At 34.1% G+C, this 72,089-nt stretch overlaps 3 protein-coding genes and 1 non-coding gene across 4 annotated transcripts in view; 1 reads left to right on the top strand and 3 right to left on the bottom strand.

The window, feature by feature from the left end:
• The first annotated feature begins 45,251 nt into the window (after nucleotides 1–45,251).
• Nucleotides 45,252–45,411, top strand: LOC132604648 (U1 spliceosomal RNA). Its single transcript, XR_009568768.1, has one exon. It is a non-coding gene; the product is annotated as a U1 spliceosomal RNA (small nuclear RNA).
• A 2,100-nt stretch (nucleotides 45,412–47,511) lies between these two features.
• On the bottom strand, nucleotides 47,512–50,186 carry LOC132604482 (transcription factor MYB108-like). The gene is made up of 3 exons (XM_060318007.1): nucleotides 49,840–50,186; nucleotides 48,971–49,100; nucleotides 47,512–48,376 (listed from the first exon to the last, which is right to left on the bottom strand). Exons 1-3 carry the CDS (start codon nucleotides 50,030–50,032, stop codon nucleotides 47,812–47,814), a joined length of 888 nt encoding a protein of 295 aa, XP_060173990.1. The 5' UTR covers nucleotides 50,033–50,186; the 3' UTR covers nucleotides 47,512–47,811.
• Nucleotides 50,187–54,408: 4,222 nt separating this feature from the next.
• LOC132604481 (MYB-like transcription factor EOBI) lies at nucleotides 54,409–56,955 on the bottom strand. Its single transcript, XM_060318006.1, has 3 exons — nucleotides 56,655–56,955; nucleotides 55,787–55,916; nucleotides 54,409–55,272 (listed from the first exon to the last, which is right to left on the bottom strand). The coding sequence occupies exons 1-3, from the start codon at nucleotides 56,857–56,859 to the stop codon at nucleotides 54,708–54,710; spliced, it is 900 nt and encodes a 299-aa protein (XP_060173989.1). The 5' UTR covers nucleotides 56,860–56,955; the 3' UTR covers nucleotides 54,409–54,707.
• Nucleotides 56,956–68,497: 11,542 nt separating this feature from the next.
• Nucleotides 68,498–72,089, bottom strand: part of LOC132604480 (small ribosomal subunit protein bS1c-like) — an 8,621-nt gene continuing 5,029 nt past the window's right edge. The window contains exons 4-7 of the mRNA XM_060318005.1: nucleotides 70,870–71,151; nucleotides 70,499–70,609; nucleotides 69,477–69,563; nucleotides 68,498–68,773 (exon numbers count right to left, since the gene is read on the bottom strand). Of these exons, the coding sequence (XP_060173988.1) occupies nucleotides 68,669–68,773; nucleotides 69,477–69,563; nucleotides 70,499–70,609; nucleotides 70,870–71,151 (585 nt within the window). The 3' untranslated portion in view covers nucleotides 68,498–68,668. The remainder of the gene's footprint in view (nucleotides 68,774–69,476; nucleotides 69,564–70,498; nucleotides 70,610–70,869; nucleotides 71,152–72,089) is intronic.

Raw genomic sequence — 72,089 nt, 5'->3', positions numbered from 1 at the left:
CCAACAGAATCAAATAAAATAAAATAAAAAAAATATGTTTTGACGTATCTTTTGACTCGATTATTACAACGAACTACAAATTGATATTTGGGAAATTCTGTGCGTCTGAAGACTGGTATTTTTCAGAAGGGTTTCAGGTGATAACAAAAAAAAAACTTATTTTGTAGGGGGTTTGGGGGGTTCAAGAACTGTCTTTTTTCCTCCTTTCTGCGATTCTAACCCTGCTATTTATGGGGATTTGGGGGGTTCTTTTGTGTTGAAGAAAAAACAGGGGGAGAGGAGCGGGGGAAAAAGGAAGAGGAGCGTGGTGGGGTAGCGGTGTGGGGGTCGTCGGCGAGGTGGGGACGAGGTGATGAAAAGGAGCGGCGGTGGTGGGGTAAAGGGAACGGCGGGGTGGGGGATGGAGATGATGAAGATGATGAATGAGAAGAGAGAAAGAGGAAGGGAGCGGCGGAGGAAAAAAAATGAAGGGGAACCCTTTTAGGGTTTCCCTTATTTCGTCTGAAAATGGGTCGGACCCAGTCCATAAATGGACTGGGTTGATTTTTTAGACCGGATATTAAAAGAATGGGTTAGTGAATTAAACATGGATTGATCAAAAAATTGAGATAAGAAATATGGTTTAGTCTAAAAAAAACATTAGGAATTAATCGGACTTTGATTTGGGGTCCGGTAAGTCAAAATACGGACCGAGTGCAAGAAATAGTTTGGCTTCTAAATTTGAATAAGAGACCTATTTAAATAACTTGTGTTAAAATATTGCTCAACATGAAATATGCAAACATTAATGCTCAGATAAAAATGGCGTCGTAATAGTCGTGCAATAATATTTCAAAAATCCACAGTAAGATAAATACTATTATTTAATTATGCAAAGATAAATGTGATGCGTGTGCGTAAGCTGGTAAAGTACTGAAATGATAAAAATTGTGAACTGTAATAATAATAATAATAATAATAATAATAATAATAATAATAATAATAATAAGAGTAACTGCAACAGAATAATAAAGTGCCGGTATTGATGAGAAGTTGATAATTTAGTAAAAAATGACTATATATATATTTTTAATTTTTCTAAAAATATTAGAGGCGTAAATAGGTATTTTGGAAGAGAGGCGGGACAAAATTGGGTGTCAACAACTTGTCCCTCTTTGCCCGGTAATGATGAAAGAGTTGTCGGGCAAAGACGTTGACTCAGTAGCCTATTTTGTCCCGGCTAAAAGAAACTTGAGAGGATTATGACCGAACTCCGGCCTCTGAGTTGCCTACATATCTCGGGCTGTACGAGAATCAGGTCGAGTGTAGTTCTGGGATACTTACGACACTTGAACCCCGATTGGCGCGAAGCTTGCAAAATATTGTCCCAGTGTTGAATTATGATAACACTGGGTATTATGATAGAAACTTGAGAATTCTTAAAAAATTTGAATTGATAGAATGCAAGAGAATACTTGTAATTAGAGACGAGTGTTCGAGGTAGATCTTTGACCCGTGTCGGAAAGTCTGATTATCCTTCCCGACAAATTGCCCCAGTTCGCTGCCGAAGAAATAGTTCCACGAGTTGATGTGTGATGCCAACTTCGATATTGCCAAAAAGCCAACAGCTAAAAACAATTGTTAGCAATAAAGAAATATATGTGTAAATAAGACGAGGTTGGAGAAGTTACACTTGCAACCCCTGTTTTGAAAGTTGAATCCACATTCGGAGGTGGGTGCCTGAACTGAAATATAAAATACCCGCATTCGGAGGTGGGTGCCTGAACTGAAATATAAAATACCCGCATTCGGAGGTGGGCGCCTGAACTTGAATATAAAATACCCGCATTCGGAGGTGGGTGCCTGAACTTAAATATAAAATTCCCGCATTCGGAGGTGGGTGCCTGGACTTGAATATAAAATACCCGCATTCGGAGGTGGGTGCCTGAACTGAAATATAAAATACCCGCATTCGGAGGTGGGTGCCTGCACTGAAATATAAAATTCCCGCATTCGGAGGTGGGTGCCTGAACTGAAATATAAGATTCCCGCATTCGGAGGTGGGTGCCTGAACTTGAATATAAAATACCCGCATTCGGAGGTGGGTGCCTGAACTGAAATATAAAATACCCGCATTCGGAGGTGGGTGCCTGCACTGAAATATAAAATTCCCGCATTCGGAGGTGGGTGCCTGAACTGAAATATAAGATTCCCGCATTCGGAGGTGGGTGCCTGAACTTGAATATAAAATACCCGCATTCGGAGGTGGGTGCCTGAACTTAAATATTAGATTCCCGCATTCGGAGGTGGGTGCCTGAACTTGAAATATAAGATTCCCGCATTCGGAGGTGGGTGCCTGAACTTGAATATAAAATACCCGCATTCGGAGGTGGGTGCCTGAACTTGAATATAAAATACCCGCATTCGGAGGTGGGTGCCTGAACTTAAATATAAAATTCCCGCATTCGGAGGTGGGTGCCTGGACTTGAATATAAAATACCCGCATTCGGAGGTGGGTGCCTGAACTGAAATATAAAATACCCGCATTCGGAGGTGGGTGCCTGCACTGAAATATAAAATTCCCGCATTCGGAGGTGGGTGCCTGAACTGAAATATAAGATTCCCGCATTCGGAGGTGGGTGCCTGAACTTGAATATAAAATACCCGCATTCGGAGGTGGGTGCCTGAACTGAAATATAAAATACCCGCATTCGGAGGTGGGTGCCTGCACTGAAATATAAAATTCCCGCATTCGGAGGTGGGTGCCTGAACTGAAATATAAGATTCCCGCATTCGGAGGTGGGTGCCTGAACTTGAATATAAAATACCCGCATTCGGAGGTGGGTGCCTGAACTTAAATATTAGATTCCCGCATTCGGAGGTGGGTGCCTGAACTTGAAATATAAGATTCCCGCATTCGGAGGTGGGTGCCTGAACTTGAATATAAAATACCCGCATTCGGAGGTGGGTGCCTGAACTTAAATATAAGATACCCGCATTCGGAGGTGGGCGCCTGAACTGAAATTTTAAATCCATGTTCACTTCCACGGTGCAAAATATAAATCCACGTCCGCATTTCATGGTACAAAAATAAATCCAACATTCATTTTCACATCCGTATTATACGGTGTAAAGAATAAATCCACTTCTACTTCCACGTCCGTATTATACGGTTGTTTGAAATAAATCCACTTCTACTTTCACGTCCGTATTATACGGTGTAAAGAATAAATCCACTTCTACTTTCACGTCCGTATTATACGGTGTAAAGAATAAATCCACTTCTAGTTCCACGTCCGTATTATACGGTTGTTTGAAATAAATCCACCTCTACTTTCACATCCGTATTATACGGTGTAAAGAATAAATCCACTTCTACTTCCACATCCGTATTATACGGTGCAAATAAATCCACTTCTACTTTCGAAAAATAAATCTGTATCCACTTTCTATAATTATATGTGCATTTTCTTTTGTAATATAAATCTACTTCTGCCTCCTTGCTCACATCCACAATGTAAATGTAAATCCACGTCCACTTAAAATGGTATTGTAGAAAGGTATCCACGCTTATACCCACAACCAATAACGGGTGACCACAGTCAGTCCCTTTTGAAGAAAGTTAAGTCCACGATTATGTGTATTTGATCCATCGAGAAATGCCACGAGCTAAAGCAACTGTTAGTGATAAGGATATGTAAATAGCTGGGTTTGAAAGAATTATACTCACAACCCTTTGTTGAGAAGATAAATTCGTGTCCACTGCTGCGATCGGGATTTCATAACGAGTGGTACGACGTCCACCGTTCATCATAAGCTACCTTTGCATCCAAGTTTAACAATATTTGCATTTTAAAGGAAGCTAACTCTTGGATCATGTCTATAATTTAAAATATGCACCACGTTCATGTTAGTTGAACCTGTCTCATCAAAGAAAAATTGTGAGTTTAAAAGAAAATTGGTTGACTTGTGCATGTTGGGGAACTTGGCCCTTGACTTGATTTTTGTCTCGGTCGCGTCCACGTTCTTCGATGTCTCACCACATATCTTGCTTTGCCGGGGAGTTTCAGTTATAAAACATATTTTGCAAAACATGAGTAACGAGATTTGTATGACTCTGAGGGGCAATATCTAAAAAATGATTGTGAAGACTTGATTTTTTTGAATTTATTAGAAATATAGATGGACTTTTATTAAAAAACGGTTAAATATTTAAGACAACTTTTATGCTATTTCTAAAATTTTGTCCCAGTTTAAGTCCTGGAGACGCTTGATTCTGGACAATTGAAAAGTAAGAACTTATAATGAAAGCTTTTGAAAGTGATTTGACCGACTTCAAGATTTTGTCCCAGTTTCCAGTCCTGGAGGCACTTGATTCTAAACAAATCGAAAAGTGAGAAAGTTGTAATATTTGGCCGATTTCAAAAATTTGTCCCAGTTTCAAGATACTAAGACACATGAATTTAAACGGTGGGAAGACCAAAATCTTATATAAAAAATCCTTATGTATGTTATAGGAATTAAAATGTTTGGACAAACTGAAAAACTTTAAAATAGAAGGGCCGAACCCGCCTCGGGTTGCCTACGTATCCCAAAGGAATCAGGCCAGACGTAGTTCGTGATAAAAATAAAGACTTTTGAATTTTTTTTTTTTTTTAATAAAGGGGGGGCCGAACCCGATATGGGTTGCCTACGTATCCAAAAGGAAATCAGGCCACACGTAGTTCCACCCATACAACAAAACACTGAAATATTTTGAAAAAGTGGCCGAACCCGATGTGGGCTGCCTACGTATCCAACAGGAAGTCAGGCCAAACGTAGTTCCAACCACAAAACAAAGACGTTGAAATAATTTGAAAAGAGTGGCCGAACCCGATATGGGCTGCCTACGTATCCAACAGGAAGTCAGGCCAAACGTAGTTCCAACCACAAACAAAGATACTGAAATGATTTGAAAAGAGTGGCCGAACCCGATGTGGGCTGCCTACGTATCCAACAGGAAGTCAGGCCAAACGTAGTTCGTTACAAACAAAATGACAGACTCTTAATTTAAAAAAAGGCCGTAACAAAACATAGAGGCAACATGACAAAAGGAACTAAATGTTCTAGTTGATGCCTCCGGCCTATTACAAAGGAAATTTAAACTTAAATTACTGAAACTCCCGGCGGGCTGGGGCTAAGATAGAAGTTCAATTCTGCAACTCAAGTCCTGGCTCAACAGCCTATAAAGTCAATATTTCAGCAAAGTCTTTGATTATCACAGCATGATCATCTTCATCTTCCACGAACAGGTTCTTGATTCCCTCCACGATATCATCATAGGCAACCTCAATAATTAGATCTGAAGGTTTTGAGAAAGTTTGATCAATGGTAGGAATAGGTTTTGGCAATGGAACCTCTTTCTTTTTATTCTTTCGTGCTTTCTTCACTTCTTCCTCAGTTGGCTCATATCCCAAACCGAATGTAAACTGTTGCGTAGGGAGAACGACTGGCTCAACCCGCCCATTTAATGTCTTCCCTAGCCCAAATCCAGGTTGGTACCCATTTCTCAGCATTTCTTTTGCAACCATAATCGCGGCGCATGACCTTTTAAACTCTTGAGTTTGACAGACTTCACCCACTTTAGTGACATTCACAACCTCCCAAGCGTGGTAAGCTGCTCCGTCGAACCCTCCTTCTGCCTCAATGAATGGGATGGATTGCTCTCGATAGAAAGACGTATCCCCTTCTCCATGTATACATATTTGTTGCTGATCCCACTCGAATTTGACAGTTTGGTGCAAAGTAGATGGTACAGCCCCAGCCAGATGTATCCACGGTCTTCCTAACAGCATGTTGTATGTCGTGGAAATATCCAGTACTTGAAAATCCATAATGAATTCAACAGGACCAATCAACACTTTCAACTCTATTTCTCCAATAGGGCGCCTTTGAGCCCCATCAAATGCTCGAATATTCACATCACTTGTCTTGAGCTCACTAACATTATATCCGATCTTCTTCAGACTTGTTAATGGACAGATGTTAAGTCCAGAACCCCCATCAATCAACACTTTAGCCACAAACATGTTACGACACTTGACAGTTATATAGAGCGCTTTGTTATGCATGCATCCTTCTGGCGGCAGTTCTTCATTATCGAAACTGATTCGATGACTGTCAAGCACGCGCTCGATCATCCCAGCTAACGCCTCACTAGTTGTTTCACTTGGAACATATGCTTCATTCAAAATCTTCAAGAGTGCATTTCTGTGCACATCCGAACTCAAAAGCAAAGAGAGAATAGGAATTTGGGCATTGGTCTTTTTCAACTGATCCACAACTGAGTACTCACTAGCTTTAATTTTCCTCAGAAATTCTTCTGCTTCGAATTCAGTCACGACCCTTTTGGGAGGTACGTTGGTTTCCTTAAGTTGCCCCAATCTAACTAGTTCTTCTGGAGAATAGCACCTCCCAGACCTTGTCATTCCTGACGTCTTAACCTTGTCAGTGATCGTGTCCTTTCCTCGACACTCCATCACAGTTTGTTGATAATTCCATGGTACGGCTTTTGTATCGAGCACTGGCAACTGATTTGGTGCTCGAGCTACTTCCACAGGTATTGATGAAGCTCCTAATATCTCGACAGGCACACAACCCCTTATCACTACAGCCGGAGAAGCAACGGCTACAAAATCATGATCCTCCACACGATCCACAGGCACTATAAGTTCGGCTGGGTCGTCAACATTTTCATCTATTCCAATCATATTTATCGTGGCCCCATCATGGGTCGGGAGTGGATTGTTAACCACATTTGGTGTTGGTGGTTTGACCGTGATCTGTTTTGCTTCAATAAGATCCTCAACCTTATGCTTCAATGCGTAACAACGATCAGTGGAATGGCCTTTTACCCCCGAATGATATGCACATGTTTTAGTGGGATCAAAGCTTCTGGGTAATGGATCTGGAATTCTACCTTCCACAGGATATACTAATCCTGAAGCTTGCAGTCTTTCAAAAACAACGCTCAGTGGCTCTCCTAATGGTGTGAAATGGCGAAACGGTTTATTTGGGCGAGGTGCGGATGCATTGTTTGGATGATGAGTTTGTGATGGTGGAGTTGGATATGTTGGTGGTCGTGGAGCTCGATATGCTGGTTGTGTGTTGTAAACAGGGTAGGATATTTGTGGTGATTGAGGTTGGTAAGATGACAAAGCTTGGTCGTAGGGATGTGGAGAATATTGGAAATATTGTGAGTGGTGAGCGTTAGGCTGGTATCGCGGGGGTTGTTGATGGTGGTATGATGTGTTTCCCAAAGCCATTACCGATGCTGCTTCTTTCTCTTTTTTCTTTCCGTTCCCGAGAGTACCTGTTTGTATGGCCCTACTAGTAGACTGTAAAGCCGCAAGACTTGTTATTCTCCCTGTCTTAATGCCATCTTCAATCATGTCCCCGGCTTTGATCACCTCTGCAAAAGTTTTTCCACCCATTGTCACCAAACGTTCATAGTATTCCGGCTCTAGCGCTTGAATGAAGAAAGTAACCATTTCTGTCTCCTCCATGGGTGGGTGTACTCTAGATGCTTCTTCCCTCCACCGTATAGCATATTCTCGAAATGATTCGGTGAACTTCTTCTTCAACTTTGTAATTGAGATTCTGTCAGGAGCGATCTCAACATGAAACTTGTAGTGATCCACAAAAGCATTTGCCAAATCATCCCAAGTACGCCATTTGGTTGTATCTTGCTTAGAATACCACTCCAAGGCTTTTCCACTCAAACTCTGATTGAATAGTTTGACTCTTATCCCTTCATTCTTCCCCACACCAATCAACTTTTCACAATAGACTTTCAAATGGAAGAAAGGGTTCCCCGACCCATCAAACTTCTCAAATTTTGGAATCTTGTAACCTGGTGGCAATTCTACCTCAGGAAATGCACATAATTCTTCATATCTCACGCTTTGGTTACTACCAAGTCCACGCAAACTTCTCATGGCATCCTCCAAACTTTTGAGCTTTCTATTTATCATTTCATCATTAATTGACCGTGCCTCATTTTCAACTTCGACATAATGATCAACATCTGTGCGACATTGTCCCTGGATTTGTGTCATGGGTGGAGCTGTGGTGTAAGTATATATGGGTGGAACTTGATGCGTATTGGTAACATCATGTGTCGGCGGTATGAACTGAGCTTTTGAAGAGGTGGCTGTAAATAAAAGGGGAGCATTTTGAGTGAGGGGTTCGGAACGAACCGGCTGGGAGGTGGTAAAATAATTTGCTTGGTTAAATTCGTCCAAATTTGGGAATGGAGGTGGCATAGGCAAAGTCTGACGAACCCCATGAGATGGAGTCATATGTGGTGGCGTTTGAGAAAATGACCGGTTGTGAAGTACCATGTGACTTAATTCAGCAACTCGTCGCTCCAAACGAGCAATGATCTCCAAATGTGTTTCTGGTTGATTAGAAGATGTGGGATCACTCGTGATCGGTAAACTAAGAGATGGCTCAGATGAAGTGGTTGCATTGATCAAACTTTGATCCATTTTAGAACGAGTCTTTTTAGTTAACCAGATGATTAGTGATGAGTCAGAGTCTGATTTCTTGGCTCTAGACCGTGTGAAATATGGATGCTCCGCCAGTTCCCCTTTAGCACAAGTCAACCTTTTTATTTTGAAAAATAAATTTTAAAAAGAAAAAAAAGATAAAACAAGAAAAAAGAAAAGAAAAAAAAAAAAAATGAGTCAGTATACGGTAAGAACATATTATTGCATATAAACACATTATTGCACATAATACATCACGTTCTATAATGCAAGGGACCTCTTTATGCCAGAGGTAGGCCTAACGAACATTTGAAGGACAAACATGTTTTTTGATGTGTCATTCCATAACTCTTTCTAAAACTAGTTTACAAGAGTAATAAAAATTTATTACATGCCAGTCAATAATACAATTCAAAGTTAATCTAAGATATCTAATACTTCAACTCCACTAATTTTCTTTGGCTGTCTTCAAACCTCCGGCATTAATTTTGGATGCTCCACAACAACCTGCAACAAAAGGTTAGTTTCCTTGAAATATTTATCTATAGAGTATTAGGTCCACATAATCCACATATTTGTCCTCCAAATAATGCGCATAGATAGTGAGTAGTGTCACTTAGAGTCATAGACTCATTTGGACATTTGGTAAGGTTGACTAATGGACTTAATACACCAAGGGTATTAAGCCTCCTAGGTTTAAAATGATGCATGTCCTTACAAGGTTTTGGTTTTCGCTCTACCTAGGTAGACTAAGAATGGTTTTCCTATGACACAAGGCTCCCCCAAGCGGACAACTTGGAAGTGGAAAGTCCGTGGCCGTCGACTGCACCGCCGATCGACTAAATCCACAAGACCAATCCAACTAAAAGGGGCAATTTAGTAGTGCACGGGCGCAAACTGCGAAGCCGCTTTAAGTGTGTGAATATGTGTGAGTTTTCCAGGAGTGGAGGAAATATGAGCGGAATGCCAATTTAAGGAAAGCAATAACATACATATTACATAGAAATGCATATAAAGGATAAAACAATAATAAACATTTAAAAGCATATAAAGCAAAAATACAAAAAAAAAAAAATAAAGCAAAACAAACAAAACATCCAACAAATTATTTATTAACCTAAGTTGTTATGGTTAAGAACCTAAAGTCCCCAGCAGAGTCGCCAAGCTGTCACACCCCCATTTTAACCCGGAGTCAAAATTAGGAGTAATGACGTATTGGTGATTCCTATTTTGTTTTGATTTTAAGGAGTCGCCACCTAATTAATTTAATGGTGAATTAGGACACCTAGAGATTAACTAAGGTAAAGTTAAAACTAAACCTCCGTTAATAGTCTGCTTAACCAGTGTGATTCTAGGTAAGGGCTCTATATTATCCTAAAGGGAAGGGGTTAGGCATCCTTCAGAATCCGTTAACTTACGGTTATCCGACCAACTTAGGTTAATTAATTAAGATTAAATATAAAATTTAGAAAATGACTTTAAAATATTGCTGAAGTTTTTAAAAGAAAATAATGTTAGTTGGAATAAGATTTACATAAAATATAATAATTTGCACAAAAGAGGACTTTAAATGCTATTTTAAATAAACTCATAAATATTACTACGGCTTTAAATGAAATGCTATTTTGGAAATGAAAACTTATGAAAAGATAGTTTGCATAAAAGAGAATTTTAAATGTTCTTTAGATAAAGCTTAAAATGTTGCTAATAGTTTTTTTTAAAGGGAGTAGCATAATAAAATGAAGTTTACAAAACATAATAGTTTATATATAAGTAGAAGAAAAATGCGAATTTATGCAATGTTTTGATAAATAATTAACAAAACTAAGCAGTGAGATATTAATTGATTTTTGAGTTTTAGAAGTGTGAATAAGAATATAAAATGGCTAATACATTTCCTTTATCAACTCTTTTTATCTTTATCAACTATGCTTAATGAATGTGTTTGAATTTAGGCCTATTAATGATATTTTGAAATTGAGATAAGAATATGACCCTTTTAATTCGAAAAATCTGAATTTTATACTACCAATTATTCTAGAAGTCTATTATGGATATTATAAAGCATTTTAATATAAAAAGAAAAAAAAAATGAAATTTATGGAATTAATTATTGATCTCTTTTAACTAACTACCCATTACTAAAACTAAGCCTACTAATTTATTTAAGATTCATCTAAGTTCAGGAAATAAAAAAAAATAGAGTATTAGTTGCACAAATACAAATCAAATATATAAAATGAGATAAAGAAACAAGCGATATTAAATGGGCTGTTGATTGCTGCTGTTGGGCTTTTAGCCCAATAGTTTCTTTATATAGCCTGCTGCGGCTGTTGCTGTCAATTGGGCTTCGGCCCAAAATTTTATTTTTTTTGTCTGTGCTGCGGACAGAGCTGATAGGAATGACTCGGGAAGATTTCGTTAGGCTTTTAGCCCAACACCGAACGCGGAAGACGACGAGTCCTTCAGACTCGCACGCGATGGTCATGCACAAAATGAAAGAGAAAGGATTAGTATGAGTGGGGATAATTAATGATGCAAAATTCATAACTCAGAGAAAGAGACTTCAAATACCATCTTATGACAAATAGAAAAATTAAATTTGATTGGGCTGTCCATACACAAGCATATGCCTACACAAGCATCTCCCTACCCGAAATCAGATTTATGCATGTTTCACGTTTTGGACAAAAATAAAGTCGTAACAGATCCAGCAAATGAGTATGTAAAGAGTATGGAGTCAGCTTTAAAACTAGTGTAAGCATGCTTTAAATATCAACATTAGATTGGGCAATAATCTACCTCAAAGAGGGGTTAAATGTACCAGCCATGCCCAAAAAATAAAAGAACTGAAATATGCTTCTTAAATTAAAGACCAAACTGAACTCTTATTCAGACCCGAAAACAGATCACTGAACCGAACCGACACACACTTAGTCTATTAATTTTACTTAACTCAAACATGAAAGGAATGGAGAAAATGAATAGCAAAACAAGAAAATCGTATATGGAAAAAAACAGGTAGCCACCTAGTAGCAGAACTAATCCAACGAATTTGAAAATAAACAACTGATTTGAAATGAAGCTAAACCGAAGAAAGAACTCAGTTATCAAACTCAAACAACATGAAGATCTCGCTGAACTTATCAAAATATCAGAATACAAGAATGACACAGATTAATGCACAGGACCAAAGATGATGAATAATATGCAAAGGAAAGTCCAGAGAGCATACGAAGAAACATCCATATCTGGGCTTCATTACGCAGTGACTACTGATTCATGACACACATACGACATATGAAACATGATTAATCATAACAGGATACTCTATATATGCTTAAACATGGATAAACTTAGGCTAGGATAACATAGAAGCATACTTTGATTAGGCTGAATCAAACAAAGATCCAATCATGCCTAACTGTAAAAATATAACCCATTATATACAACTTCAATCTGTAGCAAATATAAATTTCTTATAGCATACTAGCGGAATGAAACAGATTTCAGCTTGGGCCTAACACACTCAAATCATATCATGAAGAAAAAGCCAACTTTCTTGGTTTATCTAACTGCCTAATTCATAACTCTTAGAAGAAAAAAAAAAAACTGTTTTAAAACAAAATGAAACTTACCAACCAGCCTATCAAGAAGGAAGAAGAGATGCTCCACATTTCGCATGATGATAACAAGTTTGTAGTTTGTTTGAGAGAGAAAAGAGATTTTACTTTAGATATGATCATTGAGAAATGGACATTTCAGATATGAGGTATCCTGGTTAAACAAATAATCCTAATCTACTATGATACCAACAGCCAGTTAAACACCAACAATCAGGACTGCTAACATGTACGGGATGATTCACTTAAGGACTCATTATTGTTTTAGAATTCTCTTGTTTTTAGTTGAATACCATTTAAGTCTAGGTGTTCTATTTTTGAGTTGATATCTTTCCTTCAGGAACCAGATCAGGACATTTTTACAAGAGAAAGATATGGACTTCTTAGGCAAGATAAACATGATATACTTTAGTGGTAGACTAATTTCATTGTATGGTCTCATTATCAGTTTTGCATACCAGCTATATATGGGTTCAAACCATGGTGTCTAGAATTAAGGAAATTACAGATTCAACTAGCTAAGACCAAAGCCAACAACACAAAACAACAACTTGTTTCAGACCTCCCTATGGTTCTATGGAGCCTATTAGTGATAAGATTTGAATGATATTGACTATAGGCTGAGTTAACTCCTTTTCGTATCTCAAATGATGCACATATAAGTTAGAGTAGTTAAATCCTTTCTGCTGAAGTTTGAAAATATAAAGAAAGAATAGGGCAGGTTTGGGTTCTTTTAATGTTAATGTTTTCAGGGAAAAGAAATCAAATATCATTTTGAGTGGCAATCAAGATCACGATGCTGGACACTTAGCACACAAGGGAAAGATCAAACAAGTCTTATACACACATAAGCATGGGTTAACAGATCTATCTTAGGGGTTGATATATATGTCGATGTAGTCTAAACAAGTATGATTATACTTTCAAACCATCTAGGTATATCAATCATAGCACACAGCAGTCCAAAACATGCTCAAAATCAGTTAACTAACTCCTCTGGTCGTGGATAGCATTTAGTGTATATAACCAACAATTTTGCATATACACAGATCAACTAAGCTAAAGTTGATCTGAAACCGGATCGAAAAGGCATAACTATCTAATGACATATATTCTAATCCAAAGCATCATATAACTGAAAACTAAACTAAAGTAAGACATAAACATACAGATGTTGCCAATTACCAAACTGAAACTAAACCGAACTAAGGCACAGACATACAAACATTATTAATTACTAAATCGAACCTGGACTCATTAAACATGAACATGCGTAATGACACTAAGATGCTAAAATGAAATTAAACCAACTGAAACAACGACACGCATAATGCTACTAAGCCATTATACTGAAATTAAACTAATTGAGACAACAAAACATATATGAACACATAACACTTATTAACTACCGGACTGAAATTAATTAACTGAAGAAAGTTGTTCACATACTTAAATAGACTAAACTAAATTTATCATATATGAAATATGTTCAACCATACAAACAGACCCACACAGAAAACGTGCAAACAGACTTATCTACCAAACTAAATTGACTTAACTACACTAACACACTTTAATCCTAGAATAACAACTAAAATAACGCAAGCAACGAAAGGATGCAAAATGGAATAGAGAATTACTTGCTTCGGGTGCAGCGAATAGGGTGCGGGGCTTCAGATCTACCTTCGAAACTACCAAATCTGAGCTCGCGAGGCTCAGATTCCCAACACCAACAGAATCAAATAAAATAAAATAAAAAAAATATGTTTTGACGTATCTTTTGACTCGATTATTACAACGAACTACAAATTGATATTTGGGAAATTCTGTGCGTCTGAAGACTGGTATTTTTCAGAAGGGTTTCAGGTGATAACAAAAAAAAAACTTATTTTGTAGGGGGTTTGGGGGGTTCAAGAACTGTCTTTTTTCCTCCTTTCTGCGATTCTAACCCTGCTATTTATGGGGATTTGGGGGGTTCTTTTGTGTTGAAGAAAAAACAGGGGGAGAGGAGCGGGGGAAAAAGGAAGAGGAGCGTGGTGGGGTAGCGGTGTGGGGGTCGTCGGCGAGGTGGGGACGAGGTGATGAAAAGGAGCGGCGGTGGTGGGGTAAAGGGAACGGCGGGGTGGGGGATGGAGATGATGAAGATGATGAAGATGATGAATGAGAAGAGAGAAAGAGGAAGGGAGCGGCGGAGGAAAAAAAATGAAGGGGAACCCTTTTAGGGTTTCCCTTATTTCGTCTGAAAATGGGTCGGACCCAGTCCATAAATGGACTGGGTTGATTTTTTAGACCGGATATTAAAAGAATGGGTTAGTGAATTAAACATGGATTGATCAAAAAATTGAGATAAGAAATATGGTTTAGTCTAAAAAAAACATTAGGAATTAATCGGACTTTGATTTGGGGTCCGGTAAGTCAAAATACGGACCGAGTGCAAGAAATAGTTTGGCTTCTAAATTTGAATAAGAGACCTATTTAAATAACTTGTGTTAAAATATTGCTCAACATGAAATATGCAAACATTAATGCTCAGATAAAAATGGCGTCGTAATAGTCGTGCAATAATATTTCAAAAATCCACAGTAAGATAAATACTATTATTTAATTATGCAAAGATAAATGTGATGCGTGTGCGTAAGCTGGTAAAGTACTGAAATGATAAAAATTGTGAACTGTAATAATAATAATAATAATAATAATAATAATAATAATAATAATAATAATAATAAGAGTAACTGCAACAGAATAATAAAGTGCCGGTATTGATGAGAAGTTGATAATTTAGTAAAAAATGACTATATATATATTTTTAATTTTTCTAAAAATATTAGAGGCGTAAATAGGTATTTTGGAAGAGAGGCGGGACAAAATTGGGTGTCAACAAGCAATAGATGAAAACCCCTTCACAAATCGGCGATAATAACTCGCAAGGCCTACGAAGATTCGAATCTCAGTCACTGAAGTAGGCTTGGCCCAATCTCTGACCGCCTCAATCTTCTTGGGATCAACCACAATCCCATCCTTGGACACAACATGTCCCAAAAATGCTACAGAACTGAGCCAGAACTTACACTTGAAAAACTTGGCATACAATTTCTTCTCCTTCAGCAGGCCAAGCACGATCCTCAGATGCTTCTCATGATCTTCCTTACTCCGAGAGTACACCAAGATGTCATCAATAAACACGATCACAAATAAATCCAAGTAAGGCTTGAAGATTCCATTCATCAAATCCATGAACGCTGCGGGGGCATTAGTAAGCCCGAAAGACATCACCAAGAACTCATAATGACCATAACGGGTCCTAAAAACGGTCTTCGGAATATCTTCCGCTCGAATCTTCAACTGATGATAGCCTGACCTCAAATCAATCTTAGAAAAGACCAATGCACCTTGAAGCTGGTCAAATAAGTCGTCGATGCGGGGTATTGGATACTTATTTCTGATTGTAACCTTGTTCAATTGCCGGTAATCGATACACATCCGCATGGTACCATCTTTCTTCTTCACGAACAGAACGGGAGCACCCCAGGGAGAAACACTAGGTCTAATAAATCCTTTTCTCAACAAGTCTTGCAACTGCTCCTTTAACTCTCTTAACTCTGCCGGAGCCATCCGATAAGGTGGAATAGAAATAGGCCGGGTGCCTGGCTCCAAGTAAATGCAAAAGTCAATATCTCGATCAGGCGGGATACCAGGCAAATCTGTAGGGAAAACCTCTGAGAACTCACAAACAACTGGCACTGACTCTACGGAAGGAGCATCCACACTAGTAACCCGAATATGAGCCAAATATGCTAAAAATCCCTTATCCACTAACTTCTTCGCCCGAAGAAATGATATGATCTTCTTAGGTGCTGGACTAGGAGTACCCTTCCACTCTAACCGTGGAATACCTGGCATGGCCAACGTGACTGTCTTGGCATGACAGTAAAAAATAACATGATAAGGAGATAACCAGTCCATGCCCAAAATAATATCAAAGTCTACTATATCCAAAATAACTAAGTCTACCCAAGTATCATACCCCATAAATGTGACCACACAAGACCTATAGACCCGATCTACTATCACAGAATCTCCGACAGGAGTAGAGACGCGAATAGGTACATCAAGCATATCACAAAGAATGTCCAGACCCGTAGAAAAATAAGTGGACACATAAGAGAAAGTAGAACCCGGATCAAATAAGACAGAAGCTGATCGGTGACAAACCGAAATAATACCTGTGATAACCGCATCAGAGGCCTCTGACTCTGGTCTACCCGGAAAAGCATAGAAATGGGCACGTCCACCCTCGGACTGTGTGCCTCCACGACTACCACGGCCTGCTTGAGATCCTCCTCTCACTGACTGAGCGCTGCCCCTACCCGACTGATGACCACCTCTGCTATGCTGATGGCCACCCCTGCCAGACTGCGAACCCCCTCTACCAGAATATCCTCCTCCTCTAGCTGGCGGTACTGGAGGCCTAGATGTCTGAACTCTGGAACCTTGCCTGGATCTAGGACACTCTCTCGCGTAATGCCCTGTCCCACCACACTCAAAACATGCTCCTCTGGCTATAGGCTGCTGAACTGTCATAGAAGAACCAGAATACCCTCCGCGGTCTGAAGGTCGAGAGTAAGAACCTCGAGAAGTCTGCTCAGAACTATGCCATCTATAACCTGAAGAACCACCTGCTAAAGCTTGTAGTGATGACTGGATGGGGCGGCTGTAGGGATGATGACGAACCCTGTCATGGTGTCCCCCACCTCTAATAGGACCTCTGAAACTGTCAAATCTACGATCTTTCTTGTTGCCACCCCCACTATGTGCCCGACCCATCTCTGACTCAACCCTCCTGGAATGCTCTACTACTGACTGAAATGAGGCCCCAGAAGCCTCCAACTGTAAGGTCGCCAGCCGAAGCGGAAGGTCCAAACCCTTCACAAATCTCCTTACTCTCTCAGCCTCTGTGGGAAGTAATGTCGTCGCATAACGGAACAAAGCGAGAAATCTGGTCTCATACTCCGCAACTGACCTACCCCGTTGCTCCAATGTCGAAAACTCATCCTTTCTGTTGTCTTTCAGAGTACGAGGGACATATTTCTCCAAAAACACCTGGTGGAACTGGGTCCAGGTCAAAGGTGGCGATCCAACTGGTCGACACTCCATGTACGATCTCCACCACTGTTTGGCATCCCCAACTAACTGGAAAGAAACATAATCGACCCCGTGAGACTCCACTACACCCAACTTATGAAGCATCTCATGGCAGCTAACAATAAACTCATACGCATCCTCCCCGGGAGTACCATAGAACCAAGGAGGAGACATTTTGGTAAACCCCTCGAACAATTTTCGCTCCTCACTGGTCAACACTGGCCCATCCATAGTCCTTAGAGCAAAATCAGGCGCTGGAGTAGCATCAATACGGGGAGCCACTGCTGCTGCCGGCAATACCCTCGATGCCCGAAATCCTGGAGCAACCGTAGCATCGGGAGTATGACCTCCCACTCTAGTCTGCGAGCCATCTGGAGCAACTGGAATCATGCCTGCCTGAGCTAAACTGTCGAAGTACCCCAACACTCGAAACACAGCCTCCTGAAAATCAGGAGTAGTAGCGACCCCAGGCTGTGTCTCAGCAGCCCTAATCTCCTCCTCCGGAATATCGTCAAGCTACGGAGTCAACTCTATGTCAGGGTCCTGAGCAGGTGCTGGTGCTTGGTTCATATCTGGAATAGCTGCACGGCCTCTGCCCCTGCCACGTCCCCTGCCACGACCCCTGCCTCGCCCACGGACAGCTGTTCGGGACACGGGTATGGATGCGGGTGCGGGTGCAGGTGCAGGTGCAGGCTCCTGGCCTCCAGTAGCAGTCGATCGCATCCTCACCATTTGTGAGAGAACATAGAAATGAGGTTAAGATACCAATCTGAACAATCTCGCACGAAAGGAATAAACCAGATACCAATCGAATTGAACTAGCACGAAAAGAGAAAAAAAAAGTGGAGTGTTTCCTAGATGTCCTATAACCTCTCGAGGATGGGTACGGACATCTACGTACCAATCCGCAAGACTCTACTAGACATTGCTCTTGTACTCATTAGACCAATTAACCTAGAAGCTCTGATACCAACTTGTCACGACCCAATTCGCGAGTCGTGGTGGCACCTACACTATCCCTCCGAGTAGGCGAACCACATTACTGATAACAAATTAAATAAGCGTAAAATTAAATAAGAATAAATTATCAAGTATTAAATACTTATCATAACTAGAAATGTCACGACAATCCCCAAAATCTGGTCAAAGGGTACAAGAGCGCTAACATAGTACGGAATAGAAGTCTGAAAATACCCGAAGGCTACATATTGTCTGTCGAATACAAAATCAGAAATAAATAGAGGAGGTCCTTCAGGGGCCACGGGTGACCAAGTAGCTCACCTTGAATGACTGAAAAATGTCACCCTCGCGTATCAGCTACGGGGTGTAGAACTGGAGCCTGGATCGTACTCTACACTCAACAAAAGTGCAGCAAGAGTAGTACCAGTACAACACTAGTACCGGTAAGCATCATAGGCCGACCATGATTAGATAACGCATGAAGAAGTGGAAACTAACAAGTAGCACATAGAGCAAACAGGTATGGTCACATCTAATATACAAGTAAAGTATAAAGGAATCATGAAATCAACCAAGATAGATATAGTTCACCAGATGATCAGTCAAAGGTATGAGTGAATGAATGCAATGCAATGCAACAGTCACCTCTCTCACTCCACTCTCGTACACACATGCTAAGGGCAGTGCCTCAAAGCCATGACCCATGGGGGACCCGCGAAGTCCATGTACCACTCTTGCTCTCCGGCAGAAACCTCGAAGGCTATTAATCACTCTCATTCTCCGGCAAGGACCTCAGAGTCTCTCTGTCACTCTCCATCTCTGGAAAAGACCTCAGAGTCTCTCAATCACTCACCTCACCAATCATCACAACAATAATATGGAAAGCATGCCATGCATGATATCAGTCTCAACAATATCACAAATAAAAATCAACAAGTACAAGTCATATTACTGTCCACTGTTCAATTATCAATATTACCATTCTTTTTTATGTGATGAGTGAACTAGTATGTGACGGAGATACAAACAAGTGATAATCACAGAATTAACACATTTGGCGACAAGCCCACATAACAGCTGACAAAACCCACCTAATTGGAATTCACCTCCATTTCATGCCCGAAGGCCTATCATGCTATCCCCGTCACTTTCTACAACTACATACGATTCTCTAATCAGAGTATAACTAAAGTAGACCGTAACCTACCTCGAAGGCCGAGCGGGTGCCACGAACGATCAAACCAATGCCTTCCCTTTGCGAAGAGCCACTGAACGATCAAAGTCTATCAAATATGTGCTTTACGTTAGAATACGAATCTAAAGAAACCTATATTGCTATACTTATATTCGAAACCCAAAACGACCTTAGAAAGCGATCACGGCCCCATAAGGGCAAAACTGGAATTTTATTAGGAAATCATATCACCCATAACCTAAGGGTCATATATCTGGAAAAATAGTCAATTTCATCCATAAATGGACTCTCAAATCATTAATTCTCATCTCTTAAGACTAAGGCTCAAAACTTTCAATTATCCCAAAGTCTTAATTGTCATGAATTTGAAGGTGTACATATAATTTGATACCAAAATATTTAATTACATATAGCCTATATATTAGACTTAAAGTTGAACATGATAAACATAAGAGTATTACAAACCTAAAGAAAGATACAGACACTGTGCTTACAATTGAACAAGAAAACGTACAGGGACCATTTATCCAACAACAATTCTATCATTATTTGTAATCATTACCCAATGATTAACCCATCCTTAAATTGATTGAATCACTAACTTTATATCCTATTGTCATACGGCTAACCACCAACAGAAATGGAAAATAAATTACTAATTACGTGCATTCCCACCCAATACTAATACCATAGTTAATGTCAAGGGACATGTTTCCTAGAAATTAATGAATCACAAAATTTTGCAAGTTCGTACCTGTGTCAGGTTAGTTGCCCCCCCCCCCCCCCCCCCTTTCTGCCGAAAACGCACGGTAATTTTTTTTCTTTCTTTTGTTATGATTTAAAAGTGCAAACCCTATTAACTTTAATCCATTTTATATGGCCATGTAACATGGGGTATTAAATAAATTATGGGTTTGGCCCATTAATCACCAACTAAAATAATTGTCCAAAGTAACCTTTTTACTCGATTAATATGTACAAGGTAAAAATTGACTCATTTAGTAAATTACATTACTCACCAACTTATACCTTATATAAGTGCGAATAAAATTCCTATGAATAAGCTATTCACACATTAAATAAATATATTCCAAAAATTACCCATCAATTATATAACCGTGCCCCTATCTCCACAAGTTAAGAATACCATTTAAGGCTACGGAAAAGGTATTTTAACGAAAAAGAGTCCAAAAATGCTAAACGACCAAACGGGTCGTTACAACAACTCCATGACAGTGATCCATTACAAACAAGTTTACAAAAGGTAAAACGATGGACAGAGAGAAACATAGAACGTCCTCCATTTTAGACCTCAATAACAACTATATCCTCCTCAATATATGTTTTTGCATGATACCAACTATGAAATTTCCGAGTATTAGTTATGGATTAAATTTACCATACAAACAGCAAATAGGAGAACCTAACATTTGCATTTACACTATTTTCCAGTTGCTGCTAAATGAAAAAACAAGATAAATTCATATATGGGTTTAATTTTTAAATTAAATAATATATGTGGTCAATCAAAACAAGCCATGTGGCATTTTAAAATTAGAAAAATACCATCAAAATTAGGGTGTTAGTTGGAGGGGTATTCTTGAGCCAAAAAAAAAAAATAGGTTGGGGGTATTTTTGGACCAAATATGTGGATGGAGGGATATTTGGACCAATAGGTGGATGGAGGATATTTGTGAGTCATTTCCCATACGTTAGGGGTATTTTTGGACCTTTTCCGTTTATTTTGTGAAGCCCAATCCCACATGGGCTTTTATAATTGGTGTGTACTTAACTATTTCATTTTTTGGTGCGAATTGCTCTTCTTTTGGGGTGGTCTTTAAATTTTGTCCCTCAAATTGGTGGTCATTAAGTTTTGTCTTTCGCTTGAAAAGGTGGCCGAAAATATTAAGGTTCTGGGTTCGAACTCCCGCTCAGGCATAAAAATAAAAATAATTTTGTAATGCAAGACTTTGAGAAAAGTCTGTCTTATGCGGCATAAGTTGCCTTAAGGCATAACTAAAGTTATGCCGGATCCGACATATGTTGCCTTAAGGCATAACTAAAAGTTTGCCTTATAAGGCAACCTATGCTGGATCCAGCATAACTTTAGTTATGCCTTAAGACAACTTATGCTGTCTCTGGCAGAGGTTGCCTTAAGGCATAACTAAGCCTTAAGGCATAAAAGTTATGCCGGATCCGGCATAAGTAAGCCTTAAGGCATAAAAGTTATGTCGGATCCGGCATAACTTTAGTTATGCCTTAAGGAGCTTATGCCGGATCCGGCATAACTCTCCCCAAGCCTTGTCTTGCGAAATTATTTTTTATTTTTATGCCGGAGCCGGGGTTCGAACCCAGAACCTCAGGGTTTCTACGCAAAGGGCAAAAATTAAAGACCACCAATTTGAGGGACAAAAATTAAAGACCACCCCGAGGGGCATTCCTGCTAATTGTCCTAGTTATTTAAAGATATCTTTATGCCTCTATCCGATTCATATTGTATTTTTCGCTTTTATACTTAGTTTAAAGTAATTAATATTATATAATTGAGAAGATATTAATTATTTTCTTTAAAATTTACTCTTATTTTTTAAGTGAATTTTTACAAAATCAAAAATTATATTAAATAAATACTATTTAATTAAAGGTAATTTAGCAAAAACCTTTTACTTTCTAGGAGTGAGTTTTTTAAAAGGTGTGTGCAAGCTATTAAATTAATTATGCAGTAAAAAAGTAACTGTATTATGAACTGTTCATGGTCCTCACATATGTTGTATTCCCACGCTTGATTTTATATCTTTCTCTCCTTTTTTCTGGAATTGCCGATTAATAGTTGTATTATGAATTTGTTTCTTGTATATATTCCTTTCTCTTCAAATATTTAAAATAAAATATACATATTTTAAAACTACACGAAAAGTTTACAAGTCACCATAGCTAATGATTCAAAATATTTTAATTTTTTTTATAATCAATGAAAAATTGTTTGACACCTCAAATAGTAACACCTTCACATAAATTGAAATGAAGAAATTAGTATTATTTTTCTATCTTGAATTTGCACGGGCCTCCTGCGACTAGTATGTATATATATATATATATATTCTACTGTTTTGTATTCAATCATCCAAGCATTCCTTGCCATTTGTATTCAATCATAATAAATTCATAGGAGTAATATGCATTTCTCTCTCACTTTACTGTTGTAGGTATATATCAAGTCATTTAGCATCTACTGTTTTTTGATAATTACTTTTGTGAACTAACGCTATCTCAGGCGAATTTTGAGATTACTATATTTTCCAGATACGTTGAAATTTTCTTTCAACAAAGTTTTTGCAAAATAACTGCAACGCATAATAAATTGCATACAAATTATAAGGAATTTTATTAGATTTATAAATAATAACAATATTACAAAAGAAAAATTATACTTATACTTTAGTCAACTATAGTTATTTTCCGATTGAATGTTTACTCTCTAATTTTTTTAGAGAATAATGACAACTCCAATTTGCTCTGCACTTGACTTGAAAGGCTGAATCGATTTTACTATGGGTATTGAAGCAACAAATAGATCTTCCTTTTCCTATTCCTCTTTTGATTGTCTCTCTACTATAAATATATATGCATGTATGACTTCTTAACGTGAGTAATATTGGGATTGTGCTTAGTTGTTGCAAGGACGTCAAAAATCACTTTTGAGTAGAAGATGACGAGCAGGGATGAGGAGTTTGATTTTGAGAAATATATCAAAGCAGGGAATGGATTCCTCATGGGTTTTAAACCCAATTTCGATTATGATGATGATGATCCTGAGCTTCTTCTCGATGACGCTTTGCCGGAGCATTTCAACAAGATTGGGGCCTAAAGCCAAACTTCAGAAAGAGACTCTAGTTTTTTTTTTTTTTTGGAAAAAAAAGAGGAAAGATCGTCATATATATTTTTATTTAAAGTCTACTTTTCTAGATGTGAAGTCATTAATTACTTGTTTTATAATTGTCAAGAGCAATGCAAAGTTGTTAATATTTTTTTCAAACCAATCTATTCTAAAAAAAAGTTCAACTGACAATATAGCTAATCAATAACATGACTAAAAAAATTCTTTTATTTTATTTTATAAAGTTTGTGTACTTCCACTGTCTCAATTTATGTGACACAATTTAGATCGAGAGTCAAACTTTCTTATTTTTATGTGCATTCGGACATGCAATCTTTAAATTTTTGAAAATAATTTACATATTTAAAAACTACATCAAAGTGAATCCATTATGTCAACTTAAAATTACATACTCCATCTGTTTCAATTTATGTGAATCCATTTGACTGAGTGCATAGTTTAAAAAAGAAAAGGAGACTTACGTATATTTTGTGTAGCCATAAATTATTGTACAAAGGTAAATTATTTCCAAATATAAAAAGGGGTCATTCTTTTTTTTTTTTCACAGACTAACAAGGAAATAGGTTCACATAAATAGAAAAGGAGGGAGTATATAGGAGATCATAAAACTAATAATTAAAATCTAAAACTTTTGAGGAGATTTCTAATGTGTTCAAAATTTTTAGTAGGCGTTTGGCCATGAAAACCAAATATTTTTCACTTTATTTGGTATTTTAAAGTTGGAGTTGAAGATGGAGTTGTGTTTGGTTATAGTTATAGTTATTGCAAAGAATATTTGGTTGTTTGAATGTGTTGAAAGTGAAAAAAGTGAAAATAAGTTTTCTAGTAGGCGTTTGGAAATGAAAACAAAATATTTTTCATTTTATTTGGAATTTTGAAGTTGGAGCTGAAGATGGAGTTGTGTTTGGTTATAGTTATTGCAAAAATATTTGGTTGTTTGAATGTGTTGAAAGTGAAAAAAGTGAAAATAAGTTTTCTAGTAGGCGTTTGGCCATGAAAACAAAATATTTTTCACTTTATTTGGAATTTTGAAGTTGGAGCTGAAGATGGAGTTGTGTTTGGTTATAGTTTTTGTAAAGTATATTTGGTTGTTTGAATGTATTGAAAGTGAAAACAGGTTTTTAGATGTTTTTCAAATTCCAAGTACAATTTCAAGTAGTATTTGGAATTTTTATGCCCAAACGCTGATTCCGGAAAAAAGAAAATTTCTGGAAAAAAAGTGAAAATTTCTCAAGGCCAAACGGGTTAGTGTTTTTCAAATTTCAGGAATTTCCATGACCAAACGTTGATTTCCAAAAATAAAATGAAAACGTTTTCCGAAAAAAAGTGAAAAGATTTCACGGCTAAATGTGAGTCTGCCTTTCACAGGGTTCAAATCCACCAGCAGCCTAGCATACCTCCCCTTCCGCCTCTTCCAACCCTAATGGAATAAAAAAAAAATTAAAAAGCAAAATTAAATTCTTTCATATACTTTTTTGTACTTTAATATTTTAAAATTCTTCATAAAATGTTTAATACCAGAAAAAAGTAAAAAAATATTCACAAATTTACATTTTAACGCGTCGGTTACTACTTTACTTATAAATAGAGAAGAGAGCGTTTTAGGGATCAGGGTTGCATATACTGAGAAGATGCAACAACCAGGACAAGTAGGGAAGAAAGATACATACGATTTTATTCCCAAAGGCGCTTTGGAGGAACATCTCCCTGAATTTGAATCTATTTGGTCCCGTTATTTCACCCAAATACATAAATCCAATGTATGTATGTGTATTTATTCAATTGCCTTGGATTTGTAATTTAGTAGTATATTTCGTTGACTAATTGTATTGACAGGCTATGGACCTTGATATCTTTCCTGGTGAGTCTTTTATAACTCAAGTATATCCAGTAGAGTGGCCCAAAACTCACCAGCAGGAAATCAATAAAATCAAGGACCTTGCTAACCTTGCTATCCAGAAATACAATAAGGAACCGTCCAATGTATGCATGCTTTCGCCTTTGCGTCTACTACTATGCTTGCTTTCGTCTCCCACTAATACTAGTTAGTGACTCTCCTTGCATGCAGGTTTTTACGTACCAGCTCTTGAAGATTGAGAAAGCCAACTCAACGCTGACAGGATATCTTAAATATTTCATTACTGTTAAAGTCTTAAATCTCACTCTTGGTACTGTTGTCGAGTCTTTCCAAATATGTGCCGGTGCAATCATGCGTAAGCATATTCAATTCCTTGACGGCCTGGCTGTGTTTTCTGAAGATGATGTCTATTCTTGTCTCCCAAAAGGAGGGTTAAGCACCTTATGAGCTTTACAATTTACCCCATTTTTTGTGCTTGATTACTGTAAAAGCACCCCAAAAATTTCTGATTTTGTGATGGAATTATGGATTAAAAATGGACTGGAAATGGTAAATAGTATTACTCATATTTCTTTCAATCGTCATTTCGTAAGTTTACGAATTCCTGTTGGTGCTAGGGTTTGCTCGATAGTTCCGAGGAAGAAATGGCTGGTAGCCAATCGAGACAATTTTCACCTGAGAAGAAGCCAAATTCTGCAGTAGAACTACTTGACTGGCAGAAGAAACTGCCCCACAGGTTCTTGGCTAATGAGGTTCTATGGGACGACGATGTTTTCATCCCTGAAGGCGCTTTGAAGAAGCAGCCCGCTATATTTCGCAGAATTTATTGGAGATACTTCAAACAGATTTGTGAAACCGAGGTTTGTCTTCTTTCACTAGTCCTGCCTTCTCTTTTATTCTAATCTTGTATTATATGTGTACACACACCACATTGCTTGCTTTATTTATAGAATATATGTCTTCATAAATTGTTCTTTTATTTGTGGTACCACCCACCTGTAAATCTGCTGCCCTCATAAACTTATATTGTCAATTTGCAAGCCTATGAAAAAGTGTTTTGAGGAATCAATAGTCGCTGTTCAAATTTCTAATTTACAGTTGTAATCTATTTCCACAGTTCCAAGATCAATGGGAGTACCAATTATTAAGAGAAGTTTTCGTTGGCTGAGGGTGTTCTAAACATTAGGATTATATTTTTAGACGTTGATTTGTTGTTTAACCTGCTTATTTAGAGTTTTCTTAACCCTAGGTTTCTTTTCCCATCTACTTTGGGACCTGCTTGAAGAGGTTACAACAACAACATACTCAGTGTAATTCCATAAGTGGGGTCTGGAGAGGGTGGAGTGTACGCAGACTTTACCCTTACCTTTGTAGGGTAGAAAGGTTGTTTGCGATAGACCCTCGGACTTCCTCGAACAAATTGACTGATTATATTTATACTCTAATTCGTCATAGTCCAAACCTTGTATATCTTTTGCTTTTCGGATGATCACATGACATGGTAAGTCCATATATTTCACATATCCCCTCCTATATATTTCCGTTTTCAGTCTCTTCTTTTTTCTTTACCTTAAATTCCCCCTCCTAATTTTCTTGGTTATCTTTATTATTTGCAACATGTCAAGCTCTCACGATTAAAATTTCTGCAAGAAAGATACCTGATACTTAAGACTTACCGCCACATGTTCTCAATTCTTCTAAATTCTAGCAATTCTTGCAGCGATCACCTTTCTATTATCTGAGCCTAGCTAACCTGTAGTATCCTAAGCTTTTACCGATAAAACAAAACCTGTAATATCCCAAGCTCTTCCCAGTCTGAGCTCCCGAAGTTTTTAGAGGCTCAAGTGTGGCAGATAAGATAATGGGGCTTACTTACAAGTTGCAAGTCTCTACTGTTTTGGTGTTACGTGTTAAAATAAATATAGGAGAATTCATGATTATTTTGTTGGTGCTGTTAGCCGTGGTGTTCAAGTGATTTGGTTAGCCCCTGCTTCTCGTTATTAAGCAACTAGACCAAATACTGCATGTTCTCGATTGAATATCAGCTTCTTTGACTTTTGCTTCCTTTAACTTGTCTCTGCCTAACTAAAATCTGGACCGATCTGTGCGATACAACTTGAAAATATGAATTCATGTCTGATTGGCTTATTTGACAGGGTTTCGACATTGACGTCTATCCCGGTAATTCTAAGGCAGCTATGTATATACCGTACCTGGATTTTGAGAAAGAAATTGACTTGCTGATGGATCTGGCTAACCATGCTATTCAAGACTACAACAATAGAGGAATCGATGTATGCCTCTATTCATCCAATCATCTTTGCTCTGTTCGAACAATCACCCGTGAATGTCCTTACAGTATTTTCTTCATGCCTTGCAGGATTACAAGTACGAGGTCGAGTTCATTGAAAAAGTGAACTTTCTTTTGGCTGAATGTCGTGAATTCTTTATGACTGTTAAAGTTAAAAATCTCACTCTGTGTACACCCATAGAAACCTTTCAAATCCATGCAATTAAAGGACCAGATGTGGAGAATGTTGTCCGTACTTGCCGGAGAAAGTTCTTTGAGGTATACAGATTCCCTCCTCTTTTTAGGGAATGCATCTTAGTGCTATTTATTTTTGAAGTTTTTTTGGCTTTAGTTACTCTTTTGGGACGGAGGGGTAGTTTTTATTGTTGGCTTTGGTTACTCAAATCTATGTGGATATGGGTATCATGAGATGATGACTCAGGAAAAATACTAAATAGGTGATGAATTTTGGGATAGACCTTGAAAAGCATTTCGTTTACTTGAACTTTTGTTTTAATCAAACCGAGTCACAATTTTATTATCACTGTCCTAAAAAAGGACAAACATGTTGTAGGACAGCCAGACTAACCTTCTTGTACATGGTGAGAACTTGGTGAACTAAGTTGAGGAATTTTGAAAAGTTTACTATCACCAATTCAAAGAAAAAAACAATATTAATATTGACCTATACTGATACATATGATTAAATATAATGACTAAACTGATGACTTGCGCTGAATTAGTGGTAATTTAGTTGTCAAACTACCTAATATTCAATGTTATAATGTCAACTTTTGTTAGTCAACCTTTTACATGTAAATATATTGTTGTGTTGTCTCGAATTGCAGTGGTGATTCTGTTACTTGTTAGTCAGCCTTTTATACGCAACAAGCAGAGAATAAGCAAGGGCCAATACAATTTAAGTAAGAAAGAATTTCCTTATTTATTGTTTCCTTTCGTCGTATCAAATGTTTATTGTATATATATGACTTAAGTACATTCAAAACAGCCAACCATAATTTTCAAGAGTACTTTTACATTTCCAGTACCACAAAGAACACTTTTCTCCTCAGGGGAATTTAAGTATTGCATATAAGGAATTCAAGCATGAAGAAACCTATCAGTCTTTCTTCAAACAACAGCCCCATTGGGATTTTAATTTTTTTTTTCAGAAAAAAATGGTTTCAATTCTTGAATTTGCAGTCAGTGATTCAAGTTGCCTTATTTTGCAGTATGGCTTTTAGTTAGTGTTCAAATCTTACCCAAATACGTAAAGATTAAGAAATAGATTGTTGAAAGATACATGATAGAATACCTAAACATTTAAGGAGGTTACACAACATTTATCTAAAACATTTGCAATACGAAGGAAACACATCAGTGAAAGAAGGAAATATCCTGAACTCTTTCTGGCCTTTCATCTGATTATGCCCAACATTGCCACAAACTCATTACCAAAAATGGAAAAGATAGAAACCATGGAGGCCATCTTTTTTCTCTTTAAAATTAGTGGGGTGGTTATAAGACTAAAACAACAAAATGAAAAGGAAAAAAAAACAGTAGCACAAGCTTACATGAAAAGACTCCCTTCCCTGTGCTTGGAAACAAAAACTATGCATTACTACCAAAAATACATCAGTTTATGGAAGGCCAACAAGCAGATCAAGATAACAACCACCATATTCATCAAATGAAATACAACTAATTTCAAGCAACATGCAAGTGACTTACTCCAAGAGAAGAAATGAGATCATCAATAAAGCTAAAGAAATCACTGTTCTTTGTGATGCCAAAGTCTCCCTAATAATCTATGGTAGTTCTGGCAAGATGCATGAATGTTGCAGTCCTCCTACTATGTAAGTCATGTTTTTTTTTTTTTTTTTTTGATAATATTAAGGATAAGTGATATACTAGCTGGATACCAAAAGACTTATGCGAGGAGGCTATGAGATGCTAAGCATGAGGTATTAAGTTTCAACATAGACAGAGAGAGAGAGAGAGAGAGAGAGACAGAGATAGTGAGAAAGACAGAGAGAGAGAAGGTAAAACAATACCGTTGTGGCACTACCCATATCAGCCAACTCAGCCGGCAATTCCATTCCTTGTTGGATGATATATCTTGTGAGAAAGTTCTCAAGAGCTCGTCTTCTCGATCTCTCACTTTCCACCACTGATTGAAGCTCATGCATCTTCAACTTCATCTCTTCCATTTCATGATCTCGACAAGCTTGTGTTGAAGATACACCATTAAATCGATGGCTGTTTGGACAAATACTTGAGTAGGTGTCGGCCCATAACCCACTCCTCGAACTCGACCAACGTGCTCTTTCCCTAACACTTGAGCAAGTGAATCAGCTTCTGAAATTTGTTTAGACGAGCCATCCAGACTTTCTATCCTCTCTATTTCCTCCTACATAAATTTAGTATTTCAACCATTAAATGAAGAATTTCTATTTTAGGTATATGCTTTAAGAAAACTGAACATCAATTATTACTTGTCACTATTCACATTGGCAATTCGAAGAACCTTCTCAGCCTCATTAGATTTGTGTTTCCGAATCGCCACAATTGTGTCTTGCCTAATTGCCATAGGCAACACAGAGTACCCCTCATAGTCTGTGTGTTCTCCAATCAAGTTCACTCTCCCTGCATAATTCACAAACAACAAAGATTCAATTTAACCTCTATCGCCAGAAGAAAAAAAAACATACACCCAGATATAAAAAGAAAATTTGAATGTAACCCCACTAAGATAGCTGAGATTTGAAAGTAACCAACTAGCAAAGTTCAAATTTTGAACATAGCCAACAAAGAAAGTTGAGATTTTGAACATCCCTAAGAAAATTGGAATTTTGAACATAACCAACAAAGAAAGTTGAGATTTAAACGTAACCTACTAACAAAGTTCAAATTTTGAACATAACCTACTAACAAAGCTCAAATTTTGAACATAAGCTACTAACAAAGTTCAAATTTTGAACATAACTGACAAAGAAAGTTCAAATTTTGAACACAACAGACAAAGAAAGTTGAGATTTTGAGCATTCTGCTTGCTCATCCTCTGTACTTGCATTAATCAAGAATTAATAAAAGCCATAGTTAAATTATTTGTAGAAAGAGGATAAGAAAATAGTCAGAAGTCAGAATAAACAAATAAGCACACTCTTCTTGAACAACTTAATTAGTGAATGCTAAAACAACTCCGACAGACAAGCTACATAACAAAGATTCCTTGAAACTTATCAACCATGATTCAAATCTGATGTACCGAAGACACAAATAGATTGACAGACATCATTAACTTGTATAAGCAGTCAAATGGGCTTAGTTTAATCCATAAAAGACAATGCAGCTAAACTGAACTAAGTAAAGACTGGTGACTGATAGCTGGTTCAGGATTTTCATGATAAGAAGACAGTGATGCAAATACAACAGCTGTTTCAAGGTTTCCAATTACAAACATAATCTGGCAAGCATCCTACATTACTATTGCAGTCAAATGGTTAGTAGTTATGATTTCCAATGACGAACAAGATAACATGTTTCCTGGAAAATAATCTTTGACAGATTGAAGGACAGTCTAGTTCTAATTCAGAAATGAATGAAAGAAGCTTGGAGCAACAAACACAATTTAGACAGTTAGAGAGTTCTGCAACAGCAAAATGTAAAGGTAGAGCCTTGGAAGCAACAAATTAAAAAAGAATAACAGATCTTATCATTTAATCTCAACCAATTTGAACTGCATACAGACTATGGCGCTATGTCTAGTAACGAATCAATGAATTTTGTATATAACTCAATGCTTAATATCTAAGTACATCCTCAGCATTATCCCTTTCCATATCCCATGGAGGTTTCATGTTTTATACTTATGCAGCAACCAAACCAAGACTAGAGCTAAAAATGAAGACTAACAGATTAGCTCATTCATCAGCAGAATACTGAACTAGGAAAGAATTACAGTAAAGAGAAAAGAAATGAACTAAAATGAAACGAAGGAATGTAAACTATGGCAATAACACCGAAGAAACAAAGAGGAAATTGGATAGAATTGGGGGCAAAATTAAGAACCATATCGTTTTCCTTGATAGCTAGCTGGTGAAGTAGGCAGAGGAGATAATATACAGAATTGAAGCTTAAAGAACCGACCTAATAAATGTTACCTGTGTTTTCTTATCCTTGCGGTATGAAGAAACCACATCCACTGTTCAGCATCGATTCCACTAGGACGTCTTGCAACATTTTCCTCCAAAGTCAATGACTCTTTATAAAAACGATGATAGAGACTACATCTTGTATCTTTCCATTTCTTTCCAATATCCTTCATGATATAGTCTCTTAATCAACCATCCTCCACAAGAATCTTTTTCTGCATAAGAGAAGATATCATTAAACAAGTCAAACATAGATCATAACACAAAAATAAGGTACCAGTAATATACCTGTATAATGTCGTCATATACGTTATTCTGGTAGTTAACTGGAACCTTACACCATGACTTGTAACACATAGGAAATTTAGAAAAGTCGGACCCTAAATCTCCTAGGAAGCCACCCAAGAGACCACCTGCATCGTCTATTGGTTGACCAAGCTCATTGCACGGGATAATAACTTTTTTACTCGTAGGAAGTGACCAAATATCTCGCACCTTCAGTCTTACTTCTGTAATGGTACCAGCCTCATCTAGAACAACAATTGTCATATTTTAAATACATATCATTGTCAAGCAAATAGAAAGTACAAGAATAATGATGATGTTTACCGATAAGACTGACAATACAAAAGCTCTTCTTCTTGGGAGTACTTGCAGTAGTTCCACTAGAAGTAGGAGCGACATCATCATGACTAGATGAATCAGATTCAGATGAGTAATCAACCTCAGGCTCATGTGTCGTTGGCATGGTAACATGACCACTACCATTAGATGAAGCACCGGAACAAGCTCCACTACAAGTTTGTGATGCAGAACCAGCTCCAGGTGGTGTAATCTTAAAGCGTTTAGCCCTAACCTCATGAGAATCTGCAGATGTATATAGTGGTGTAGACTTGAACCTTGTTGGCCTAGGCATTGCTGCAACTATAGACATAAAGTTAGTGACACATAATGAAGTTTAGCAGAGACTTTAATAGAGAAAACTGAAATCAAAATTAACATCAAGCTCTGGTCCATAGCATTTGAATCTCCTCATAGCATAAATTGGGACGGAGGAAGTAGTCACTGCCAAACGTATATATCTCTCACTTTGTTTAATTTTCTTTCTTCTTTTTTGTGAAAGATTAGTAACTTAATATGGAAACTGAAGATGTCAAAACATAGTCATACCAAGCATATCAATTTGCAAACAATGAATTCTGCACATTTTGAGTTTCTGTACTAAAAGTCTGATTGTAGTGTTCAAATTCGTAGACACCAAAACTCAATAAATTAACCATGTATTCTGACATTCAATCTCCTCAACCATATGGAGTGAATAATCATGTGGAACACATCATATCTCTTTGGTAGATCATTTACTACAAATTGCCAATAGCACCCTTTCCCAGAAAACCAATATGGTAACTAGTTTGAGACAAATTATAATGAAAACAGTGATTTAAATAGCATGCAGGAGGTCCTATGACATCCTTACAGTGACTTACTATCAAGTGTATAATAAGTGTGAGATATATACACATTTCATACAGTATTCATACACAAAATTTTAAGCCTTGAGCAAAAATTTTCGTATATGTTTTGTAAGAAATCTATCGTTATGTTTTGTAAACTGAAAAATATCGTCATATGTTGTAAATATACTCGATTCTTATGTACATAATGTCACTCTCCCTATATGATATACCCATTCATTGGCTGAAGTGAATGTAGCTACTACTGGGCCGCTATAAATTTCAGCCCGGAGATATTATTTCTCAACTGTCGATCGACGTGAAAATCATGCTCGCTTGACAAACCTTTTTTTCATTCAGTCTCCCATTGAACGAAAACAGAATTTCTGGTGACGCGAAAGTTGTGCTCCACTCTCTTTCCTATTCCACTGCGCTAGGATGTGGGCTTGTACCAGTTACTACTGGGCCTCTATAATTTGTTAGGGGAAATCTTTTGAAGCCCACAGAAGCGGAACCTTTCTTTTGTGAAATCAGCCCACTTGACTTTCATACCCATTACAATTTAGAAATGTATTAGTCCGGTAAATTAAAAAATAATCATATTTCAGCTTTGGTAATTGAAAAATAGTTATTATTGTGGAGTTTTAAATTTATATTTTAGAGCTTTACCTGTGGAATTTTTTATGACCGTGATTATTTTTAATTATAGGGTCAAAAGGTGGCCAATGAGCACTATTTCTATGTATTAATTGGTGTCGTGCGAATTTTCAAGTGAGCTAATTTAAGGATGTCTGGGCAAAACTTTACCTGAAGGTGACGTCTTCCTCAAATTAATGAATACAAGACATGTAACTTTCATAAACAGATCTATTTTTATAAACTATGACTAAGTGATATGTGTTCTAACTTTAACTTTTAACTGTTAGTTTTAAATTTATTTGGTTTGATATACCCCGTAGATGTAAATATGTACTCGCAACTTGTGCTTGTGCAGTCGGAGTGTCAAATCTGTTGTATATTGTTAAAAGAAATAGCGAAAAATTATTCATTTGTTTAGTGGGGGTTAGTAAAGGTGTCATAAGATCAAATTTAAGTCAAATACGAATGGATTAAAATGAGTTGAATCCATGGATCTGTCAAGATTGGAATATTTGTGATCCACAAATTGAAGAAATATTATGCTTCTAGACCCTGAAATGTCGATAATTCTAATATTGATGCTTGTGATAATCTGGTCAAACATAGTTAGCTTCTTTCCGTGGAGTAATAACCATTTAGACGAGTTGCCTCATGTAACACTTATTCTAACCATTAAAAGCCTGTTTGGAAAGCCACTTGGTAATTGGAATTGGTGTAATTACTACCTTAGTAATTACACAGTATTATAATTACAATGATCTGTTTGGTTGTCATAATGTAATTACAGTGTAATTACAAGCGTGCTATTTGGTTGCACATGTGTAATTACACAGTTAGTTTAATTTAAAATTAAATTTAATTATAAAAATTTTAAAATTAATATTTAAAAAAGATGTGCATATATAAATGATATTAAATTAGTTATTTAATAATACATTGTTTCTTGAAAATATGTTAATTAATAATCATATATTTGTAACTAATACTGTAAAAAAATAATTTTTATATAATTTCAAATTAATAATATTTTAATTTTAATTGATTATAAAACTTAAAAGCATACCTTTTTTTGTGAGAACATCATAGGATTGGATGTTTCATACAATAATTTTATCAACTGTAAGTGAAAAATAAACAACATGCAATGTGAAATAACAAGTCAATAGTACTAAAGCAAATATTTTTAAAATTGAAAATATAACCTAAATTCAATCTCCAAAAGAAAAAAAATTAACATAATACTCTTATGTCAAATTCCAACGTTACATAAGTAAGTTTCAACTTAACATAAGTAAATACTCCTATAATTCAAAAGAAAGGAAAAATATAAGTCTATAATAACACCAACGTACGTAAGCCATGATCCGATCATCCAAACAATTGATAATCAACTTATTGACCCAAAAAGAATGTTTGTCAATTGTTATCTTATAAGTCGTATATTGACTTAATTAAGGCTGCTGCTTATCGTTATTCTTAGCACATAATTAATAAACTATGCATGTTTAGACAAGATAGACTCTCCCACTTACTAAGTCTCCATTGATCATTTAACGTCGTTTTATTGATAGTTAATGATATTATTTTTTTCCTAAACGCTACAAGGGTTGAACGATCCACTAAGAGTTTATATATATCCACACGTTTCAAACAAGTATTTTTCTATTTGACTCTTAAATATACTACATTATCGCTTAACGTAAATTAGCAATTTTAGTCCCTTAAATATAACAAATTTAACGAATTATTAAGTGATAAATCATTCAATTATCGATGTATGATGTTAAATTTGTATTGTTACTGTTACTCCTAGTTCTAAAAATTAAATATCTCCGACATAAAGGGTCCAAAAAAAATACACATTCGACTTAATGAAAAATAAATGTGTTCAATAAAATATTACAAAGAATAAAATCTGGTTCAATAAAATATTACAAAGGATAAAATCTGGTTCAATAAAATATTACAAAGAATAAAATCAGAATTCTATCATTAATCGAGGAACCGAAAGTGCAATTATCCCTATAGTTTAATGACGAGGTTGCAAAAGGATACCTTCTGGAAGGAGTGGTTTAATTAATGGGGCATTTCCTTTGAAGGTTAAGATAAGCATCGTAAAGTCAGGTACGGCTCAACGCAATTTGTGACCTAAAGCCAAACTATAATAAGAGGCCTTAAGTTTATTAATAAACTAATTTTTTTCTTAATAATTGTGTGCTTTAAATTAAAAAAATCAGTTCTAAAATAAATAAAAAATACTACAAAGGACTTTTTTTTTTATCAATATCATCATCAAATTAGTCATTTTTGTATATACATGTTTGTTATGAAATTTGAGTTATTTATCTTAAAACCCTCTACCACATTTTTTAAAAATTTAATATCTTTTATTAATAATGTCTTTTATGATATATGATCATATATAAAACAATAATTTTGGGGCCCTCAATTTTGAGGGGCCAAGGCAATTGCCTTAGTTGCCTCCCATTGAGCCGGCACTGCATAAAGTGTTTCATTGAGTAACCATTACGCACATTAGAATCATAATTCTATTTCCCGTTAACACGTTGGTTATTAAGCTACATCACAAAATATTAATTATAGCTTTCTGAAATATAAAAGACTCCTTTTTATGTGAGAGATTTGGTTTTTGACACATTACAAGTGGAGTATTATTATAGTTACTAGATGTCTTTGTGTTGCGACGTATGTTCTTCATTTCACTTTATTTGAGCCTTTTTTTTAGTCTATTTAGCAAAGATTATCTCTTCCAAATTTAGAAGTAATTCAAATTAAATTTTATTTTTACTCTTGATGATAATCTTTTATTGTCACATAAATGTTATGACGTATTTAACTTTATAAGCTTCAAAAATCTAAAAACTATATGGAGTATATGTTATGACATGTTTTAAATTACAACTTTCCAGAATCTTTTTTCCTTTTCGAAATATTATCTTCATTGTAGAATGAAAAACAATGATAAAACTTACATTTACATATAATATTTTAATCAGTTTTGTTTTTTACCTTTTAAATACCTATAGAGTAAATCTAATAATACCCTACTATCTGCAGAATTATTGGTGGAATAATCTGATGTCAACAACAACAACATACCACTGAAATCTGACAATGTGGGGTCTGGAGAGGATAAAGTGTATGCAGACCTTACCCCTATCTCAGAAGATATGGAGGCTGTTTCCGAAAGACTCTCGGCTCAAGAGCAAACATTACGAAAAAAGGTCAGATAAGCACAAGCGGTTCAAAGCAATATGAAAATGAAACTAACGAAAGCGAAAAAGTCATGATAATGCAGTCTGAGAAAAAGAAACAGTAGTTATCACAGATAAATAAGATAATCGAAGTACAAGAAACAATATATAGTAGCAAGAATCAAAGGACAATAGACTATAGATCAAAACTGCGACTACTTGTACGAAGGGATGGAATAATACGATATCGCTTAGATAATTTGAACTGGAGCTACATTGATTTTATTTGAAGAATGAATGTGGATTATGTTTGTTATTTTTGTTCTTTTTGTTGATTTTAAATGTAAAATGTTAGCTTTAAACTTTTGTGAAGAAAAAAAAAAGGTAAAGAAAAATACATGCTTCATGAGATTAAGTTGAAACCTCTGTGTGCGTGTATAAATAGCAAAAGAGAGAAAAAGTGAATATGTTGTCTGCCAAAGGGAATGAATACGTGGTTGTTGTGGATTAATGAATAAGTGATGAAATATTACATAAGCAGAAGAGCCATTTTGTCAAGACATAAAAAAAATTATACAGAAGCTACAGTAACATTCCGTTTTGGCCAATTATGTTACTCCACTTTACTGAAATTACCCTTTAGACAAGCACATATGTCGACCAACAACTGTGTTCCTAGACTCTCATATAGAATACTAGTGGGCAGTTGTCCGTGCATAGCACTGACCCAATGTTGTGTTCTATGTAAATAAATTGATTATCTTAATTTTTGAAAAATATGAAACATAAAATATTATCAAGTTAGTGTAATATACTTAACTCATAAACAATGATACTCGCACTAAACGTAAAATAGTTCGTTGGTTGCCTCTTTATCCATTTAGACGGTGCTTTTGAATGAGTGATGCATGAAAATTATTTAATGAAATTTTTAATATACAATTATTCTTAATTATCATACATTATTGTAGTGTTGTAGGGGATTTGTTTTTTCCTGATTTTTGTATTGTCGGCTCTCTCTTATAAGATTTACTTGAGTAAATAAGGAAACAAAATAAATAGATTACTCTTTATTTGGATATATAAAGAAATAAATAAACTTACTTGTATTTTTATGTAGTTTCAACCTTTTAATCTACATCTATTGTAGTTAAAGTAAATCAAACATTACCTAAGACAAATGATTTACGGTATGTATAAGACTATACCCAATAGTCATTAAACAGCATGATACAAAATTAATCCCAAAGATTTTTTTTATAACAGAAGTGAAATGAAAAAAATGATGAAGGTTAATTGACTTGGATATTTTAATTCTTTCACTCTAATAAAAAATGTATTGAATAGTTAAGTACAAAAAACCAGTGTTTTAAAAGGCGAGGACGTAAGGCGGGGCGTTTTACGTCTGCCTCAGTGAGGCGTAAGCCCCATGGGGTTTTAATTTTTAGAATTTTATAAAATGATATAATTATAATAAATATTTTTAAATAGGTGAAATAGCGTAAAAAATTGAAGAAAATTATAAATAAGTGATATATATATATATATTATGCTCCCACCCCCCCCCCCCCCACCCCCCCCAAAAAAAAAAACTAATTAAAACAATCTATTATATATATATATGCTCCACCCCCACAAAAAAACTAATTAGAACAATCTATTATACGCTACTTACAAGTACAAGTGACTGCTCGTTACTTTTTTGAGATAGTAGAAGACAAGATAAATAATTGGAAAAGAATATATATTAGGCATTTTAGCAATAAAAAAAGGTCTTGACTTTTAAATTTAATGTTTCAGTTCCTTTTTAAAACATTTGAGTAATTACATGTTGACTTTTGAGAATTTGGGCATTATATTAAGGACTTATTTAACAAATTTCGTTTTAGCTCGAAGAAGTTTTCTGGGCTTATGCCCCAACAAAAAAAACTCGCCCCAAACGCTTGGGCGTACGCCCCGAATTGCTGGGCGTACGCCTTTGGAGACTTTCGCCCTGACCCATAGCCTCGGGGCATTTTTGGTACGCCCCGCCTCGAACTCACCCCGGGGCTCGCCCCGAAAACACCTTTTAAAACACTACAAAAAACCTTTTTTTGCCATTAAAAGGACAAGTTATTATAAAGATTCAGACACTCAACAGTAAAGAAAAAAGGATTTGTCAAGCGGAGCTGGGGTCCACAGGTTTCAAGAAAAGCCAAACAAATGGAGGGCAAAGCAAGCGGGCCCCAACATTTTTGGCAGACACGCGTAATAAATAAAACATGGAATAACTACGTGACATAACAAACATATAGTGGGTATTAACATTTAGTAGCTATAGTTTAACTTAATTACTTCTCATAGCAAACATTTGTGTATTAATAACATTTAGTAACTATATATACACACACACAAAATAAAATACTCATCACACTATTCACTCCCAGCCCATTCCTCCCATCTCTCTCCCCCCCTCTTCTCCCCACTGCTCCGCCGCCGGCCACCATTGATCGCCGGAGCTCCGGCGAAATGTCGTGCCCTTCACCACCGTCACTGCCAGCCCTTTCCCCTTTTCCCTTTCTTTCTCCGACGGAATTTTTTCCGGTCAGATCTGGATTCGCCGGAATACTGACGGATCTGAGCATTGTTGGAAGCAAAAAAGAAAAAAGACTAAGATCTATGCCGGAGAAGAAGAAAAAAACTCAGATCTACGTCGGAAAAAAAATGTTTAGATTTTCGCTGTATTCGCCGGAATTTTTTCCGGTCAGATCTGGAAAAAGTCCAGATTTTCGCTTTATTTTGTTGTATATTTACCGTGTATACAATATTTTTCGCTTGTATTTGTTGTATACATACCGGAAAATATGGCATATTTGTTAATTTTTTGGTGTATGAATGCTTTATACTGTATTTTTTGCCTGTATCTGTTGTATACCGGAAAATATGATGTTTTTGTGTAATTATTGGTGTATATGTATTCAGTTTTTACTCGTTGTATTCATGAATACAACAAGCCAATTTATGAATATAGATAGTTATTTCATGAATACAGTGGAAAAAAAATTGTTGTATTCGTGAATACAGCTAAAAAAAAAAATTGAATACACATGTGGGAGCTAGACTGATTTGCTACAGAACGTAAATATTGAAACATTAGCTATGCAATTTGATTAAACCCCAAATGTTTGCTATTTATGTAAAATGCCCATAAAACATTGGCTTGTTTTTTTGTCCAAAAGCAAAAACGTACATCTGCAATGCAAGTTGGTACAATATCATTAAAGTTTGAAAATCTATAAAATACCGAAATTATCCTGACAAACATTTGGATTATGTGGTGATGTATGCTGAGATAAGCGAGGGGCAATTTAGTCAACTCACTCAAATATTTATATTCCAGCTACAGCAAGATACCTTTTAAGCCAATCACATTGCTCCAGTTCAGATGTAATGAGTGAAATGCCCCCAAAATGCAATAGCAGGCATGTTGACATCCTGTGTGCTTATGCCCTTTTATTAGATAGTAGAATAGTTAAGTTATGACCCCTTGCAATTGCATTTGGAATATTATTTTTGTTATGTGACCCCTTTCACAAGAGATCAAGAAAAATCAAATAAAAAGTCCATAACTAAAACACAAATACATCTTTGTAAGATCATTTCATTTTGTTCAAATTGTAAGATTTTTTTCGAGTATATTCTCTTATCCTTTCGATGATTTTTTTTATATTTCCATGCAATTTAGAGAATTATGAGACCAATGCTTACGGAGATAATTACAATTTGTGAACACTGGTAAGATTTCTAAAAAAAATCTTTTTATTTTACAATGAGAGAAACAACGTGACATTTCATATTTTTTGCTCATTTCCCCCTTCAACAAGTGTATGTGGAGTGTGAAGGTGCCCGATCGAGTCTTGGAACGTAACAAAGCAACAGATTTTAATTAAGAGATAAGTTCTATACAGATGTCGTCAAGAATTTAAGTTATATATATTCAAATGATATCTACATGTAAGCCTCCTAAAAATACGAAATGAGATAGATTACCTACTACAACTAATGAAGGGTGACCCCAAAATGCAAAAAATTCTTACACTAATGGGAAGGGGCAGATGTAGCCTTTTGTACGGGTTCATCTGAACATAATTTCAACACAGAATATAAATATATATGCAAAAATTGACTAAAATATCAAAAATATTAAATCTAAACTTATAATTTTAATAGTGCAATAAGTTCAATGCTAAATTTCTTAAAAGTTGCACATTAAATTTAAATCATGCATGAATTTGCCTCACGATGTATATAACTTAAACTCTTTAGTTAAACGCTAACTCTAATTGCAAGAGTTCATGGTTGTGTAGAACTCCATTACACAACTATTAAAAGAGTCTGATAAAATTATAACTGTTGGAGAAAAGGATTGCCATAAAATTTTAACACTAACATGTCCTTTCTTATAGTGGAATGTCATGATGAATAATTTCTCATATTTGTTACGGTTTGGAAAAGCATTCTATGTGAAACAAGAAAACTCAATATTTTGGAAGTCATTTTCTTGACTCATTGAAATTTGTGGCTAATGAAGATTGAATAATATTCTATTTTATAGAAGGTAATCTCCCTTTCAACAGATACCTTTACGCAATGGCTAATAAGCACAAAAATGAGCATTAAGTAGATAATGCATGCATCTAATTACATGTACTTTAATTATGTGATTTAATCATTTAATTACCATCTTAATTTTGTTGTAACGTGCCGAAGTGTATCTCTTTTGAGTTACTTCGCTGTTGCTGATATTACTTTACTACTGTTAAGAAGAGTGAGTTCCAACTCACTTCTCGTCGTCCTTTGCAATTTAATTAAAAAAAAATTGTGGGCTCCATATATATTATTTAAAAAATAACTAATATAAAAAAAATTATGGGCCCCATAATTCTAATATATATATATATATATCCGTTCCAATTTAATAAAAAAAATTATGAGCCCCATATATATAAAACAACAACTAATATTAAAAAAATAGTGCAAATTAATAATGTCAAAAAAAAAAATGCACCCCGTATTAAAAAATCAAACAATATTCATGTAATTTTCAAAGTATCTCATTAAGTCAATAATGATGGATTCATTGCCACGTGCGTATTCGTAGCAAACACTAATATAATAAAGTTTTAAATACGGAGCACAAACTACAATATTATATTAATCGTGTTTTAAACATAGTATCCCATATTGACAAAATCAAGCAATATATATATATATAGAAAAGTGAATCCCATATTAAAAAAATAAACAATGTCAAAAAAAAAAGTGCAGACTTTGTATTCGTAGCAAACACTAATATAATAAAGTTTTAGATACGGAGCACAAATTACAATTTTATATCAATCGTGTTTTGAACATAGTATATATATATATATATATATATATATATATATATATATATATATATATATATATATATATATATATGCATAAAAATAGTGCAAACTAATAATCCAAAAGAGTGGACCCCATACTAAACAACACCAAGCAATATAAAAAATAAAAATAAAAATAAAAATAAACTATATAAAGCATGGGTTTAGACCCATGCTTCGCCGGCCATTGTCCGTTAAAAAAAAAGGTGGGTCTCATACTAAATAACACCGAGCAATAAAAAAAAACGAAAAAAAAAAGTAGAACTCATCATCTCCAAACTCATGGGGGAAAAAAAAGTGGACCCTATATTATCAAAATCAAGCAATATCAAAAAAAAAAAAAAAAAAAGTGAACCCCATATTAAAAAAATATAATGTTAAAAAAAAAGTGTTGGCTTTGTATTCGTAGCAAACACTAATATAATAAAGTTTTAGATACGGAGCACAAACTACAATGTTATATTAATCGTGTTTTGAACATAGTATATGTATATATATTATATGCATAAAAATAGTACAAACTAATAATGTCAAAAAAAAAAAGTGCACCCCATAAAGGGTGGACCTCATACTAAACAACATCAAGCAATATAAAAAAAAAAAAAAAAAAAAGTGGAACCCACCATCTCCAAACTCACTGTAAAAAAAAAAGTGGACCCCATATTAACAAAATCAAGCAATATAAAAAAAAAAGTGAACCATATTAAACTGTTGTATTTGCTATTCCACCATGTCATTTATTTGTTATGTTCACTAAAATAAATATACTTAAAATATTTATATTTTAAAATAAGATAAAATTTAATTAACTTTTTTATTTTTATTCTTACTCTAATAAATGTGAAAAGAGATTAATGTCATAAAAAAAATATCAAATGGAGATCAAATAATGAATAAGGTAAATTAGTCAAATTATAATTCTAATCGACGTTTTCTTAAAAAACCATGCAAAAGACAACATGACAAGTAAAATGAGCTAAACCGAGAATATTTACTAAAAATTAAAAAATAGTATTTCTTCGTTTAAATAGAAAATCAATTTCTACTTTGTTTCGTTTTAAACATGTAAAATTAATTTAATAATTTGAATTAGAATTATCCAAATCAAAATTTGATAAAAAATAATAAGTATTTTACACCTTTAAATTAATCGAATTAAAATTGAAAATATCAACTCATGCTTATTACTATTATTTTATCTCAAGGAGAGGGAAATAGTTTCCTTTTAAACAAGTCTTCTATTTTAAAAAATATTAATAAATTTGCCGATTTTGTATTCGTAGCAAACATTAATATAATAAAATTTTAGATACGAAGCACAAACTACAATGTTATATTAATCGTGTTTTGAACATAATATATACTCTCTCTCTCTCTATATATATATATATATATATATATATATATATAATCACTATTCAAAGACAACTACATACACATAGATGCACTATAATTTAAAGTGTTGGGTCCGTGCGCAGCACGGGCATAGGCCGTCTAGTTACGCTAAGAAGAAAGAATCATACATCCCTTGAAAATTTGACATCAAGTGATCGTTCAATATATATGAACCGAATTTCGTGCTAAAATACCTGAAGTTTAGTCAATTAACGTGGATTTCATGTAAAAATGTTTGAGCTTAAATCATGGATTGCCTGAATTTCATGCAAAAATGGCTGATGTCCAGTCATATTGACATGAACATCATGCAAAAAAGGTTGCAGTTTAGTCATACATGACATGAATTTCATGCAAAAATAGTTGAAGTTGCTTGCTTCCAAATTATCTGGAATCACACTGCAATCCAAACTTCGAACGCGTATCTTAGAATTCAAACTCGCACGCCTGAAGTTGATGCAAAAGTGACTAATCTTGCAAAATTTTAGAAACATTAGCTATAACTTAAATGTAGGTCTTGAAATCGGCCATATGAGCACTTCCCCGTTCTTCTCATGAGAGTTAATTTTATCTAAGATAATAACTATTGCAAGTTTGCAACGTATGTGGCAGAGTAGAACTGTTCAACTTGATAACATTACTTTGTCAAATTAATGTGCCACACTTTTTTTTTTTTTTTTAAGTTCTTTTTATATTTGAATACAATTCAATTTTAATGTTTTATTTTATTTTCAATTAATGAGATAATTAATTTATAAACACACAAATATTTATAATTTATTTTAAATCATAAATTTAAAGAGTTTTTTTCTCTTAAAAGAATAGAACTGTCTTTTATTTACCCGATCCAAATATAAGAGATTATTTTTATCATAATAATGTACTAGGGGTATACGTGGCAAAGAGTAGAATTGAGATGAGCACGTAAACTTTGAAATGTTTGTAGCTATGGCTGCCTTAGGAAACCTACAAGTAGCTCTACTTTTGGACCACTTTGATGTCATCTGTGCAAGCCACCTGTAGTACAAGTATTCCAACATCAACTTTTTTTTTTTCTCTCCATTTTTTAGAAGTATTTTTTATCTATATATATCGAAAATGACGGTCGTGCTCATCTTATATTTAACTGTACAGTTTTGGGCTAGTCAGACTCACACTACTGTAGATTTTTTTTTTATTCAGTGAAAAATTTAAGTTATAAAATATAATTTTTTTTTCACTTCATTCATATTGAATCATTTCACCGAGAAAAACACATGATGGAAAATAAGTTCTCATTGAAACGCTGAGAAACTTCCTCATTTATTCATGTGAAAACATTACTATTTAGATTTTTCCCACCGACATTCGAATGAAATAGTCACAAAATATTTTTCACTAAAAAAAATGGTGATTTTTTAGTAATGTTATGTAGTGTGGACATCAATGCTAATGCAGAGTGTGAGAGTAGCTTAGTTGGTTCTCCGCCCTTCACCATTTTATTTGAAAAACAAATTCAAAAACACATTTACTTACATGGATGGGGTCAATAGCGATCGAGAAGGCCCATAGCCTAGGTTAGTAACCTCCATTACATTATGGAGTGGTGCACACCTAAAGTCAGTCCAAATGGTCGAGCTTACATCATAGTTTATGGTAGCTTGTGCATGCGTTTGTGCGGCCCCTATAAAACAAAAAATAAAGAAGGGGCAAAGTTGAGCTTATAGGATTAAATTTAACTTAAAAAAAGAACGAGTTATGTGTTTGATTTCTCAGAAACATTAGCTGAATCGGTTGCATGCTATAACGTAAAATTTACACGGGATGCGATCCTTAATAGTTCACGATTTGGCGGAAGACAATGTTCTAAGGTTGCGGGGACTCATTCTGACTGAAACAAGGGGCGGCCAAAGAAGAAACTAAATTGAGATTTATTTGCTCTCATAAATAATAATTGTTAATCTCATTAGTCATTAGTGACATTAGAAGACACTCAGGTAGCATTCACACGATATGATTATAATAACATAATTGTAATGTGAGACTTTACACTAATAGGAGAATTGAAGAAATTGCATATTAACTATATTTGGACAATATATATATATATATATATATATATATATATATATATATATATATATATTACAATTATAGACAATCTAAAGAGTTTTGTAGTACTTAGTTACATTGTAACTATTTAGTTAGATTGCCAATTAAAAAGGATTTGCTCTTTCAAATATTTGCCCTTATATTTGTTATTTATTACTTCATATACCAAAATATTTTTTCAACAAATCAAGATATTTTCAAACTCTTTTTGGTAATACATCACTCCTTAGACTAACTTTTTGGAGGTGAGGTATTACCATGATTTTTTTTTTCTATGTCTTATTTTTGCCCCTACATTATTTCTTTTTTACTTGGGTTGCCACATCCACTATGGTGCATATAATTTGAGCCCTTCAAAAATACTTGAAAAATTGTGCACGGTGGTCATATCATCTGATAGAAATAACTTTGCACAAAGATATTCTAAAATGGTAATAATAATAATTTTCGAGAACTCATGGCGGAGCGTCAGCCATATTTTCTTAGTAATTCTAAAATGCCATTAAATTTCTCTTGATCTAAATTTTATTTAAAAAAAATATTTTGAATATATAAAGGTTCAATGATGTAACAATATTTATACAATAGAAAATAAATTTTAAAATCGATCCTTAGAGAAAATAAAAATGAGAAGGAATAAAATTATTAGATATATACGTCGTTGCACCGAGACATGATTTGATTATTTAAATTTATCCAATGCTAATGTATTTGGGGCTATATCATAGTTATAATATTATTATAACACAAATTTAGAAAATATATTAGATAAAGAAAAAAAAGAAAAGAAATATCATTTCCTCACATGCATTTCTTGAAAGGAAAAGAAAACTTTTAATTAAGAAAAATCATTATTTTTTTCATATATCTTTTAAATATTTTGAATAGCCAAGTATTGAGATTTATAGTACTTTTTACATAGTTTTTAAATATATAAAATTTCAAAGACTTAAAAAATTTATGCCCAAATTCACTATTAAAATTAAACTATTTGACTCTCAAAATTTAAACTGTGACACATAAATTAAAACTTAGTGATTATTTTATTACCTTGATCTTGGGCCCGGACTCAGCACGGACTTCTTGACACTAGTATATATATAGTTGAGAATATGCCACTTCTCCTTAATTAATCATTGCTGCCGTACTTTTTTCCCCTTAATGGCTTAATCTTGATTCTAGAACAAGCACAAGGGTCTTTTCTTTAATAAAAAAAAAAAATGGGTTCAGTCCCCATAGACTATATTTCTAAAATTCTATGACTTTGGTCTAAGATTAGAATAAGAAGCAACAACGACATTTTCACTAGTAAATTTATACGTAGTGGAACCAATTGTATATGCACCCTCTTTCAACATTGTAATAGTATTCATTTTACACTTATAAATCCCTTAAAACATAAGTTTCTTAAAATAAAAAGAGTTAAAAATTTTATGCACTGACAATGTAAAAAAATATTTATATAATTAATTTCTAAAATATTTTCAAATATCTCTTGAAAACGTTAACTGGTAATCTGATAAAAGAAATAAGATGAAAAGACTCGACATAATATTGCAGTATAATTAGTATATGATGTGTAATTAATTCGTAGTTTCAAGTATTCTTTTCATCCTTCAAATGTGGTAGTGTCTATTGATAGGTTAAAACTTGTAAAAATAATTTAAAGCATAGTATAAACAAAGCACCATATAAAAACTGTCCATTCAAAGAATAAAATTCTGAAAGAAGTAAATGTTACAAATCCTTTCAAACCCTCAACTAAAAGAAAGTAAATGTTACAAATCCTTCACAAAGGCTAATGTATATGTATCTCACACATTACTAAAGATAGAAAGGGATAACTATTCTTTGGTTGAATTGTACTAAGTAATTAATGACCCTACTTTTGATTTCTACACTTGATGATGTTTACTCTAATTGTACTTTATTCAAGACAAATTTGTTAAAATGAACTCAAACCTCAGACCTTATTGTTAATTGAGTTGCTGTTGTAAAAACAACATATCCTCAATATTCCACAAATTATCTGATACGTCATCCAAAAATAATTGGCTCACGTTTTGCTGATTATTATCAATATCCACTGTTTTGAAGTCTAGTGTACCATGTTGAAAATAACCTGTGGGACTAATCAAGGATTCTCCATAATCACTTTGATTAAGAGGGTAATTAGTGTAGCAACTATCAGACATGTCTGAAACTTGTGTCCCCATTGAATTCTCTGATGAAGCTGTTGTTGTTGTACTAGAATAATTCTCTTGTGTGAAACTCATGATTGGAACAATATTATTGTTACTAACAATATTGTCATTTGTTTGTTGAATTGACTGTTGATTAATCACCTGATTATTTGAATCGGAAGAAGCTTGAATTCTCTCAACTAGCCTTGGCATCCATAAATAACGCAATGTATCTTTGAATTGTTTGCTATTGACATCACATTTTAGATGTTTGGCATGCTTTTGCACTCGAGTTCTCCAGTAATTTTTGATCTCGTTATCTGTTCTTCCTGGTAAATATTGTGCAATTTTTGACCACCTACAGCCAGAAAAAAGAAGAAGAGATTAATATAATTTTATGTTTTCACTATCAAATTATTTTAAATTATAACTACACACAGAGATGAAGCTAGGTGGACACAATTGTCAGAAAATTATGTTGTGTCAATAGAAAAAATGATTTTTTTACTTATACATATTGTTGAATCTCCATGATATAGAGAAAATACAATAATAATGTAAAAATCACTAATTGATTTACGCAAATGCTCTTTTTATGCCACCATTTAGAATTTTGTCTACTTATTAAAAGTTGTGCATATATATAGCCCTTAGAACTTCAAACATTAGAATGTTATCTAACGTCTATAAAATTGTAGATTATAGTCAAACGTTTTCTCGTAAGATTTTCAATTTACTCAGAAGAGGACTTTAAATTGTGGTCTAAAATGTCCTTAACTTGTAACAGTTATCCGAAAATGGGACGACCACCACTTTTTCTTTTTGAATTTACAATTAATAGAGAATGATAGACCATGGTCTAAAACTTTGCCAACGTTAGATGACATTCTAATTCTACGGTCGATAAAATTTATAAATATATCCCTTGAGAGTCTGAGACTGACAAACATACCTATTGCCCCATCGAGAATGAAGTTCAAGAATCAAAAGTTGTTCTTCAAGTGTAATATTTCCACGTCGAACATCTGGTCGAAGATAATTAAGCCATCTTAACCTGCAGCTTTTTCCTGTCCTGTTCAATCCTGTTTAATTAATCCATGCCATATATTAATTAGTATTAAATTCCATATCACACAGCTTATTGGAAAAATTAAATAAAAAAGAACGAATAATACCACTCTACTACTGCAACTACTTTTTTGTTTAATAATAATCATGCCAATTTTAATTGTTTTATCTTAGTGGGAAGATTGGATGATTCTCTACTTTAAAAAAGATTACTTATATGGTACGGAAAGAAATTATCCACCATACACCAAACATGAATCTTTTTCTCTCCTCATGAACTATCCTACAATAAAAAAAGAAACAAAAATGGAAAAATAGAAAAACAGAACTGAAAAAGAAAGCTTCAAGGCGTGAAAATTCCTCTTATATTGATAAGAGATAATATAAGTAATTCTGTTTTGGACATATATAATAAAGTCACCCATCAATACTTTCAGATTTTTCTTGACCACTCCACGAAGAAAAACCATAATATGTAGAGTTGGAAGAAAAACTACTCAGAATAGTCATCTCATTTCATTAATTAACATACATATTTTTTCAAATTTAAAATTAAAATCTGAATTCAAGTTTTAAATAAAAACCGAAAGTACGAAAGCTTTTAATAAATAAAGCCTTCAAATTCTTTTCTGCCTTCCATTGTCAAACATTAATAACACTTCATATCTATTACTAGTATAAACTATATATCTAACACACACATACTAAAAAAATCAAAAAATTCTTTTACGCTGTCAGTATATAGAAATTTACCTGCACAACGAGCGAGGGAATTCCAACGACCTTCGCCATGAAGAGCTATGTTATTCATAAGAGTTAAATCTTCTTCAACAGTCCATGAACCTCTTTTGAGGTCCATATTATTATCTTCATCACCATTTTGATTGTTGTTGTCACTACTAACTTCTCTTCTCGAACCAAAATCAACACGTTGATGATGATCCATCGATAATATTTTATGTAAATAGAGAAACTGAATTAATCGATACAAAAAGGATCTTGATTAATTTCTTATTCTATAGAGAGAGAAGAGAAAGATATATAATAAGAAGAAGTGATGGGGCTTTATATAGAGGCATAAAAAGAGAGAGAAGTTTGAAAAAAATGGTGAGTAGAACGTGGAAATTAGATTGAAATTAAAGAAGAAGAAGTTGTATTTAATTTTAATTAACTTATAATCTCAAAGAGCCGTATAGGGAAATTCGTCTTCTTTTTGGACCACATGTTTACTTCTAAAGTTTAATTGATGAAGTGTAATTGTGTGTGTTAATTAATTAATTACACTTAATGACTTGAACTCGTTTTGATATTTTTTGACTTTGTCTCTCTCACTGTATTCACATTTTAATATTAGTTCCATGAATCAATTATTTATACATTTCTTTTTAATTCCTCCCCGCCACCAAACAAGTTGTCATGGATTTGCTGACTTTCTAACTTCATTTTTCTATCTTAATCCACTAACATTTGAAATTGAAACTTTTATGGTATAATGTTTTTCTTAACATTATCAGGTCGTTTTTCAAAAGATATTTATAAGTAAATCTTCCTTAAATGATCAGATTTATAATCTTAAAAATACATATCATTAATTTGCTATAACAGATAAAAACATAACCATATAAAATATCACCACGTCACCAACTCTCACTTCATATCCTGCTACGTCTAATAAGCCTAAGTGGTTCAATACACTACTAAAAATGCGAAATTACAATAGACATTGTTGTCTGAAATGTCATCAAAAATATGAAATTCCCAACAGAAAATTCATTGAAAACATTTCTAACAAGTCAATTTTCGATGTAATCCGTTGAAATTTTCGTGGCAAATCCACCTTTTTTTTTCAGTAGTGATTAGGCTATTTGCCTATTCTTTGTCTATAGAAATTTCGACGGCTATTTTTAGTGGCTCATTAAGGTAGATATGTAACTTAATGTGAATAAGGGCTACGCAGTTATGCTGTTGAGGCCTGCGTAATTTAGTAATTTAGAACAAGTAGCTGTACGTAATGCACTTTTCATGCCCTTCCCTATAGATTATATATAGGCAGTATTTATGGTTCAATAAATGTGTAAATCCTACTTCATATATGCTTAGTCCTTTTTAAACAGCTAACTAATTAAGTACTCCTTATAGGGATTAAGCAAACTGTTAGTCGTTCATTAATATCCAAGATTGATTTACATGTAAAAATTAAAGGGATATATTACACGTGCAGCGGATACACAATATTTATTTTATTTTATATGTATGAGTATGTTTTCATAAAGTTTGTATATTACATTGCGCCGATGCAGCTTGAGAATAATATAAGTAATTTTTAATTTATGATAGAAAGGAACTTCTTAAAACCAACATAATCTTGGAGGCAAATTACTAAAAGATCAAATTATGATAATAAACCAACACTGCTTTCATCAAAAATTTACGCAGATTACCGTATAATAGATGTCCAAAAGAACAGTTACATCCTCTTTTTTAAATTTGGTGAAAGCAAAAATCAAGAAAATCTTAAAACACACGGGGAAGGAATATGGAAGATTAGATTAATTCAAGGATTAAGAAAATTAAGCAAGGATGTATCCATCCGAAGCCACCGGCCATCCTTTGCTTGCATTCACTAATGATTTATTCACTAATGCCTAGGTTAGTAACCTCCATTACATTATGGAGTGGTGCACACCTAAAGTCAGTCCAAGTGGTCGGGCTTACATCATAATTTATGATAGCGTGTGCATGCTTTTGTGCGGCCCCTATAAAACAAAAAATAAAGAAGGGGCAAAGTTGAGCTTATAGGATTAAATTTAACTTAAAAAAAAAAAAAGAGTTATGTGTTTAATTTCTCAGAAGCGTTAGCTGAATCGGTTGCATGCTATAAAATAGAATTTACACGGAATGCGATCCTTAATAGTTCACGATTTGGCGGAAGACAATGTTCTAAGGTTGCGGAGACTCATTCGGACTGAAACAAGGGACGGCCAAAGAAGAAACTAAATTGAGATTTATTTGCTCTCGTAAATAATAATTGTTAATCTCATTAGTCATTAGTGACATTAGAAGACACTCAGGTAGCATTCACACGATATGATTATAATAACATAATTGTAAAGTGAGACTTTACACTAATGGGAGAATTGAAGAAATTGCATATTAACTATATTTGGACAATATATTATTACTATTATATAAGCAAATGTGGGGACTTTTGTAGTCCTCACAATAATTTTCCAATTTTTTAAAAACTTTTTAATTAATTACTTTTAGGTTCTAATCTTATTTATTTAAGTCAATTTTTTTGTTTTTTGTTTTTAAGGTCTACTTTTCAAAAGCTATCGAACCTGCGGACTTTTATAGTCCTCACAATAATTTCCAATTTTTTTAAAAACTTTTTAATTAATTACTTTTAGGTCCTAATCTTATTTATTTAAGTCAATTTTTTTGTTTTTTGTTTTTAAGGTCTACTTTTGAAAAGCTATCGAACCTCCTACCTCATTTTTCATGTTCTTTGGTTTTCTGGTTGGTGCTCAATATTCGCATTTGAGCCCAATTAATCCAGATAATTCGCACTGTATCGCGCCTATTCGGGGGGAGCGCTTCCTCCAAAGATTTTTTCCATATCCATGTTCGAACCCCTAATCCCTAATTAAGAGAGGAGTATCTCCTCCGCTGCACAAAGTTAAATTATGTATTTGTCTTAAAAGTTCATTAACTATGTATAGATTATTTATTTAGAACTAAATAACTTCAGAAAATTAGGATAAATAAGTTATAAATGTCAAATTCTGGCTCTACATTTGATTTGAAGTAAATATTTTCATCAAAATGGAAGTTAAAATATTAAAGGAGTGGAATGAAAATTTTGCTTTCATATAACTACCCACTTGTGGGACTACAATGGTATATGGCTGTTGTTGTACACTTGTACTAACACAAATTATATTTCTTTAGTTAAAATATCTACTTTTATATCTTGAGTTTGAGCCCGGGCCGAACCCCTAATTCCTAATTACGAGAGGAGCAGCTCCATCCGCTGCACAAGTTAAATTATGTATTTATCTTAAAAGTTCATTAACTATGTATAGATTATTTATTTAGAACTAAATAACTTCAGAAAATTAGGATACATAAGTTATAAATGTCAAATTCTGGCTCCACATTTGATTTGAAGTAAATAATTTCATCAAAATGGAAGTTAAAATATTAAAGGAGTGGAATGAAAATTTTGCTTTCATATAACTACCCACTTGTGGGACTACAATGGTTATATGGTTGTTGTTGTTGTTGTACACTTGTACTAACACAAATTATATTTCTTTAGTTAAAATATCTACTTTTATATTTTGAGTTTGTGCTCGAGCTTAGCATGAGCCTCACATAACTAGTATATATATATATATATATATATATATATATATATATATATATAGAGAGAGAGAGAGAGAGAGAGAGAGAGAGAGAGAGAGAGAGCCTGTTTGGATGGGCTTAAAATAAGTAGCTTATAAGCCAAAAAAAAATAAGTTGGGGTAGGCTAACTTAGAGCCTGTTTGGATGGACTTATGCCTATAAGCTGTTTGCAGCTTATAAGCTAAAAAAAATAAGCTAGGGTAGTCTAACTTATTTTTTTTGGCTTATAAGCTGTTCTCAGCTTATAAGCTGCTTTAAATAAGCTAAGTCAAATGAGCCCAATTATTTTTTTAAACTTATTTTAAGCATAAAATGACTTTAAGCTGACCAGCCAAACACTCAAATATACGAGAATATGCCACTTCTCCTTAATTAATCATTGCTGCCGTACTTTTTCCCCCTTAATGGCTTAATCTTGATTCTAGAACAAGGACAAGGGTCTTTGCTTTAATAAAAAAAGGGGTTCAGTCCCCATAGACTATATTTCTAAAATTCTATGACTTTGGTCTAAGATTAGAATAAGAAGCAACAACGACATTTTCACTAGTAAACTTATACGTAGTGGAACCAATTGTATATGCACCCTCTTTCAACATTGTAATAGTATTCATTTGACACTTATAAATCCCTTAAAACATAAGTTTCTTAAAATAAAAAGAGTTAAAAATTTTATGCACTGACAATGTAAAAAAATATTTATATAATTAATTTCTAAAATATTTTTAAATATCTCTTGAAAACGTTAACTGGTAATCTGATAAAAAAAATAAGATGAAAAAACTCGACATAATATTGCAGTATAATTAGTATATGATGTGTAATTAATTCGTAGTTTCAAAGTATTCTTTTCATCCTTCAAATGTGGTAGTGTCTATTGATAGGTTAAAACTTGTAAAAATAATTTAAAGCATAGTATAAACAAAGCACCATATAAAAACTGTCCATTCAAAGAATAAAATTCTGAAAGAAGTAAACGTTACAAATCCTTTCAAACCCTCAACTAAAAGAAAGTAAATGTTACAAATCCTTCACAAAGGCTAATGTATATGTATCTCACACATAACTAAAGATAGAAAGGGAAAACTATTCTTTGGTTAAATTGTACTAAGTAATTAATGACCCTACTTTTGATTTCTACACTTGATGATGTTTACTCTAATTGTACTTTATTCAGACAAATTTGTTAAAATGAACTCAAACCTCAGACCTTATTGTTAATTGAGTTGCTGTTGTAAAAACAGCATATCCTCAATATTCCACAAATTATCTGAAACGTCATCCAAAAATAATTGGCTCACGTTTTGCTGATTATTATCAATATCCACTGTTTTGAAGTCTACCGCACCATGTTGAAAATAACCTGTGGGACTAATCAAGGATTCTTCATAATCACTTTGCTTAAGAGGGTAATTAGTGTAGCAATTATCAGACATGTCTGAAACTTGTGTCCCCATTGAATTCTCTGATGAAGCTGTTGTTGTTGTACTAGAATAATTCTCTTGTGTGAAACTCATGATTGGAACAATATTATTGTTACTAATAATATTGTCATTTGTTTGTTGAATTGACTGTTGATTAATCACTTGATTATTTGAATTGGAAGAAGCTTGAATTCTCTCAACTAGCCTTGGCATCCATAAATAACGTAATGTATCTTTGAATTGTTTGCTATTGACATCACATTTTAGCTGTTTGGCATGTTTTTGCACTCGTGTCCTCCAGTAATTCTTGATCTCATTATCTGTTCTTCCCGGGAAATGTTGTGCAATTTTCGACCACCTACAATAAAAAAAAAAGAGATTAATATAATTTTAAGTTTTACGCTATCAGACCGTTTTAAATTATAGCTACTCACAAAGATGAAGCTAGGTGGACGCAATTGTCAGAAAATTATATTTAGTCAATAGAAAATAATGAATTTTTCTATTTATACAAATTGTTGAATCCCCTGGATATAGAGAAAATACAATAATAATGTAAAAATCGATTTACGCAAATGCCCTTTTTATGCCACCATTTAGAATTGTCTATTTTTTAAAAGTTGTGCACAATATAGCTTTCTCATAAGGTTTTCAATTTATCCAAAAAAGATTTTTAAATTGTGGTCTAAAATGTCCTTAAGTTATAACAGTTATCCCAAAAAGGGGCAACCAACACATTTTTTTTGAATTTACACTTAATCGAAAATGATAGACCACAAGTAAAAATTTTACAGACGTTAGACGGCATTCTAATTCTACAGTCGTTAGACGATAAAATTTATAAATATATCCCTTGAAACTGATAAACATACCTATTGCCCCAACGAGAATGAAGTTCAAGAATCAAAAGTTGTTCTTCAAGTGTAATATTTCCACGTCGAACATCTGGTCGAAGATAATTAAGCCATCTTAACCTGCAGCTTTTCCCTGTCCTCTTCAATCCTGTTTAATTAATCCACATATTAATTAATTAGTATTAAATTCCATATCACACAGCTTATTGAAAAAATTAAATAAAAAAAGAACCAATAATACCACTCTACTACTGCAACTACTTTTTTGTTTGATAATAATCATGCCAATTTTAATTGTTTTATCTTAGTGGGAAGATTGGATGATTCTCTACTTTGAAAAAGATTACTTATATGGTACGGAAAGAAATTATCCACCATACACCAAACATGAATCTTTTTCTCTCCTCATGAACTATCCTACCATAAAAAAAGAAAAAAAATGGAAAAATAGAAAAACAGAACTGAAAAAGAAAGCTTCAAGGCGTGAAAATTCCTCTTATATTGATAAGAGAAAATATAAGTAATTCTCTTTTGGACATATATAATAAAGTCACCCATCAATACTTTCAGATTTTTCTTGAGCACTCCACGAAGAAAAACCATAATATGTAGAGTTGGAAGAAAAACTATTCAGAATAGTCATCTCATTTCATTAATTAACATACATATTTTTTCAAATTTAAAATTAAAATCTGAATTCAAGTTTTAAATAAAGACCGAAAGTACCAAAGCTTTTAATAAATAAAGCCTTCAAATTCTTTTCTGCCTTCCATTGCCAAACATTAATAACACTTCATATATATTACTAGTATAAACTATATATCTAACACACACATACGAAAAAAATCAAAAAATTCTTTTACGCTGTCAGTGTATAGAAATTTACCTGCACAACGAGCGAGGGAATTCCAACGACCTTCGCCATGAAGAGCTATGTTATTCATAAGAGTTAAATCTTCTTCAACAGTCCATGAACCTCTTTTGAGGTCCATATTATTATCTTCATCACCATTTTGATTGTTGTTGTTACTACTAACTTCTCTTCTCGCACCAAAATCAACACCAAAATCAACACGTTGATGATGATCCATCGATAATATTTTATGTAAATAGAGAAACTGAATTAATCGATACAAAAAGGATCTTGATTAGTTTCTTATTCTATAGAGAGAGAAGAGAAAGATATATAATAAGAAGAAGTGATGGGGCTTTATATAGAGGCATAAAAAGAGAGAAGTTTGAAAAAAATGGTGAGTAGAACGTGGAAATTAGATTGAAATTAAAGAAGAAGAAGTTGTATTTAATTTTAATTAACTTATAATCTCAAAGAGCCGTATAGGGAAATTCGTCTTCTTTTTGGACCACATGTTCACTTCTCAAATACTCTAACTTAGTTTTTTTAGCTTACAAACTGTTTGCAGCTTATAAGCAAAAGTCCATTCAAACAGGCTCGAAGTGTAATAGTGTGCGTTAATTAATTAATTACCCTTAATGACTTGAACTCGTTTTGATACTTTTTGACTTTGTCTCTCTCACTGTATTCACATTTTAATATTAGTTCCATGAATCAATTATTTATACATTTCTTTTTAATTCCTCCCCGCCACCAAACAAGTTGTCATGGATTTGCTGAATTTCTAACTTCATTTTTCTATGTTAATCCACTAACATTTGAAATTGAAACTTTTATGGTATAATGTTTTTCTTAACATTATCAGGTCGTTTTTCAAAAGATATTTATAAGTAAATCCTCCTTAAATTATCAGATTTGTAATCTTAAAAATACATATCATTAATTTGCTATAACAGATAAAAACATAACCATATAAAATATCACCACGTCACCAACTCTCACTTCATATCCTGCTACGTCTAATAAGCCTAAGTGGTTCAATACACTACTAAAAATGCGAAATTACAATAGACATTGTTGTCTGAAATGTCATCAAAAATATGAAATTCCCAACAGAAAATTCATTGAAAACATTTCTAACAAGTCAATTTTTGATGTAATCCGTTGAAATTTTCGTGGCAAATCCACCTTTTTTTTCAGTAGTGATTAGGCTATTTGCCTATTCTTTGTCTATAGAAATTTCGACGGCTATTTTTAGTGGCTCATTAAGGTAGATATGTAACTTAATGTGAATAAGGGCTACGCAGTTATGCTGTTGAGGCCTGCGTAATTTAGTAATTTAGAACAAGTAGCTGTACGTAATGCACTTTTCATGCCCTTCCCTATAGATTATATATAGGCAGTATTTATGGTTCAATAAATGTGTAAATCCTACTTCATATATGCTTAGTCCTTTTTAAACAGCTAACTAATTAAGTACTCCTTATAGGGATTAAGCAAACTGTTAGTCGTTCATTAATATCCAAGATTGATTTACATGTAAAAATTAAAGGGATATATTACACGTGCAGCGGATACACAATATTTATTTTATTTTATATGTATGAGTATGTTTTCATAAAGTTTGTATATTACATTGCGCCGATGCAGCTTGAGAATAATATAAGTAATTTTTAATTTATGATAGAAAGGAACTTCTTAAAACCAACATAATCTTGGAGGCAAATCACTAAAAGATCAAATTATGATAATAAACCAACACTGCTTTCATAAAAAATTTACTCAGATTACCGTATAATAGATGTCCAAAAGAACAGTTACATCCTCTTTTTTAAATTTGGTGAAAGCAAAAATCAAGAAAATCTTAAAACACACGGGGAAGGAATATGGAAGATTAGATTAATTCAAGGATTAAGAAAATTAAGCAAGGATGTATCCATCCGAAGCCACCGGCCATCCTTTGCTTGCATTCACTAATGATTTATTTTTTGAGACTACATTTTTGGAAATACTTCCAAATTCATTGCACTGTTAAAGCCACCGTATCAAACAATTGTCTTCTTTTTATTTTATTATTTATTTGTTTAGCTGTCCCCCTTTGTTTCCAAAGAAATAAAGTAAATAGGTATGCACATTTTTCAGAATTTATGCCTAATTAATTTAAAAGTAAAAGAGGATAAAGACACTTAAATAAACAATCTAATATTATGTTGGGGCATGGAAATCACGTGTTCATGACTTTAAATAGATACAACTGGATGAAGTATATATATAGTAGAGATTATTAATGAGTTATATTTACATTTTTTTTTTATAAATTAATTTGTCTAGTTTAAATTTATTTTGAATGATTTTATTGCTTGATATGTCTCATGCGATAGTATAAAGTACTTTGTAGGGGGAAAATATGTTATAAGTGATTATTTCTAAGTATAATTCCTTGTGAAATATCCATCCGTTATCCTTTTTAGGATGACTGTTAATTAGTAAATGACAATCTCTTATTTCTCTTGTGACTTATAAATATGTTTAGGCCATAATCTAAAGATCTCTTTGACCAAACAGAAGATCTTATGAAAAAACGTTAGAACCACAATATAAGATTTGTAAGTCACTGCAAATGTCAAACAAAAATTTAATTTTTTATCTGATAAGTTGAGCAATAAATGAGCAACTTTAAAGCAAATTCTACCGTCTAAAAAGTTAGCTTTTCAAGGCTAATTTACACACCTTTTAAAATTGGGAACAAAGTTTTTTATAGTAAACCAAAAAAGAGGGCATTCAAATTATTTCTAAGCATAACTCCTTGGCTTAGGCCCAAAATACAGCCCCTTTTACTACTAAGAATATTACGATATTCATTTTTTTAAAATCACGATATTGTGTTCAAAAGACACCAATATAACAAAATATCAAAAACGGAATTTTTTAACAAAAAATGCATAAGAAAAAAGAAAGTTAATGGATCCCCTACGTGATCTCATTCAGTAACTTTATTCGAATTATCAACAATAACAATTTTAAGTACTATTCGTAAGTAATATAATAATCATCACTCTTTTCGTTTTCTTTTTACTTGTTACTATCTTTGTAATAACTGTACTCCATTTTATATGATCGTACATGTGTTTTAATTTGTCCTAACAAATAACACATTTTTCATATAATAATTTAACTTTATGCTATCACATATTTTTGCACGAGACAACCCATCATTATTTAAGAATTAGGACGAAGAATCAAGCTTTGCTTTTAGCATACACATATCCTTGCTCACGTTTACCTATATACAAATTAATTTCTATTTTTTATTTCCCTACTTTCCCTAAGAGGCTAAGAACACCCAAACAAATGGTTTTATTTTTTCCTTTTAAAGAAAATCATTGTTCCATGTTATGAATCTAGCACAAAAATGGAAGAAAAAGGCGCCCAAGAAAGATATAAATTTTCGCGGATTGTCCATATTTGGAATAATCTGTTTAGTAAATGATCTCATTTTTATTTTTCTTGCAACTTATAGATCCTTTAGATTGTAGATCACGATCAAATTAAGTTCTCTTTTGCTCATACTAAAAATCTTATGAGAAAAAGTTAATCCAATATCTAAAAATTTTTAAAAACAATTTAATGGTTTTTCACTCCCAAAGATCAGGCCATATTTGCTCATCTTTGCATCATCCTTTATCTTTGCTTCTTGTCTTCTTGTCTTCTAGCGAAGATGTCTGATACAAAGCCTTTAGAAATATTTTTTATTTTTTAAATAAGGACAAAATGAAAATGGAGACCTGAAAAGGGATATTTTCGTACATCAGCCCCCAAAAGAAGCATTAATAAGGGTAAGCCCACCAAAATTGTCTCATTGTCAGACGCACGATTCAATTTAATGTTCCCTCTAATGTATGCCAACTATGTTGGTTTCCAACTCTATATAATACCCCACTCTTGTGCATAGTTAATTATATTTGGAGAGAGGATTATACCTTTTAATACCACATTAATCTAGAAGAGTTAATTATTAACACGTGTTGATTTGGCGCTGGCTAGGGCCCTATAATATAGCTAGGTTGTAGACTTAGTTGATTGATTTTTTGATTTGATTGTTCAATGTACCCATCCTTTTCTTTCGGTCAGAGTTCACACTAGTGAAGAAAGAAGTGATAATAGTTAGTAACACTAAAAACAAATGTATACTGGATTAAGCACACAATTCACAGGCATCTAATTAGATATTTTAAGCTAAGAAAACGTTAAAATTTTAAAGAGTTCGATTATCAAGATTTGCACCGTTTGGATTGTTGTGGATGAATCTGAATATTCAATCTTAAAAATTTACGACTCCTATGGATATGGTGGAGTGCTCGCATATTATAAACTCATCTAGACCTTTACGGTTACAAAATAATTGAGGGACAAACATGTTTTGTAACACATTTCTTCACGTGTAATTTAACTATAGGGTTTATTCATGAACTGAAGATTCATTGTTTCGATATTTATGGATGCTCAAAAAGAGTGTCTACAGTAAAGGGAGAAAGATTAGGCTCAAACATTCTAACGAGTGAGCTCAAAGTATGAAAGCAATGTTAATGACTCGAAGAGCCAAATTTAGAAATTGAGAGGAAGGAGCACAATGTTGTTATCAAGAGCGGAGCTAGGTTGGGTCAAGGGGGGTTCAGTCGAACCCTTTTAGGCGAAAAATTACACTATATATATAATGTTAAAATTATTTATTATGTATATATAATAGATGTTAAATTTTTTTGGTTTCTTCGTGTGTTTATTTCTTTATATTTTGGAATCTCCTAAATAAAAATTTTGATTCCGCCACTAATTGCTATATGGGCTGGTCAATTGAGAAAGAGAGGCCCAAAACGATTAAACGTGAAAGAGAGAAAGTGATTATAAAAACGAGTTCACCAAAATATAATTTTGAGATACATGCGAAAGAATCAACAAATTAAATCCACAGGTAAAGTGACCAGTTTACTCCCTAACAATTACACATACGTGTTTATATATTCTATGAGTTCAACAATTGTGAATTGTGATTTACGACGGTGATGGATTGATTAATGAAACATCAAATCTATAGGTGAAGCAAAAATATGACCTAGACCATTAGGAGATCATATCAAAGTCCATACAGTAAAATAGATGTGTACCCTATTGAATTCATCTGTCACCTTCTAACACCAGTTGTGATGAATAATTCGAACTGAGTCAGTCTTCTCGAATTCGCTTTATCTTACTTTTGGGTCTGAGAGGAAAGTTTAATGATCTACTTTTCAATCTCTTAATTATTTATCTTGCGATATTTTTTAGGATCAGACAACTTAAGCAAAAACTTTCCAATAGACCAGTTGTTGCTTCCACATCTAAGAAGGTTGGTTTCAAAACCGATCATGGAGCTTAGCTACCACCTGGTAAAAATTTACTCGTGATTGATGTTTACACCAAACCAATTAGTGAAATCAGCAGACCAAGATAGTCCACTACCTTTAATTCATATCACGTCTTAATTTCATTATTCCTTATAAAAGAAGTATGAATTAGAGACATGCATTTACGTAGCTAAACAATAAGAATTTTGTGCTAATCTTATTATGCGACATGTTGGCGATGAATTATCAAAAAAGATTATACTCGCAACAAGCTATTTATCGACAAATTAACAATAAATTTCATAGTTGATCGCGCGTGCGTACTAGTCAAAATTGTAGTTGAGACATGACAACAATAACAACCTAGTGTAATTCCACAAGTGGCGTTTGGAGAGGGTAGGATGTGCGCAGACCTTACATCTACCTTTGTGGAGTAGAGAGATTGTTTCCGATAGACTCTCAGCTCAAAAGAAACGTAGTCAATGCAAGATTGTAAGAAAATACGACAACGCAATATCAAGATAAAAAATAAATGAAACAACATATAATAATACAAACATAAGGATAATACTTTACGCGAGATCTAGATACTACTACTGAGAAAAGGAGAGGAGGAGATGTAAAGATTAGATCCCACCGCTCTCACACACAGCGCATAGTTGAGACATCTCATCTCTAATTTAATTTGTAGTTAATCGTGCGTGCGTAGTAGTCAAATAAGTAGGTTCTAAAGTGAGTTATTATAATTACCTAGAATAATAGATCAAGCTAGGTTGATTTAGATTTTAGACTAAACAATCATTGTTAAATCCGAAAATCTTTTTAAGGTACATCAACTTAATTTGCTTTGCCTCATCTTTACAGACAAGCTACTTGCTCAAAATTCAAAAGGCAAAAAGCCTATAAAGAAATCTGTTCAAACGTCTTAGTAAGAGTATAGTATTTTAATCTGCAAAAAGATATATCTATTGGACCATTGATGAGTCAAAAACACAATAGTCAAAGTAAGCAAGGAATAAATTAATCACTATAACGCAAGATTATATAATATGATTGTCCATTATAAGCTGCCAAATATGTTTAAACTATTGTTAATGGCAAATAAAATTGTCAACGCAATACATGAACTAGTCAACTAGACACGAATAAGTTTAGGATTGAAGAAATTTACATTGATATGTAAAGATTTCTTATATTATGTGTAATTTAAACTGGTATATCTAGCAAGTCAGTTATTATTATACGTTTGTGCAGGGAGTTCACTTCTCTAATTTGTAAGTAATCTTGATTAATAAAAATGATCCATACTCGATGGAGGTGGATAATTTGATTAAAAAAATAGTTATTATACAAATTTTTTCAAGTCACCAATTAATACATTTTTTTTTTATTAATCAAGATTCACCTCAGGTTCAGATCACCTAAAGGTACCGAGGGGTTTGGCTTAGATCCCTATCTTGTATATTAAAATCCAAAAGATAAATACATGGAGGAGAGGGACAAAACACCTTATCTCCTCAGCACCTATGTTAGTGTTTGCCCAGCAAACATCTTTACAACGGTTAAGCTTACAAAAGTCAAAAACTGTTATATGGCCACAGTTTTGAAGGTTAGGTCCTATAGTTACAGCAAAAGTCAAGATTACATTATATACCAATATGTTACTTACAAGTAGGCAGGCCCTCCCAGCTTCCATTAGAAGTGATCATAATGAAAAATTAGATATGGAGGTGATGTTCCTCTTGGCCTGCCTGATTCTGAAGCTGGGCATACCCATTGAATCAAGTCGACTAGGTCCAATAGCTGTGAAGGAAGACTTTGAAAGCTATGGTACACAAAGGTTCTTTGACTGAGTTGTAGATTAGCACCAAACTTGGCAAGTGCATCTCATAATAATTTACTTATAATTACCTTTAGGATCTTGATTGAATAAATATATTTTATATGGTCTCATTATATAGAAGGGACCCCGCACCAATGTCACTATTAAAAAAACATGAATCAGTGACACATAAATTATATTACTAGACAACTAAATTTGTAGTTAATTTTATTTGGTGGCGGATTAGCTATCTATCATAAAAAAAAATTGTTATTTATGAGCAATTTAGCAATAGATTAGCGATGAAGTTTATCGTAATTCTAATTTTTTTTTTCCATTTACAGTGAACCTCCTCTCACCCACACCCCCACATCCTGACAACCCCTCTCACCCTCACCACACGCACCTCGATAATGGTTGCATAGACATATATGATCTTAGAATAATATTTTATGTTTACTATGTACGGAACACTAAAAAGTAAATTCAAGAATTACTTATTCCAGAGAAACATTTTCCTTCGTATCAAATACACCCACATACTTCATTTTTGCCAAATCGTAGTATACGTCTATACTATGTCAGTACATATAACTTGATAAATTTACTTTAATTTTTTGTTTTCTTTAGTTCTCCGTCCAGTCTTTGGTACTCTTTTCTTGGAGTACGACTAACTCAAATTCGTGACGAAAAATCCCAATTTGGAGTAAAATCTCCGTATTAAAAGTGATCCGTACTTAAGACTCGGACTTGAGATATCTAATTAATTAAAAATAGAATAGTATTTGTCACATTACCATGACATGGTTATTATAATTTTTTATGACAATGGATGGATTAACGGAACATCAAATATTCAATGGTGAAAGCAAAATATAACCAAGTTAAATAGGATGAATAGGTTTAAGATTCATTAACACTTTTCAGATTTAGTCTACGACTATTAAAAACGACGTGTCTTTTGGATTTATTCCTTCCATTTTCCATTTCTTTCTCTCTTTCAATCAAATTAATACATTTGCATTATATTAATTGGCACGAAGTTCCCAATTATGATTTGTCAAGTCCTAATAGTAATAACTAATAATTTCCTCTTATCCTCCGAACTGACGGATCCAATGGAAATCCTTCTTTTGGGAAGAAAGCATGATGTTTCACTTTTCTATTTTGGTTTGATAAGTGTCTCAATACTAACGTAACGTTATACACTTTTGAATTTTAGCTTTATCAATTAACGGTGTAAAATTTATTTAGAAAAAGATGCGTGTTATGCTTTAACTACGAGCAAGTCAAAATTGGTTATATAATTTCTCCTTGCCATGTAGCTAACGTGCTGTGGTAGAGGTAGAATATTCACCATGTAAGTTCACCGTATACGATTTATACATAAAAAAAAAAATTGATCTTATATATAATGTGATTTTCCGACAAAAGAACTCCCTTTTCTTTCCAGCTAACACATACTAAGTGAGCATGTCTTGAAGTATTCTGTTTGTAAAAAATCATCATATGTTTGACTAGTTTTGCGACAATTGTTAAACTATTAGCTATTAGAATCCTTCTCTATTATAAGCAAGCTAGATGCATGAAAAGTATTAATCGAGAACAGTAAAAATTAGAGAAGGAAAAGCTTGTCAAGTATGAACAGGACAAGCCTGCCTTAAGAACACAAAGTGGTATTTGCCGACTTCTTTCTTAATATTCAATTAGTGTTCAAACAGGAGACACTCGGTTGCCAAAAGCACCAAACAAGATTAATTGTTAGTCATTAGTGCTTATAATTCCAATTTTCTTTTTCAATCTAATGCTTTCCCTCCTGCACATATCCACATACCACTATACAGCTACTAATAACTAATATCAACTACATTTAAACTAATTAATTTAAGTTATATGATTCCTATATACTATTCTTTTAAGACCTGCTTTGATATGTTTTTCTTGAGTTAAGGGTCAATCAGAAACAATCTCTCTACTTCTCAAAGTAGGGACAAGGTCTGGGCACACTCTGTTCTCCCCAGACACTGCTTGTGGGATTACACTGAGAACCTTGTTGTAGATTCATTTAGAAGATTATTCGTAATTGTATTACTTTATGTATATAGTAACCTATCTTTTTCTTCTTTTTTGTCCGAACTCGACATTTGTGATAACCATGATAGAGGGCGGGCTTGGGAAGGCGGGTCGCAAAGAAGAATCGGCAGACTTCTAGGCTGATGTATCTCATGTGAAACGGGAGAGGAAAAAAACTTTATTAAACATAATACAAGTTTACATAATTCGCGCACTTTTGGACTCGAAACACTACATTTAAGAACTCATATAATTCAATTGAAACCTAAGCCACTACGCAACATTTCTTGACGTCTTGACAATAAAAACATTTATTAATTATCCTCATTTTCTTCTTAATTTATATTGTAGTGATCTTAGATTTCAACCCTATAAACCTAAGTCTACTGTCTAAGACATCTCATCTATTGTAGTTGACCATATGTGTGAGTTAACTAGTCAACAAAGCAAGCTTCTAACAATGGTTCTTTTTAGTTAATTAATTAATTAGTTAAGAGATTATTCTAGCAATTTAGGTTTCTTTTTAAACTAAACAACATTGTTAAATCCAAGAACCTTTTCAAGGTACATGAACTTTGCTAAATTGCCTCTTTACACGCAAGCTAATTGCTCACAATGCAAAAAAAGCAGAAAGCAAAAATCAGTTCAGACAGTAGTAAGAGTTTACCATATTCTTAATCTGCATAAAATATCTATATATGTTGTTTATGAGTCAAACACAAAAGTCAAGTTGCAAATAATGAAATATTTAGTTCCTAACAGAAAGGAATATATGTTCATACATATAGCTAGTATCTGATTGTTTCTTTTACTACGTTATCTTATTATCTTGCTGCTGTTACTGCTTATTATTATTGTTTATTATAACTGATGCTTTTTCATCTCTCATTAAGTCAGGAGTCTATCGGAAATAGCTTCCCTACCCGTCAAAAGGTAGGGTATTATCTGCGTACATTCTACCCTACCTAGACCCACCTGATGGGATTATACTGGTATGTTGTTGTAAATGCATTTTGCTAGTATATAATCTGCTAGTTGAAAGTCAACAAATTAAACTATATTATCTTTTGAAGGAAGTATTAAAATTGTAATTAAACCTACTTGCAAATCTGAAATTTATAATTAAGACGTATATCAACTTCCACTAAAGATGCTTCTAGGGTTAGCAAAACATCATATCAGAATTGGTCTACTTAATTAGAAACTTTTTATTTTCAACGAGTGCAAATTAATTTCAGAAATGGTCTACTTTCGAAGCTATTTTTTCAACTACTAGTTTCTCAGTGTTGAATTTGATATTAAAGTATCATTTGACAATAACTTGTATTATATTCTGTCTTAATGCTTAAATATACTCTCCCCTTCAGCGTAACAATTAGAATAAAAGCAACAACAATAACAACATGAAAATTAGAACGATTGCTATTTTTATGATTTTTTTCTTTTCAGGTTCTTTTTAGTCATCGTTCTTTTTGGCTACAACCCTATGCAAATTTATTTAGCATAAATAAAAAGCTGAAGTTGTGTAAAAAGAGGTAAATTGACCAAATATAAAAGAGATAGGCAATACTTTGAAACGTGAAGCACGTCGTAGTGTTCGAGTTTTAAAACTGGGCTGAAATAGTTGAGCCCACAATTCATTTCTCAAACCGTGGGCTGCAATGGACCCAAAAAGTTTTGATTTGAAAAAATCTGATAGGAGTTGGATAATGACATGCATTTTTTTTTTTTGCGCGGATTGACCTTCAAAGGTACTGGTCTTTAATTTTTGGCCATTAGATTGGTGCTCTTTAATTTTGTACTTCGCTTAAAAACTCATGGGTTCGGGGTCCAAACCCCCGCTTAGTCAAAAACTTTAACGACGAAAAAAATCACAAGGCAAAGCTTTGGATTCAAACTCTACCTTAGCAAACTCTGCCTTAGGTAGAGATTTACCTGCTTATGTAGAGTTGTGTAGGCAAATTCTGTCTTGCGAATCCTAACTCTGTCTTGCAATTCTATTTTTAATTTTTAATTGAGCGGGAGTTCAAATCCATGGGTTTTTAGTTGAAGGCCGAAAATTAAAAACCAGCAATTTGAGGGACAAAATTAAAGACGATCCTCGAATAAGGACAATCATGCAAACTGAACATGTTGGGCCTTCAAGAGCTTTCTCCTTTTTTGCATTACCCCTAACAAAAGAACTTGTGCAAAATTAGCCCATGAAAACATGCGCACCGCCCTCCCCCCACCCTTCCCATGAAAAAAAAAAAACTGGTCAAGCTTGAGTGGATTAATAACAAATCATTTATATGCTCAACTTAGTTTGACTCGTCGAATTCAACCAATCCAACAGTTGGGACTGATATGTAGCCTAAATTAATCAATGAGAAAGAAACCTTCCCAAAATTGGCTTGCAAATGAATGTGTTACAATATGAGCTCCAATTCATACTCAAGAGATTCTTATTCGAACTTGATGCACAAATAAATAGAATAGCAACAAATGCCATCTTTCTAAGCCTGCATATTCATGGAACTCAATCTCATTTAGAGAGCCTAATCTCTATGTTTCAGCAACTTAACGAGAAGTGGTTTAAGAATAAGGGCGGTAGAATCGGATGCAAAAATCAAGTATACTCTCAATAAACAGCATAAAAATATTTGTCAAGATCATGGTGAATACATGTCTGAAAATGCAATTCCAACATAGATGACAGAACTCTATAGCTACAATCAATATTATACATCTTCCTCAACAAAGTGGTCAAAAATGTGTCGTATTATTATGGTTCATGACTCTTCAGCTGGAAAAACTTCACCCAAATCTAGTCCCTCTGCAGGTAGTTCAGAGGTCAAGGGACCTAAAATCCCGTCGGAGTTCAGAGTCAATCCACTCTGCATAGTTATAAAAGAAAACATGTTGTATCTCAAAAAGATATACTAACTACATGAAAATAGGGAAATTTTCCGTTAAAGTCGTTTCATTCTGAAATGGAAGATCAATTATCGAACATTTCATGTACTACACCTCAACAGTGTAATACGAGCTAATAATATCAAAGGCGGATCTAGAATTTAAACTTTACAGGTTCAACCTTAAAGATTCTTAGCATTGAACCTATTAAAAAATTTAAAATCACGGATTTAGACCTACAATTTATTGCAAGCTTAGTGAATTTTTACACATAAAATTTATACTCAGCGTGTACTGGGTTCAGATGAATCCGGTGCGATAAGGCTGCATCCGCCCCCGCTGACAATCAGTGGAATTACTTGCTCTTTCCTAAAAGATCCGGTTATACTCTCCCATGTTGCCCCTAATTAATCCACCATAAAACTGTACCGGTCTATCCTCAGCCAGGCAAAGTAAAAGTTCACTTGCTAAATAATCTAAGACACATAGTGTGGAAGCGACTCTAGACATCCATATATGTAGGTAAATAATCCATTTAATTGAGAACCTATTAGAAAAAATGATGGTGCTATAGAAAAAAAACTAGCACGTAGAAGAGTACAGAGAGACCAAGCTTTTCCTAGTGGAATCACAGTATGAATTGACTAAATGTCTGCGGTCCAGAGCAATTGTAACGGCAATTACCTCAGGCGGGAATCTCAGTATATCAGCACGAGCCATGGCTTCAGCTTGGGCAATTCTCTGCCGGAATGTCTGAGCCATCTCTTCAGCCTGTGAAAAAATTACAAGCTTAGTCATTTAGTATAGTAATGTGTATCGTCAAAAAAGTCTTTATTTCTTTTTTCAGACAAATAAAACAAAATTTTATCAAAAGATAACAAAAACAAAGTTGCAGCAGAATAAAGACTGTCCATCACAAAGTTTCTGAATCATCTCAAATTGAAGTAAAGCAAATATTGGCAGAAATGTCCCTATCCAGTGACAATACTAGTTAAAAAGCATGTTGAAACAACAACATACCCAGTGAAATCCCACAATGTGGGGTCTTGGGAGGGTAAAGTGTACGCATGTTGAAAGTGTAAACAAATTTCGTATATATCAATACAAGAAAAAGACGCAAAAAAGTACAAATGATCAATAGCAGGAATTGCAGCAAGTAGCGTTACTATATCAAGAAATTATCTTGATCCTGTAAATTCACTTGAAGCATAGCCAAAGCAAAACTCAAGCAGAGAGGGAAGATGTAAACAAACATTATGATGATTGCAGTAAAAAATCAGATGGGAAATTAGCACTTTTAGTCCCTCAAATATCAACAAACTTTGATTTTGATCCCTGAGATTTCGGGTTAGGCATATTTTAACCTTCAATTATTTTAAAGGGGCACTTTTGAGCCCTCTTAAGTCTTAACTGTGAATGAATTCACAAATCTAACAAATTTTTAAGAGGTAACCCTTTAATTATCGTTGTATTAAGTTAAGTTTGCATTGTTACTCCATAGTTGAGGATAATATAATTTTAAAAATAGTCTACACATCACATATTTCCTATATAAGGGACTAAAAGCACACATTTTAATTAATTCAAGGTTAAATGTACTAGCCAAATATTATAAGGATCAAAAGCAGAAATTAACAATAGCTGGGGAACCAAAAGTGGAATTATCCCAAATAACATTTATTAATACCGCATGGAAAAAAAGGTACCTTCTCAAAGACGAGCTTTGGATTGCGAATCATGTCACCAGGTGTAGGTTCTAGCTTCTTTGTGGAGAGGCTCACTCTACCTCTCTCACGGTCATGGCTCAATATCATTACCTATTATATATTTGAGCAGATTATTGTTAGTTTTCCTTGAGAAGCGCATGGAGCTGGTAATAATTCCATTACAAAAACACCAGTTGATTTCTTCCCATCTGTCCTAGCCTTGGTGGATAGAGTTACCTGGTACCTCCTATTGCTGGTGGGAGGTGGCAGGTTTTCCGTGGAATTAGTCGAGGTCCGTGTAAGCTGGCCCGGACACCACGGATATAAAAAATAAAAAATAAAAAAAATCGAGTAGTATTTCCGATACAAACCTTTAGAGTGTCACCGGGCTGAAGGAGGGTCGCGATATCTGACACGCGATCATGACTGATCTGGCTGACATGCAGAAGCCCATTGATCCCACCAATATCGATGAAGGCACCATATGGTTTCAAGCTCTGGACAGTTCCGAGAACAACTGACCCAATTCCCAATTGTGTCTGACTATCAGCCATGGCCTTACGGTTGCTGAGCACAAGTCTAGTTTGCTCTTGATCAACCTCAACAAATTTCAGAGGAAGCTCCCTTCCCAAAAGTTCCTCTGCAGTTGATTTCTGGCACATTAGAAAGAGATTTATAGTGAGTCCAATTACGACAATAATAAGCTTTCCCACATTCAGAGGTCAAAGTATGTTCTTTTATTTATTGTTAATGAGAGGCCAATGTATTATAATCATATTAGAGTACCACATTTTTATGGTCAGTAACTAATTTCCACGTGAAGCAAAAATTTAAACTAGTAATAGATAATTATAGAAAGCAAATTTGGAGCAATTCACTCTCTGCATCAGATAGCTTTGCCAAATCATCATCCTGTCACTTTGGTGTCCAGATCTCCTTTTTCCGAAAAAGAAACTTTCATAAAAGCCCAAAAGATGCTCTCACATCAGCTTGTCATCTCGCACCAAATTACCGTCGATTTCAATTCAGTCATACAATTATACCTCTTATGAGCATTAGCTTGTGTATGAAAAAACTTTGTATTTTTATTTTTTGATTAAGCACCGGGTGTCCGGGTCTCTTTGAGCCCCGACTAATCCCGGGGGTGCACAGGCCCTCGGCAAGGAGTTTCCCGCAAGTGCACCACGGGTAATTCAGGGTTTTACCCCAGTCCAATGGCCCTCAGAAATTGTTTGCACCCAGTGGGTTTCGAACTTGAGACCTTGAAAGGGAGCACCCCAAGGCTCAAGCCAATTACCACCAGGCCAACCCCTGAGGGTTAAAAAAAACTTTGTATTTTTATCACCCTGATTTATAACTGCCCCTAGGATATTTCCTCCGTTTTTGCAATTTCTTCAAGTTCTCTGTTGGTGTCTTTCTTTCCGCATTAACCACTCCTTCCTGATCCACCATACTATCATACCAGGATATTTGCAAAACTTTTTTCCACTTAACATGCTACTTTTATTTTCCTACTTAACATGCTTGAATAAGTCAACATACCCGAGTATGATCAAATTCTATGTTACATGGACCTTTACGGGTATATAAT

Source organism: Lycium barbarum, chromosome 7 (genome assembly GCF_019175385.1).
Source record: "Lycium barbarum isolate Lr01 chromosome 7, ASM1917538v2, whole genome shotgun sequence".
Classification (NCBI taxonomy): Eukaryota; Viridiplantae; Streptophyta; class Magnoliopsida; order Solanales; family Solanaceae; genus Lycium; species Lycium barbarum.
The sequence above is the reverse complement of the archived record's forward strand: the minus strand, read 5'-3'. Positions and strand labels throughout refer to the sequence as shown.

Excerpts from the sequence above, each read along its gene's own strand:
- LOC132604482 (XM_060318007.1), bottom strand. The coding sequence starts at position 50,032 with ATGGATCATCATCAACGTGTTGATTTTGGTTCGAGAAGAGAAGTTAGT. Across the intron at positions 49,101-49,839 it reads TTCCCTCGCTCGTTGTGCAG|GATTGAACAGGACAGGAAAA; the intron begins GTAAATTTCTAT and ends TTAATTAAACAG. Across the intron at positions 48,377-48,970 it reads CATTCTCGATGGGGCAATAG|GTGGTCAAAAATTGCACAAT; the intron begins GTATGTTTGTCA and ends TTCTGGCTGTAG.
- LOC132604481 (XM_060318006.1), bottom strand. The coding sequence starts at position 56,859 with ATGGATCATCATCAACGTGTTGATTTTGGTGTTGATTTTGGTGCGAGA. Across the intron at positions 55,917-56,654 it reads TTCCCTCGCTCGTTGTGCAG|GATTGAAGAGGACAGGGAAA; the intron begins GTAAATTTCTAT and ends TTAATTAAACAG. Across the intron at positions 55,273-55,786 it reads CATTCTCGTTGGGGCAATAG|GTGGTCGAAAATTGCACAAC; the intron begins GTATGTTTATCA and ends TTTTTATTGTAG.